The 72089-nt window shown below is 45.2% G+C and overlaps 1 protein-coding gene across 3 annotated transcripts; it reads right to left on the bottom strand.

Annotated features, from left to right (window-relative positions):
• Window positions 1-1116: 1116 nt before the first annotated feature.
• On the bottom strand, window positions 1117-51363 carry PKIG (cAMP-dependent protein kinase inhibitor gamma). Of its 3 annotated transcripts, none has more exons than XM_040437464.1 (3): window positions 51296-51363; window positions 3985-4165; window positions 1117-1916 (listed from the first exon to the last, which is right to left on the bottom strand). In XM_040437464.1, exons 2-3 carry the CDS (start codon window positions 4133-4135, stop codon window positions 1837-1839), a joined length of 231 nt encoding a protein of 76 aa, XP_040293398.1. In that variant the 5' UTR covers window positions 4136-4165; window positions 51296-51363; the 3' UTR covers window positions 1117-1836. The 3 variants fall into 3 exon arrangements, with proteins under 3 accessions (XP_040293398.1, XP_040293397.1, XP_040293399.1); XM_040437463.1 differs by lacking the exon at window positions 51296-51363 and adding an exon at window positions 40563-40780; XM_040437465.1 differs by lacking the exon at window positions 51296-51363 and adding an exon at window positions 37672-37777.
• Between the last annotated feature and the right edge of the window lie 20726 nt (window positions 51364-72089).

Here is a 72089-nt window from a genome sequence, read left to right on the forward strand (position 1 = left end):
ATCACATGCTCCAATCACATGGTACATCACCGTGGTGATGGACCATGTGATTGGAGCATGTGATCTGATGTCACCACAGGTCCTAGCCGGTAGTTCATCATTAAAGAAGTAAAGAAGAGACCGGGAACTACGCGAACAAGAGGAGAAGGTGAGTTAATTTTTTTTATTTTTTTTAACCCTCAATTGATCACCTACTAAGCATTCTGTATTTAGAATGCTATTATTTTCCCTTATAACCATGTTATAAGGGAAAATAATACAGTGAATAGACTGTCTCCTAGCAACCATGCGTGAAAATCGCACCGCATCCGCACTTGCTTGCGATTTTCACGCAACCCCATTCACTTCTATGGGGCCTGCGTTGCGTGAAAAACACAGAATATAGAGCATGCTGCGATTTTCACGCAACGCACAAGTGATGCGTGAAAATCACCGCTCATCTGAACAGCCCCATAGAAATGAATGGGTCGGTATTCAGTGCGGGTGCAATGCGTTCACCTCACGCATCGCATCCGCGGGGAATACTCGCCCGTGTGAAAGGGGCCTTAAAGGGGTTGTCCAGTTTCGGGAGGAAACCAGACAATCCTGGGGATCCAGCTGCAATACAGAACTGATCAGTACCTACCTAGCAGATTCACCGCCCCTGCAGCAGTTCCCTCTGCCAGGCACTGTTAACCTGGTGGTAATGTCTTGTCGACAGCACGTGACTGCTGCAGCCAATCACTCGCCTCAGGTGTACTGTTGAGCCTAGTCCCTGGCTGCAGAAGTCACATGCTGTCGCGGTGATGTCACCGCTGCAGCCGGGTAAATGGAGCCCAGCCACACTAGATCTGTACTTACTGATCACTTCTTTATTGCAGGCTGCTCTCCAGGGTGGTCTGGTTTCCTTCTGAAACTGGGTAATCAATCCCTTTAAGTGACTTCATGTGACTCAATTCATACTGCAACCAATCAGATCACTGCATCGGCTGCCATGAACAGTCCCTGCTGAGCCTTGTGGTCCAACAACATGCCTACCTATAGGATAGCTAGGTGTGTCTTCTCTGGGACTTGTGGTTCCACAGTAGCTGGCACACTACCCATCCCTGTACTCTAATGGCAATGATAAGACTTTGGTGTCTTAATGGTGTTTATTACATTTTTCATTCACACAAAATTATATTATTTTGAGGGCCAAATATTTCAATTTTTCTAACAAAGAAAAAATGTTAAAAAAAAGGATGCACCATTGATCTCCTGTGCAAACTAAATATCCAATCTATGCCGAATTTCGTACCAATCCCAGATATAGTACTTAAAAACGTGGACTAAAAAAAAGAAAAAAGAAAGTTGGCAGTCTGGACTGGCCATGGACGTCTGGCTTCAATTTGGTCCACTGAAAGGTTATAAGGCAGTGCTTTGTCACATAATCTGTACGTTGGTCTCTTCTCATATGTGACCCAGGTCTCCTTGGGCAGAATTATTTCCTACGGACAATAAATAATCCCATACACATTCAGAAGGGGAAGCGGGCAGTGCCATCTGCAAAATATCACCCCAAAGAAATATTGCATATGATTCTTCTATAAAGGAAAGGAAAAAAAAAGAAAAATCTGCTAAGGCAAGTTTAGGTCGAGCGGTGTTTGAGAAGATGCTATGACTATATTGTGCCACCAGGTGGCGTGTGGAGTCCTGCATTGCGATTCCATTCTTGGGCATCTAACCATCACTGGATTTTTTTTTTTATTCCAGCCTCACTGGAAAGCTCAGTGTGAACAGTCTTAAGGTTCTGTTCTCTCTTTTTGTACAAAAGAAAAAAAAGTCAGTCAGCATTGATGTCTGCAAGACATAAGCGGTTCATGACGGCGAGCTGCCATCTTGTGCTTCAGGCGTCTGTTCTTGTCCGCTATTGGAGGATGCCGCTGCTGCTTGTCCTTCTGAAGAGAAAAAAAAAAAAAAAGATCAGTATAATGAAACTGTTCTTCTGGTTTATACAGTATATACACTCACCATTTTCAAGATCACTGCTTGCTGTCAGTGAATGGGGGCATTATCATTTATATAAGAATTCTGTATAGATCTAATGCTTCTGTAGACACATTTGTATCCACTCTAGACAATCCTGTGAAGGCGATTTTTAAATTGGGGGTAAGTTCTAGGTGTGTTAGTGTACACAAGCAAATTTGCCTGAGCATGCTTGACCAGCAGAACTCCGCTCAGGCGGTGTTTGTGCACATTGATATACACTTTGAACACCAGGTGGCACCAAACTATGTAAGAAAATCACACAACTCTTCACTGGATTGTTTTTACCAGCATGTAAATAGCAAATGGGCTTTATTTTTTATGATCAATAAATGAATATTAAATGTAATAGGAAATCAACCTTTAATTGATCTCACTCTGCCTGACTGCAGCCGCCACTAGAGGGAGCTCATGGCACAGGATTTATACAAGCTCCCCTGAAAAATGAATAATAAAGAGGCCCTTTCACTGGTCCTGACATTACAATACAAGTACCTGGCAGTGTTGGGCGTATTGAGGAGACGTCCTATCGCTTATTTTTTTCTGATGGGCTGCTCCTTTGCGACGCTGTGCCCCCTGCTGTTTTCCCGCCTTGTATGCTAATCCACACCATTGGTACAGGGAGGAGGAGACAGCCATGTTTCTTAGGGGGCGTCTCCTTCTCCCTGGCCAATCGCAGCGGAGCGCATCACAGCAAGGGAGTAGGGGAGTTTTTTTCTCTCCCTGGCTGTAACACGCTCCGCTGCGATTGGGCCACTCACAAGCCAGGGAGAAGGAGACCCCCCCTAAGAAACACGGCCGTCTCCTCCTCCCTGTACCGATGGTATGGATTAGCATACAGGGTAGGAAACCAGAACGGGGGCACAGTGGGGGAACGGAGCAGCGCATCAGAAAAAAAACAAAACGATATCACATCTCCTCAATATGCCCAACACTGCCAGGTACTTACATTGTAATGTGAGGACTGATGAAAGGTCCTCTGTAAATCAGCAAGCAGTGAGCTCCCCCTAGTGGAGACAGAAATGTGTTCATTTAACTCCATGTTTTGCTCCTGACCTGTTCAGGGAGGTGGGCGTCCAATAAATAATCACATTTATCTCTCCTGCCCCGACAGTTTGTTACAATGTATCAGTGCAGGTAAAATGTATGAATGGAGTCCTGACCGTTTAGCTCACGGAGGATTGTCTAGACTGGAAACAAGTGTAACAAACTCTCAGCTGTGAGAAGTATTAGGTCTGTTGCAAGGGGACATTTAGAAAATGATGAGAAATTAAAGAGGACCTGTCCCCTCTCCTGACAGGTCTGTTTTAGTAACTACTTGTATTCCCCATGTAATAACAATTCTGGATGCTGATCCTTTATTATTCCTTCTTGAAGTTACAAATGAATTACTAGAAGTTTACAATGAAGATCCAGCTAGGTGTAACCAGTTGGGGATTTGTCCCTATAGGACACTACTCAATCAGTGGTGCCAGTGTCAGACTGTGCAGGGACAACCCCCCCCCCCCCAACTGGTAACACCCATCTGGACCTTTACAGCAAACTTTTAGCAATTCATTCTTAACTTCTAACGGGAATAATAAAGGAATGGCACATCACAGAGTCATAGGAATAAATACTCCAGAATTGTTATTACATGGAGGATACAAGTAGACATGTCAGGAGAGGAGACAGGGCCTCATTAAAACACAAAGTAAGGCTACATGCACACGACTGTATGTTTTTTTTTTTGCGGATCCATTGTAACAATGCCTAAAACGGACAAGAATAGGACATGTTCTATTTCTTTTGCGGGGCTACGGAAGGGACATACTGATGTGGACAGTACACGATGGGTGTGCTGTCCGCATTTTTTGCGGACCCATTGAAATTAATTGGTCCACATCCTATCCGCAAAAAAAAAACGGAACGGACACGGAAACAAACAACTTTCATGTGCATGTAGCCTAAATCAGAAACGACAAATCAGCAATGACCCACCTGCTCCTTGGATGGCTAGGTCTCCCATGTTTTCTGACAGCTCCCTCACCCCCGCAGGGCCACATTCCCCCCCTTTGATGTCCGGTACTGCATTCCGTCTGCCGGTTCTGTCGCAGGTTATGAATTCAGTGTATGCAGACTCCACATCCATAACGTCGCTCTCATATCAGATTCATGAGCTCTGGAAGGGGAACAGGGCTGCAGTTATTTATCAGAGCACAAGGGGAACGCCCGAGACCCCCAGAAATAACATGTAACGATTGACTAAACAGTTTATGGTTTACCGACACCTTTTCTGTCATACTACATCGACTATCCTGTATATGAGACCCCAAAACCAGCACTTACTGGTCGCAAAGAGTGACAACCAGTACACTGCATGGGCAGGGGTTGTCACTCACTGCCATTCCAGTATCACGAAAAGCTGCATGGAAACCCCTGTGGGAACTGTAATGGCACATATACAGGCTGGCGTCCTATATTAATGTGGGGCCCTAGCAGGAAGACCCCCATATTCTAGCCACAGCTCATAACTTTGTAAAACCCAACAAATATGAAAAGAAAACTTTTGACGCTGAGGGCGCTTATATGCCAATGATTACAAACTCCGCTCTGCTACTTCTTTGAATATCTATTACAATGATGAGTGGACCTGACAAGGTGCATGGCTGCTCATATGGCGGATATCGTAGGACACCACTGGGATCCTTTCGTGCTTTCATTTTGGAGGATTTTACTGCAGTGCTGACACTTGTCCAGCAGATGGCAGCAGTGTAGCAATCCTGCAGGCACAGCGGTGATGGATGGATAAACGTGTGCAAAAACTAATGGGGCGATTGATCTAAAATTCTGCTGATACTATTTACAGGGTAAAATGGATTTACCGTACAAATCAGCCTGCCCTAATGCTTCCAGCGGATAAATTATGTATCACTGTGCCCGAGAACAAAAGGGAACATGTACACTTAATACCCATCACATGAGCACTCCATAGGGCAGCGTGTACACTCAGAGTTTCCACGTCTGGACAGGTCAACCATTCCAACCTGATCCAAAATGTCACATAAGCGCGAAGGCCAATCATGCAGATTCTGAAAAACCGCCAGCCGGAGCAGACAGGACACAAAGGGTTAGTAGTTACGAGTTGGCACCCCAAAAATTGAACATTAATGGCACATCCAGGCTACAGACCTCAGTAGTGAGACCCCCTCCCTTTAATGCTGAAAACCTAGTCATGCTGAAGGCTTGTTACAATGTACTAGGGAAGTGGCAGGAGCAAACCATGTGCTGCTGTGGTGTATGGATAGCCTGGAATGACACAGTGTAACAAACATCAGCTCCGTGAGCAGGCCGGCCAGGCCGTATTTCGTTCATCAAAAAAAACGGATCTTGAAAATTAGCCATCTTCAACGGAAGTCCGCATCTTGCTGGCCGAGAGCGGGCATGGCCAATGAAGCCCACAGGAGAGGCTGCAAAGTGGTTTCCTGTAGGTTGGTTGGAAATGACATAGAAAAAGAATAGTCTAAAAGTGGGGGACCCCTTTAAGGGAAATCTTCAGCAGCCACCCCAAACCTGAGCCACACTATAAACCTAGGTTAGCACAGGAGAGGCTACACCTGTGCCCTGCGCAGCAGCAGGCATGTCACAAGCAATATGCAGACAATAGCCTCACATCTACTTGAATGGGCAGACATTCTGCGATTTACAAATCTACAAGACCCCACAGCGACATTATAACTACCGACTGGACCTAACGTGAACAGAGTTTCCCTTTAAGGACACTTTTGCGCAGTCAGTGTTTGATCCGTGATTTCCATCAGTGAGGGCTCATGCACACGACCGTATACCCTCTGAGACATACAGTCCGTGAGCGGGCCATATGTCCCGACGCGGTATACATCGTGCGCACAGCATCATAGGTTACTATGATGCTGTGCGCATCGGGCCGCCTGCGGGACTACTGTCCTGCACTCATAGTCTTGCGGCGCGGCCAGACGTGCACAGCATCATAGTAACCTATGATGCGGTGTCCTCCCGTGCACACGATCAATGCCGCTCTGGGACATATGGCCCGCTCACGGACTGTATGTCTCCGAGGGCATCCGGTCGTGTGCATGAACCCTAATTGTGACCCAAAACCAGGAGTGGAGCCTACAGAGAGATGAGGCATAATGGAAGGATTTGCATCCGTCCGGTGTTTTTGACCTGCACCCGGTTTTGGCTCACAATCACTGATGGAAAGCAGCCCAAGGGCTCATGCACACGACCGTATAGATTTGCTGTCCAAAAAAAAAAATACGGATGACGTCCGCGTGCATTCCGTATTTTGCGGAAGAGAACTGCCGGCCCCTAATAGAACAGTCCTATCCTTGTCCACAGAATAGGACATGTTCTACTTTTTTACGGAACGGACATGTGGACATAGTGAAACGGAATGCACACGGAGTAACTGTGGACCCATTGAAATGAATGGTTCCGGATACGGTCTGCAAAAAAAATATAAATAAATGTTTGTGCATGAGCCCTAAGGGCGCATTCACACGACCACGCAGTGTTTTGTGGTCTGCAAATTGAGGAACAGACCAGGCAGCCCATTATAGACATGCTCTATATTTTTTGTGGGGCCGCGGAACGGAACAACGGATGTGGACAGCACATAGTCCTGAGGCCTTATTCACACGTCAGTGGTGTTCTCCACGGACAGCACACATACCGATTCCTTTTAATGCGTGTATTCGCCCATCCATGTTTTAGCGCGGTCTGTCGGTGCGCGGTTTTAGCACAGAAACATGCTTTCTTTTGTCCGTTTTTACGGACCCATCACGCCTATTAGAATCTACGGGCCCTTGACAAACACAGACTCAACAGGGACGCCATCCGTGTTTCACGGACCATTCATAGGAGATGCTCTAAAAATTGTGCAGTGTCAGTGGAACATGGATGACACGGATTCTTCGCGGAAATCTTCACGGATGAATCCCTCACCATCTTATTATGGATCTAAGGCTGGAGCAACCCGGCGTCTTGTGTCACGTGACAGCAAGTCACAGAAAAGATGCGTGACGAAACAATACGCCTGATTTTGCTGTCGCGCGACTATTTTGGAGCTGTGTTAAAAACACATTAAAGTCAGTGGAGTAGAAGTCCATTGCGACCTGCGACACAAAACCCATCAGGTCTGGATTTTTTTTGCTACCATAGCATGGCAGTGGCGGCACTATAATCACTAGATCCGATGTCACGTGACATGTCGCCGCGTAGCCCCACCCACTCCATTGATCTATGGAGCTGGAGCTGTAGTCCAGGGCAGTACACGGACTTACGTGCAATCTTCTGCTCTGCAGCTGTCACTCCTTTAGCCAAGATCAATCTACAGGAATACAAAAAGTCTAGGACATAAATAAAAGCCAGAACTAATATTTGAGACAGTCGGTATAAACAAGCGCAGAAATAAAGCTTCCTCCAGCTGGAGCTGCGGACCATCCAAGACATCTTGGCGCTTACTTCAAAGTCCAGTGATGTCCTTGAATTACAGGGAGATCTAACATCCAAGCGGGTCCCAGGGAGGTCGCCCGCAGGGCCAGTGCCACCAACAACTGCTAGAGGGACCCGTGAGACCTGTCCGCCTGGCACAGCTGAACCCTGGGTGAAAGTAGGTTTGGGATGGATCCCACGTGGCGCAATCTGACCAGATCTGCATCCAATACGACCGTGCGGGTGCCGCCGTCTTCTCCTATGTTACATTTACCCATACGCCATTATAGACAAAGGCTACTCAGCTTCTCGGCATTCCTTAGTCATGACATCATGTGTACTCATCTACTCCATTCAATTCCAGAGCTGCAATCTAAATTCTGCTGCCCAAGACGAGCTTTCATGATCCAAGGTAAACTTCCTACATCATACATTTGTAGATTACCTCATATAAAGACTACTAATGTTCCGTATGTAAGCTGTGTGTGCTCATAGCTCAACAGAATTTTGAATGCAGCTTTGGATAGGACTAGAGAATGCAAAGAAACATAGTTTAAATGGATTAAAAGGCATCTGTCAGCAGGTTTGTGCCTATGACAATGGCTGACCTGTTGGCAGCTGACGGCATCTATGTTGGTACCATGGTCATATGTACCCGCATTGCTGAGAAAAATAATGTTTTAATATATGCAAATGAGCCTTTAGGAGCAACGGGGGCGTTGCCGTTACACCTGCTCTCTCTGCAACTGTGTGCACTTAGATTGGCTTTAGGAGAAGTCAGGGCTAGGCTGATCACATTTACACTGCCGGGCTCTATTAATCAAAGTGCAGAGGGCTCAGCAGTTGCAGAAAGACTTCAGCCTCTAGGTGTAATGGTAACGCCTCCGTTGCTCCTAGAGACTTATTTGCATATATTAAAAACATGCATTTTCTCAGTAATGTGGACACATATGAACATGGGGCCAACACTGATGCCGTCAGCTGCCAACAGATCAGCCAGTGTCCTAGGTACAAACCTGCTGACAGATGCCCTTTAAGGCATGGGAGACATCGGGGGTCATTTAATAACAGTACTAAGTCCGTTTTTAATGTCACACGTGGCATATGTACGCCACCCTCGCCCCACTTAATTTATTAACATTTACAGGTGGAAAAGTGAAGTTAAAGCTACTCCAGTCCGGGGCTGTAGTAGATTTCTCTCTAGCCGCACGAACTGTTGGTGGTGTGCCTCATTTACGACGCGGCGTGGCGGCGTGTGCATAGTCATAAATTAGGCACTTCCTCCGGCCGCTCAGGGGCCATCAAAGATCGCAATAAAAAGCCGTCCTTTGATAAATGACCCCCATTGTACACAGCTGCATTGGCTTCCATTACACGTGACCATGTACAGCGCACGAGATGTATTTGTCTCCGGTTCTTTACGCGGTCATCAAACACCATGAAAACCAAACAGTAGAGAACGGCGAGGCCTACGAGGGACTAATACCCGGCCCATTGTATGAGGTCATTGTGGCAGGATCAGGTGTCCGCACCCGGCATACACGGAGGACAATGAGGCCTCTGGACATCTGTAGTCAGGATTCGCTGACGTGGAACGAGGCACTTTGTACAGTTACGGCTCATCACACTCATACGACCGCTGGGATAGCTTTACGGGACTCAGACCGTGTCAAACGCTGGCGCAACTGCATAAAATGGTGTCCGGCGAGATTTTTTTTTTTTTTACAACAAAACGAGCAGAATTTTCGAATGCAGCTTTGGCTGTGACTGGAGTATAAAGCATAACCAGCTTTCATTTTTCACAGCTCCTTTGGAAAATGAAAGGTGGAATCTGATTGGTTGCTATGGGCAACTAAGCCAGTTCTACTTTACACCAGTTTTGACAAATCTCCCCCGGGCACTTAGATGATGTGGGAATGTGAATCATCGCCACTTCAAGCCCCCAAATCCTCCCAGTGTTGCACGTGGTGGCAACCACTAATGCGGCCATCACACTGCTCAGAAAAGGTTCACCCTACAGTACATGACCATAGCATGTTCCAGTGTTTTTTGTAGTTCTGTTCTGGTATTCTATTCAGGAACAAGGAAGAACTGGATGAACAATGCCACAGCTCCTGCTCCTGGAGGCTCATTTACATATTTGAAAACATCATTTTTTTCCGCAGTGCGGGCACATATGAACATGGGACCAACACAGGTGCCGTCAGCTGCCAACATGTCAGCCAGGGTCATAGGGACAAATCTGAGGCAGCTGCCATGGGCTCTCGGGTCCGTGCCTCTGCATCGCAAAAGATAGGACATGTCCTACCCTTTGCCGTATCTTGCAGATTGCGGACCCATTCAAGTCCATGGGTCCGCACCACAATACGGGATTCACGCGGCTAGTGCCCGTGCATTGCAAACCGCTTTTTGGCGTCCTCAGCACAGGCGCGGTGCACTCACTTGACAGCTGTAGCAAATAGACTATGTTCCTATGCGGAAAACGTCAGACTGAGCGGCGATGCAAACTGGGAATGGTAACACCCATTTCTCTCTTTATTCATACACTTCCAGGAGGAATAACAGGAGGGACAGCTCTGATAAGCTGCTCTAACATTGTGATTTTATGGCCAATGCAAGTATCTGCTAAAGTAGACAAGTCCGGGGAGGTGACAGAAGAGGACAGATCCTGGATGTAGATTTAATAGAGGTTTCAGGGGGGGATCATTCTCTACATAGAAAGCCGGATACGCAAAGAGAAGAAGAGCGTACTGAAAAGACGTGCTGCAATGCCGAGCCTCCTCGTACATCACCCAGCTGGCACACATGGCTGCCCCCTTTATTTCCCATCTGATCCACTGTGAGGCGTCTGCTCATTGTGCCTGCACAGCCGACTGCTCGCACCCGCTTCCAGCATGGAGGTAATCAATACGACAGGATTAGCATTCGGATGTGTCGCCCACTCCACATCACTGAAGCAGGGGGCAGACTCTCCTCTCTCATGCTGCACCACGCTTCAGTAACGTCCCCCAAACCAATGGCAATTATAATACAATCTGATCCACAAAGCAAGCTGCGGGCCTAGCGTACCATTAGTGATCCATGGCAACCAATTGTACATTTAAAGGATATGTCCACTTTTCGCACCAATGCATCTAAAATGAAAATAAATAATCAGGCAATTTTACAAATAGTCTTGATTAAAAATCTCCTACCGTTTTCTGTCCGTGGTTACAGATCACATACAAACCCTGGGTCGCTACGCACAAGAGCGGCAGATTTTTACCAAGACTATTTCAAAAGTTGCTTCATTTCTTTTTAATTTTAGATGCCCTGGAGCGACAGAAAACGGTTACAGAAGTCTAATCTCCAACCATGCCCCGGCAGTATCAGGCTGTCAAAGCATGATGGGAGGGGTAGTTTTGCTGGAGAGGCACAGGGTGGAAACCAGTCCAAAGGATCCTCTACCACACTGACATATAAAGGTCATGTGATGATTGGCACCGGGGCCCTGTGACAGATTTTGGATCAGGTCCGCAATGCTTTAAGCTTCACCTCTTTTCATTAAAGAACCCCCACAATAAAAGGTTATCCTCCGACCTGTTAGAAATGTACACGATGTAGACTGTAGTGAAGGTCATTTTCTTACCAGTGTGTGTATTTGTGAGTTATAACCTCCCTTCTGATCCTCCGCTGTGTCATGTGACCAGCAATCAGACTTTCCAAATAACACAGCATCTTATTGTGTGGACAGGAAGCCAGTTTCTCTAATGGGAGCCTCAATATCCGTCTCATAGGAATGAATAGAGAAGTCACTGACTTTCTGTCCTGTGATAGTTGGAAATCAGAGTGTTGGTCACATGACACAGCTGAGGATCAGAAGGGAGGTGATAACTTGCAAATTCAGTCACTGGTAAGATTACCTACACTACAGATTACATCATGAACCTTTCTAATAGGTCAGAGAATAAACAAAATTGTGGCAGTGCTTCTTTAAATTCTAGTAAAATGAAAAAAAAAAAAAAAAAAAAAAAACTAATAATCTCTGACATTGGGTGGTCATTTATCAAAGACTGATCTTTGATATCCCCTGTGAGCTGGAGGGTGCACCTAATTTATGATGAGCCACATGCCTCGCCATAAGGGTCCATTCACACGTCCGCAATTCTGTTCCGCATTTTGCGGAACGGAATTGCGGACCCATTCATTTCTATGGGCCCACACGATGTGCTGCCTGGATCCGGAAATGCGGACCCGCACTTCCAGAAAAAAATAGAACATGTCCTATTCTTGTCCGCAATTGTGGACAAGATTAAGCATATTCTATTATAGTGCCGACGATGTGCGGTCCGCAAAATGCGGAATGCACATTGCCGGTGTCCGTGTTTTGCGGATCCGCAAAACACACATGGATGTGTGAATGGACCCTAAATTTGGTGCATCGTTCACCAGTCTGTGTACCTAGATTGAATCTACTTCAGTCCCCAGTGTGTATTTGTCTGCCTGAAATCATTTAAGTAGGAAAGCCACTGGATCCCCATCGGATCATATTATAGTCAATGAGGAGACGGTGGTGTGCAGCAGTATCCCGCTATGCCGGATATCGCATCTCCGGTAGTCTGTTTTTCTGCTGGAACGGACTACCGGAGTTAAGTGCCGGTGATGTGAACCCACCCTTGAAATTAAGTAACAATACGGTTGCCCCAAGCAACCAATAAAATGACGGTGACACTGAGCAGGTTGCCATGGGCAATAGGTTTATACACAGTTGCATGGCTGGATGCTGAGGCGTATCAGGAATGTACCACTGGGATATAAACCATTCATATACATATCTGACATGGGTCAGGGGTCTGTCAGTACTAGATGAAAGAGAGAGACATAAAAATACAGTTATGATTGCTGTGGTTGCCTAGCAACAGTATGACTTCCTGTCTGGGTGACTACATTCCACTACATATTACGTCGTATCAGGCAAATAAATCAACAGTCTCAGGAACCGGCGAAATGAAATGGGGGAACGTTTATGCAAATCCTACCCAAAAAGAGGCTTTTTGGGGGCATTGTCAGGCGAGCTGGGTGGCCCTCTGGGGCCCCATTTCTGCTATTAAAATGTTGGCAAGTAATTATCATTTAGGCCTCGTACACATGACCAGATCCGTTTTGTAGTCTGCTAATCGCAAATCCATAAAATACAGAGCGCGGAGAGCTCAGCTGGATGATCAGGGGTCTGATCCCCTGAAACTAGACAACCCCTTTAAATCCGTATTTGCCGACACATGGTATATTTTTAATATTAACTGCTGTATTATTCTCAGATCTAAAAACTGGCGTGAATAGGTTAATAGGGACTGTAAATAATCCCGAGGCCGTCGTCTTCTCCAGTCTGGAGCGGGAATTGCATTTCTTCCGTGCAAGCGAATCCTTCTCTCCTTCCAAAGACTTTTCTCATTAGCATTCAGCTCCCGCCGATGAGAAATGACCGTGGCTGGATCTCAGGAGCAGCCGTTCCTGCGCCTCCCCGCTCTAAAGCGGCCATGTTATATTTAGAATTTCCCTAATGGGTCAATATCCATAACAACAGGCAAATTAACCCGACCGTGACCTCCTCAGCTTCAAAAATATTCAAATGATGCGATGCTGGAAAAGGCCTCGGCAGAATGAGAAGCGGGGGTTTAGAGACATATTTGAGCACAACACGACGACCCCTGTGCTACAGAAGCAGATGGCTCCACTTTCCATCTGGGCGTCAGATACTTGTGGTATTCAGTTTGTCGTCATCGTACGCTATGGAATGTGAGCAGATCCGGAGAGGCTGCTGGACGCCACCTTGTCTCTGCCAGATGGGACCGACACTATTTAGATCAAAAATGTGCGCAAACCGCTTCTAAGTGTCTTCTTAGGCCCCTTTCAGACGAGCGAGTTTTCCGCGCGGGTGCAATGTGTGATGCGAACGCATTGCGCCCGCACTAAATCCGGACCCATTCATTTCAACGGGTCTGTGTACATGAGGACTGTTTTTCACGCATCACTTGTGCGTTGCGTGAAAATCGCAGCATGTTCTATATTCTGCGTTTTTTAAAGCAACCCTGGCCCCACAGAAGTGAATGGGGCTGCATGAAAAACGCATCGCATCCGCAAGCAAGTGCGGATGCGATGCGTTTTTCACTGGTGGTTGCTAAGAGATATTGTTTGTAAATCTTCAGTTTTCTATCACGCGCGTGAATGCACATTTCACCCGACACCCGAACAACTGAACGCATTCGCAAACAAAACTGACTGAACTTGCTTGCGAAATGATGCGAGTTTTCCTGAACGCACCCGGGGCCAATCCGTATTGTTCATGTGCAAGAGGCCTTAGCGTGTGCGCCCCGTGGCTGTGCTGCGGCCCGCAAATTGTGGGCCGCAATGCACACACACCGACCGTGGGGCAGCTGCAGAGGATCGCAGACCCATTGACCTTAATTTTCTTACTAGTGTCTGTATTTGCAAGTTATCCGCTCCCTTCTTATCCTCAGCTGCGTCATGTGACCAGCATTCCGACTTTCCAAGTAACACAGCATCTTATGTGTGAACAGGAAGTCAGCTTCTCTATGTATTCCTATGGGCGCCCCAGTGTCAGTCTCCTAGGAATGAATAGAGAAGTAACGGACGTCCTGTGTCAGTTGGAGATCAAACTGTTGGTCACATGACACAACTGAGGATAGGAAGGGAGGTTATAACTCACAAATACAGTCACCGGTAAAAGGATTACCTTCACTACAGTTTACATCACCAGGTCAGGTCAGAGAATACCATTTTTTTTCGGAGTGCTTCTTTAACCGATATGACTGATAACCCCCAATCTTACAGACTACAAATAAAAGGTTGACCAAATTAGAAAAAAGGTTCTCATTTTTATGGAAACAGCACCATTCTTATTGACACAGACCTATTCACTTCAATGTGAATGAACTGCAATACCAGATACGGTCCATGAAAAAGAGTGGCACTGTTCCTGGGGAGAAAAGCAGATCTGCTGTACAAATGAACATCGTGGCTCACACGGTAGAGACAATGGGGGTCATTTACTAAAGACTGGCGTTTCACATGCCAGTCTTAGTATAGAGACCACCAGAGTAATGTGCTGCCATATTATTAAGAGACACAGGCCTCTTAATAAATTTGCTGCATCCGTGATGTCCGTGCTGAAATCTACGCCAACTAGCAGCTAGAGTAGATTTCACCAGTTTTCTGGTGTCAATTTTAGAAAATGTGTTGGGTGGCGATGAACCCTGCCCACTTTTTATTTTTTTTCTCAAGACAGGGGTGTTGAAGCTCAAAAATCCATGGCATTCTTGCCAATAGGCTTTTCCTAGTATTGCAGCTCAGCCCCATTAATATAAATGCAATACCAGACACAGCCTATGGAGAAAAGTGGCGCTGTTTCTGGGACAAAATAACCCAGATCTTTTCTAATCTCATACAACCCAATAAATACTGCCTATGCTGTAATGCTTGTAAGGCTCTAGGTGCCAACATGTCGCCTTCAATGTGGTGAAAAAGACAAGTCCCTAGATTTTGACTTAAAAATAAAATAAAAACACCACTTATGCCAGAATATAAAGTGGACAGCTATCCGAAAGTTGTGGTGGCCAAAAGCACAGTTCGCTTTAGTAAAAATGAGTCAGTAATGTGATTGTGCTGTTTGTACAGACGGGGAACCAATGAAGGAGGAGGACAATAAGGGAACAGCTTAATTACACATAAAACCCATAATTGGTGCATACATACAAGAAGACGCCCTCCCACAGAAAATCCTGCCACCTAAATGATATAAGGAAGATTTCAAACGTCATGGGCACTGGAGCCCGCTTTCCTATCACCTCCAGCTGTCTCCGCAGTAGCGACACAGCTTTCCCTGAATGCACAACCTGCTGTATTAACCAATCCTGAGAGACCATCCGAATGCAAATGAGAAATAACTTCAATTCTACAAAAGTAAAGCTGCGTACCGAATCTTCAGCAGTACAATCGCTGCCGTTTTTGTCATTACAGTCCTCTGCCTTCTAGTGATAATAAATAGTAAAAGAGCAGTGACTTTACAGCAGGCTGTAGAGTGAGGTTTTCGAGGTAATCTGTTCTGCTGCCATCTAGTGGCCAGTACAAAAACCCTAAATAGCTATAACATTTCAGTTGACTGTTCAGATTAAAAATGCATTTCTGTGGAGGCTGAGAGCTCTGGATCTCTAGAATATGATGCTGTGCCAACTATTTGCTGTCCAGAGGCTTAAGAGGAATGTGTATTATGTGGAAGCAGCACAAAAATGCTGTAAATAACACGAAGAGGGGAAAGGAAATAAACAGAAATAATCCCAATGCCAGATTAGCAGGCTAATGCTTAAATCTCATTGGTACGTTTTTGGAAATAATGCAATCTAGGTTGTGAAACGTGCCAGGCATGCCAGCGTCCTATTATATATATTTTTATTTTTTTTTTTCAGACTTTGCCAATTTTTAATGTCCAAAATGCCAGCTTGAGGATGCTGTGAAGGAAAGGACACAGACATGACTCTTAGGGCTCAATCACAAGACTGTAGGCTGTCCGTGCCCGTATTGTGGACCGCAAACGGCAGGTCTGCAATATACGGGCACCAGCCATGTGAATACCGATTCGCGGATGTGGACCCATTCAAAGTCAATGCAAGATACGGCGCGGTGCAGAGCAGAGGCACGGATTGGAAGCCCACAGAAGCGCTATGAAGCGCTTCAGTTGGGCTTTTGGGTCCATGCCTCCGCAACACAGAAGATAGGACATGAACTATCTTTTGCCGTATACTGCTGACCAGTGATGGTCAGTTCGCATTGTTCGCCCGTGAACACATGCGGGCTGCCCTCTTAACTCACAAGTCCGGCGAGGCACAGGTAAGCCCTGCACCGCGAGCCGGTCTGAAACAAATGCGGTCAGCGGGAGCAGGCAGTTCCGAGAACAGCCACCGGGGGCCTTCATCGGGCTGTTCTCGGAACTGAATGCTCCCGCTGACCGCATTTGTTTCAGACCGGCTCGCGGCGCAGGCACAGGTAAGGGCTTACCTGTGCCTTGCTGGACTTGTGAGTTAAGATGGCAGCCCGCATGTGTTCGCGGGCAAACAATGCGAACTGGCCATCACTGCTGCTGACCCATTCAAGTCAATGGGTCCACGCCGTAATACAGGATTCATATGCCCTTAAAGGGGTTGTCTCACCTCAGTAAGTGGCATTTATCACGTAGAGAAAGTTAATACAAGTCACTTATTGGATTCATTTTTCCATCACATTATACACTGCTCGTTTCCATGGTTACAGACCACACTGCAATCCATCAGTGGTGGTCGTGCTTGCACAATATAGGAAAAAGCACCAGCCTATGTGCGCTCCCATGGTCCTGGCCACCAGAGAGGCTGATGTTTTTCCTATATTGTGCAAGCACAACCACCACTGATGGATTACAGGGTGGTCTGTAACCATGGAAACGAGCAGTGTATAATGTGAGGGAAAAATGAATCCAGCCAGGAAAGGAAGCAATATGGACAATCACAATACATTAGTAAGTGGCTTATATTAACTTTCTCTACATGATAAATGCTACCTACTGAAGTGAGACAACCCCTTTAAAGGCTATGTACACCTTTGGTGAGCTCATAAACATAAGGTGGGCACATATTAAACCTGCTGTTAGGAGACCCCCAGATCAGACAGTGGTGAGTTCATACACATAAAGGTGGGCACATATTAAACCAGCTGTTAGGAGCCCCCAGATCAGACACCTTATGTGAGCTCATACACATAAGGTGGGCACATGTTAAACCAGCTGTTAGGAGCCCCCAGATCAGACACCTTATGTGAGCTCATACACATAAGGTGGGCACATGTTAAACCAGCTGTTAGGAGCCCCCAGATCAGACAGTGGTGAACTCATACACATAAGGTGGGCACATATTAAACCTGCTGTTAGGAGACCCCCAGATCAGACAGTGGTGAGCTCATACACATAAGGTGGGCACATATTAAACCTGCTGTTAGGAGCCCCCAGATCAGACAGTGGTGAGCTCATACACATAAGGTGGGCACATATTAACCCAGCTGTTAGGAGCCCCCAGATCAGACAGTGGTGAGCTCATACACATAAGGTGGGCACATATTAACCCAGCTGTTAGGAGCCCCCAGATCAGACAGTGGTGAGCTCATACTCACAGAATCGCCTCTAATTAAGTAGAGAAGATGGGGACTGACAGACGTTGTGTGCCTGCCTCTTACCCCTGCTCATCGTGTTGCCAGCGGTACTGGCAGCTTCCAATATTCTTGCTGCCAAAACCGTTACTAAAGTCTCTGTGGAACAACAGGATAATCTTTTATAAACTTCTGGGCAATAGAACGCTGGAAAACCCAAAGAAGGGAGAAGTGTTCTTCTAATACCGCGGCCTGGAAACAATTTATAATGTGTGAGCTCTTATATAAGACAAGCGGGGGTGGTGTGTAGTGTCCATGACAAAATGCAGGATTGTGTTACCGGACACAGCTCAGAAGAAGCAATCCTGCATGACTGTCTGAAACGCGTCATGACGGTTGAGTTTATATTGCTGGTAAAATATTGGCTTTTAGCGCCCTGACATTGAATGGGACCAGTCACCAGTATAGTATCAGTATCTATATAATGATGAATGTGCTGAAAAACGGGGAGTGCCACCCTGGATGCCAGTTTGTGCTACATTCTACTATATAGAAGACTGGCAAAGGCTAGGAGATTTGCAGATTGCCTAAAGTAAAAAGTGAATTGGTGTCATTAACATCAAAAACCAATATTCGTTTCACAGGTTACTACCTAGAAAAAAAACAGACTTGGACTTGGCTTATCTCTAGAAACAGTGCCACTCCTGCCCATTGGCTGTGACTGGTATTACACTTCCAGTCCACTGACTGCTTCAATATACAAAATAATGAGAAAACCACGGCAGTGGCACTCAAGGCACATGCCTAACTTCTCTAAACATGTTCTTCTAGATGATAAAGTCTGATCATGTACTCTTAAATACTATGTCCCTATTTCTATGTAACGATTATGGATTAGGCTACTTTCACACTTGCGGCAGAGAGATCCGGCAAGCAGTTCCGTCGCCGGAACTGCCTGCCGGATCAGGCAAAATGTATGCTAACTGATGGCATTAGTAAGACTGATCAGGATCCTGATCAGTCTTAAAAATGCCTGATCAGTCGAAAAAATGCATTGAAATGCCGGATCCGTCTTTCCGGTGTCATCCGGCAAAAACGGATCAGACATTTATTTTTTTCACCTTTTTTTCAGTCTGCGCATGCGCATACCGGAAGGACGGATCCGGCATTCCGGTATTCTGAATGCCGGATCCGGCACTAATACATTCCTATGGGAAAAAATGCCGGATCCGGCATTCAGGCAAGTCTTCAGTTTTTTTAGCCGAAGATAAAACCGTAGCATGCTACGGTTTTCTCTTTTGCCTGATCAGTCAAAACGACTGAACTGAAGACATCCTGATGCAAACTGAACGGATTACTCTCCATTCAGAATGCATGGGGACATACCTGATCAGTTCTTTTCCGGTATAGAGCCCCTGTGACGGAACTCTATGCCGGGAAAGAAAAACGCAAGTGTGAAAGTACCCTTACTGATGTAAACGAGCTATGTTGTACTACTACTTTCGAATTATGAAGTATTGTTCTTAATGAATTCTTGTGTAATTATGTTTGTAATTTTATTTTCATTTACTTTATTACTATAATTATCCTACCAATTATGTAACTCAAAATTAATCCCTAAATGTTGTACTTATGTATACATTAGGCCGTGAACAAGGTCTAGAGCAGACCAAAACATTGGCCAGTGGCTTTACTATTTTTTGGATGGATTAATAAAATGAAATTTATGCAAGATACTACTTGAGTGCCGTGGTTTTCTCATTATTTTGGAATATTCTATTTACCACTGAGCACCATCTCCACCTATGATGAGTGCCGTTCAATCTTCTTCCAAGATGATTTAATATACAAGCACAGCCGCACCCAACAGAGGCATGGTTTTTGGAGAAAAAAAAATCCAAAAAGCCTAATCTTGTATGTTTCTGCCAACGGAGGATCTAGTCTGCTGTCTGTTGCCAAGAGAAACCATCAGGCTTTCGGAGGCTGCTATGTATTTCAATAGAAAAAACTTCAAAAAGTGGGTTAAACTGTGAAATGTTGTTGGAAGTGGAATTCCAAAATACATGATCGATATATACACTAGTGCCACATTTACTATACATATAAACATGGGGTGCTTAGCAAATATACTTTGATCAAACATATCTATGCCCATCTCCCATGGCAAGGTAACCTCCGTCTGGAGGGGAACCTTACTAATGAGTACCTATGACTGTGCCGTTAGTGACCACCTAAATTCAAGGAGAGTAGAAGCCACAAATATATGCCGTGTCTGTTACAACTGTTACTTTCCAGGTCAGCAGGCCGCGATATGTTGCATCGCTCATGTCAGCAGGCCACCAATTATGACCTGCTTTTCTGGGAGGTAACAATTGTAGCAGACACAACATATATTTGTGGCTTCTGCTCTCCTTGAATTTAGGTGCCCATGAACGGCACAGCCATAGGTATGCAATAGAGTTAGGTCCAAATCCAGACCGAGGTCACCTTGCCGTGGTTGATGGGCATAGATATTTTTGATCAAAATATATCTGCTAAGCACCCCATGTTTATATGTGTAGTAAATGTGGCATTAGGGTATATATATATATATATATATATATAGATCATATCCTTTACATTTATAGAGTGCTGCTACATGCAATATCCTGTCTTCCCGTGGAAGTGGGAGTCTACCTTATAAAAATAAAAATATAAAACACAGAAAAGCAAAAACAGGTAAAGCAATTGATAAATCGGTGTCCACATTTCCACTGTGGTTTACCATGTGAATAGAAATTCTATTTTAACTATAGCGACTGGATACTATGCGAGCCAAGTAAAACCCTGACACAAATCAAAAAAGCAGCCCCCCAAGGGTTAACCGGAGAATGAAGCTCTAGAACAGGTTTGTGTCAGACACAGTTATTAAGATGTAATTCTGGTGACTCAACACCAACATCAGCTGCACGGGGGAAATCCCATAAGCCTCCTTACACGTCAGTCCCAAAAAGATCTTTTTCCCACATCAGAGCATTGTGGAGCTGCAGACATGGGCAGCTGTGCCAGCTCACATCATCTGCCAGTGCCAGTCCTTTTTACTATACAGCACGGTTGTAGCCAAAGGAAGCAGGGGGTAGCCACAAAGGATGAAAGCCTGGCATTGTTGACCCCGTCTGTCACGATAGGTCACCGCTTTCGTCTTTCTAGCGCACTGACAAGAGTACACTTTACAGCTATAACCATGTCGACTGGCACATTAATTAGTGCCAGACAGAGAAGCCCTGACTACCCATATGGGAGGGTACGACATAAGCTGAAGAAAATGGAGGGAAGAGTGAAGGCAAGAAAAGACAAAGTAGTGGCTCTCCTGTGCCACTTATTCCAGCGCCAATGGGGCATTGTTGGCATATCTTATCCAGTCACTATGTCCTTCACACGACAACTTCTGCAATAAGACAAAAATACCGTACTTTGATATTTCTGACTTACAAGCCCTGTCAATTTCTTATAGTAATAGTTAAGGTTATGGGGATACCAAGTATATGGGTTTCTTTTTTTTATTATATGTTCTGTCATTCGGCCATCCCCTTTGCATCCGCTGCGCTGGGAAACGATACAAATGCGATTTTCTTTAGATCACAATGTTGAATGCCATCTAAAATGGACGATCTAACCACGAGCTGCGTTGGACGGGGAGACTGACAGGCACCAGTAAGGAAACCAGTCTCTTAAAGGGGTTGTCCACTTTTGTAATACTGATGACCTATCCTCAAGATAGGTCATTAATATCAGATCGGCGGGGGTCCGACTGCCGGCATCCCCAGCGGTCAGCTGTTTGAAGAGACTGCAGCGCTCGTAGGACATTGAGGTGGCAAGCAGGTGTAATTACAGCTCCGCCATTCCACTCACTTCAACGAGACGGCTCCTTCCTGTCCAAGTGAATAGGATGGAGCCGTCCCATTGAAGTGAGTGGGACGGCTTCGCTGCAATTCCACCTGCTCCTTCCTGCGGCTGCGTAGCTGAGCAGGAAAACAAAGAAGAGAAGACAGGGATCGTACGTGCACTGCGTTCCCTTCAAACGGCTGATCAGCGTGAGTGCCGGGAGTCGGACCCCGCTGATCTGATATTGATGACCTATCCTGAGGACAGGTCATCAATAGTATAAAAGCGGACAACCCCTTTAAAGCGCTGGAGACAGCAGCCATCAGCATTTTGTACACACGCTCAATCTCAAGGCAGGGACAGGTGATCTGTTCTTAAAGGGACATGACCATTAAAATTTTTTAATCATAACAACGGTCGATATCTGAATATGTAATAATTTTTTTTCTCACAAAAAACGAGTTTTCTGGATAGGATTATTTGACGGTCATGGTGTCATCTCAATTCTACACCCACTATTATCATGAGGATAACATAGCAGATAAAATCTTCCCTCACAACAGCAGTAAACTGACAATAGGTTACCCATCTACACAGGAGTTTTATCTCTCTGCCAACTGCTACAGAGGGACAATATTTTAAATGTAATTTTCAAGCGGCCGTGCAGAATCTGCCTTCTACTGTTTTCAAAGGGAGGCTGCAGTTTATGGCACGGGTACGGCTATATCTGCATGAATGGCAGCGCATCCTCCCATTGAAAGCAATGGAAGGTGGACTCTGCTTGCCCGCAGTCGCCTTTTTGGTCTGTGGGTCTACTGACCTGAATTCACAACATGACAGGATCTATGCGGCCGTCTAGGGCACGAGATGCACTCGTAGGAAACTGGCTTCTGTAAGTCACGTAGAGAAAAAAAAAATGTAATAAGGACTCATTCACATGACTGTATGGCTATCGTGCCCTTGTTGCGGACCGCAAACTGTGGGTCCGCAATACATAGACACACTGACCGACCCATTGACTTTAACTGGTCTGCGATCCGCAAAATATGGCAAAAGATGGGGCAGGTCTTATCTTTTGTGGAGCAGCGGCACGGATTGGAAGCACGTGGAAACACTATGAAGCCCTTCCATGGGCTTTCGGGTCCATGCCTCCGCACCACAAAAGATAGAACATGCCCTATCTTTTACAGATTGCGGACCCATTCAAGTCAATGGGTCTTCATAGCCAGAGCCCGTGCATTGGGAGCTGCTATTTGCAGTCTGCAGCATGGGCACGGCGACCATACGGTCGCGTTAATGAGCCCTAAGGATGAGAAAACCCATGACTCTTAAAGGGCATGTCCACAATATTTATACTCCGTACAATTCATATAGAAATAGCCCTCAATGCATCTCCTGGGGCCACATTCAGAATAAAAGTCCAGACGAATGCCAGCTTCCCTAACTAAAATTTTACAAATGTTAATGTCATTTTCAAAATCTCTGCTTGCTGAAAGTGAACTTTCACATTCTTCAATACAACCAGGCCTGAAAACCCTACACTGTTAGGTAAGATAAGATGCCTACACTAGCAGCACAAATCCTATCCCTGTCAGTTTGCTACAATGTGTCAGCGCAGGTAAACTGTATCACCCTGCAGTTCAGATTCGTTAGCTTACAGAGGATGAATAGGAAATATGGCAACTGTTCGAAACCAGGAACAGGAACCAGCCGAAAATATTAGCCATCTACAGATGAAAAACACAATGGAGAGAATAAGAGCGTATAGGCTTCACATGGTAAAGAACCACGTGTGGAAATGTACACCCGAAGCCTAGCGCATACGACCATATTTTGGATAAGTGTTCGATCCCCATTTTTTTCGGATTGCACATGGACCCATTCTTCTCTAGGAGTCCGTAAAAAAACAGGGGCAGCACACTGATGTCATTCATACCGCAGAAGAGAATAGTCATTTCTAGTGATGGGAGCGAGAAAAATACGGATTGCACACAGAAGGGATCCATATTTTGCGGACCACAATACGGACACTGTTGTGTGCATGAGGCCTTAAAGTAAGGCCATGAGGTCTAGCAGAGGACAACCCCAACTACCCCTGGAGCACATCGCCAGGAGATGGAGATGATCTCTTCTTAAGGGGGCATTCACACGACCGTAAGTGTTTTGCGGACCGCACATGGCTGGCGCTATATGGAGAATGCCTATGCGGACAAGAATAGGACATGCTCTATATTTTTTGCGGGGCAGCGGAACGGAGCAACGGTGTGCTGTCCGCATCTTTTGCAATGATGCGGATCCATTTATACGGTCGTGTGAATGCACCCTATAGTGTAGCCTCACATTGACTAGGCACAGAGAACTACAATACGATAGGTAACATGGTTGAATAAAATAGAAAAATGACCAGAGAAACCGGATTTTTTATAGAAATTGTTCTGTTATTGTAGCTGAGAGAAAGGTGGTCTGTAATGAGGGGCGGACTGGCCATAGACCCCACAGGGAAATTTCCTGGTGGGCTGATGCCCAGGGGGGCCACTAGAGCCCTCCTTAGGCCGCCGTGTATGTAACAATCTGACACTTTCTTTGGGAGCATCAGGTACGTATGTACCCAGCTGGGTACCACAGATGCCCTCCAGAAATACCATTATTACCACGGAATACTGCGGCAGGCACAGGAGCCTCGTGCTACGTGCCACGCCGTCCACCCCGCCTGCATTTCATATGATATAACCGAGCCCCTCTACTCGTGCTGCTCCCACCTTCTGTAAATTTGGAGGCGCCACTTTTTTTTTTTTTTTCAGGGCCACTTTAAATTGCCAGTCCGCCCCTGTCTGTAATGAACGGGAAAGGAATTGTCAGCTGCAGACAGTAGTCCTACAACAAATGATGGAAGGCCTGTAACTACAAGTCATGACAGAAGGCTGGATGAAATTGGCTTCATCGTTGCTAAAGATGATGGTTAATACAGATTAAAAAGCAAGTCAACCCTATTAAACAAGGCATACTGCTTGGTAAGGTTGATCCTGCTGATGAAAATGATACCCGTCTTGTGAAAACCGGTTCTGGCATTCCAGAGAATAAAAGGGTTTTAATCTTAATGCACATGAGGGCTTCTCAGGGGCGTGGCCAGCACTGGAAGCTAGGCCACGCCCCTCAGGGGTTTTGAAGTTCTCAGCTGCATAAAGAATAAAGGTATTTTCTCTTGGGAACGCCGTCAGCGATTTACACAAGACAGGTATCATCTTAATCAGAGGGATCAACTCTACCAGGCTGTCTGCCTAGTTTCGTAAGGTTGATCTTGCCGTCAGGTGCTCTTTAAATTGACAGTCCGGGATTGGGCAAAAGGACTGTTCCTGTGCAAAGCCAAACTACGGACTGTATCTGGTATTGAAGCGTTCAAGTGAACAGGGCTGAACTGCAACATCAGGCACAGCCCATGGACAAGGACGTTACACATCAGTTGTCCTATCATCCAGATCAAATGTACCAATAACACAAATAAAAATATAGTTAAAACCCATGTATCGGTACGTGGTTTTTACACAGCTTTTTTGGGAAAATCGTGTGCTCATAAACAGTAAATTTTGCAAAAAATGTGCTGATCTGTAGTACAACTGCATGACAGCGTGGTCTTGTATGCTACATGTGAACTTCACGGAAGGGTGAACTCACGGGGTAGGTTTGTTCCAGACATCTCATAAACTAAGGGGGATAGCTATCAAACTGGAATAAAGTAGAACTGGCTTAGTTGCCCGTAGCAACCAGATTCCACTTTTTTTTCAAAGGAGCTGTGAAAAATGAAAAGGTGGAATCTGATTGGTTGCTATGGGCAACTAAGCCAGTTCAGCTTTACACCAGTTTGATAAATCTCCCCCTAAATCTCCATTCTGTTGATGAATGGGGTTGTTTTTTGCAGCAAGCATGTGGCCATCTGCAGATAAACAGAACAGTCGCAGAAATATCTACAACAAATCTGATGTATGTGAATATGCCCCTAAAGGATAGTCCCTGAGCTATGACAATTTCCTAACCTGATCACTTACATAGGCCAACAGAAGGGACATGAAGAGGAATGAACGATTACTACCAGATCATCGTCCGCTTGTGTGAGCTACATTTACATGCTGCAAGCATTGTGGATGAACAATCATTACTACGATCATTAGTTCCCATACAGTAACAACGTACACCAAGAGACAACAATCTGCTCAGTGGCACACAGGGACAATTGTCACGAACGAGCGTTCATATGAACTTAGCCAGATAACCTGCCCGTGTAAACGCGCTCCGTCTCCTCCGTAACGGCCCTCTCTTATCAATAAAGGACTATCCTGCAATTATAATGATGTTCTGGCGCTTGATAAATGCTCCCTTTAAGGCTATATGCACACGACAGTGAAAAACTGTTTTAAGACCAATGGTAGTCGATGGGGTTATTCACTTGGCAGTTTTTTTGACGGTCAGTGAAAAACGATAAAAAAATAGAACATGCTCTATCTTGTCCATTTTTCCCTGACAGGCTGCCCCCATACAATTGAATGGGTCCATTTCTAACATCCATTTCTCAGAAAGGCATCAGTGAAAAAAAACGTACATTAAAAATGTCCTTTTTTCACAATCGTGTGCATGTAGCCTAAGCATAGGTGTTTCCTTACATAAATCTGCCACAACAGCCTCAATAACACATTCTCTCTGCAGACCGTGATCACGCTAGACCCCAAAACATGTTTTCTTGAAGACCTGAAGAAGGTTTTAGATGCCACCCAAATCCAAGCTAGAACGCAAAGGAAATGTTCAGACGGGTAACATAAAAAATAATCCTTATCACTGCCCATTACCGTGCCACATGACTGATATTATGCCATTTACTTGTGTACTCCGTTACACAATGATGCTCAAAAAGCCGCCTCACAACACGGCGGCATGTCAGCCAGAAGCCAAAAAAATTAGGGAGTTTTCCGGGCTGAAATAGTGAAACGTGAACAATGGATAAATATAATGGAGTTCAGCTCTGGCCAAAAGCAAAAACAGAACAAGCACCTCTATATAAAGGAACCGCACAGGAACAGAGCGCTATTGTATTATATACAGTCTGCACATAGCACGGGCAGTGGTTTACGGTGCAGCATATACCGCTTTAATACCTGCAGGTTTGGTACCATGACAAAGCTCAGTAATTGATCGAAATGAGTCAGTTCTGAGTGCCCCCGATATATGAAGATTTTAATATACATTAATAAAGATTGAAGATTTTATTCCTGTGCCGGACATCTCTTCACTTGCTGAAATCTTCACGTACCGGAAAGGGTCCGCAGCACAGAAATGGATTCAGTCATGCTGGCGTGAGTTTTTGTTTTCTAGGTTTGGGACTGCCATGGGTCCTGCATTCACCCCAATTAATACCATGTTGTTGTTTTTTCTGTGTAATCTGTATACTTCAACCTAGCCATAGGGCCCCATTCATCTGACAAAGGCCAAGAGTGTCTCTTTGGCCCCCACCAGGGTCGCTTGCTTCGTCATACTGTACAGACTCCAGTGGGCCACCACACAAAAAAAAACCTGTAGCACTTTATGTGCATGGTTACACAGTCAAATGCGTCCGACGTATACATCTGTCACATAGTGTGATGTGAAAATAACCTTATAGTGTCACACATGATCGTAATGTGACAATAACCAATAATCAGGAGTACTCATTATCTAAATATGGAAATTAAAGAGTTCTAAGAAAACTCTCCCAGCGCCCCCAAATGTGATAAAATAATATGAGAACATATACTCATCACTTAGACACTTGACCACTGCAGCCAGTCACTGGTTGCAACAGTCAGATGCCGTATACCTCCGAAAACCAGAGGTGAGGTGGAAGTGGCAAGGAACTAAGTGGTACGTTCTTCTATCATTTGGGGCACTGGACAAACGTTTAAAAAAAGTGTGATCTGGGCAATATGGGTACTATGGGGGGGGGGGGGATCTATGAGTTGTAGCAGTAAATCCAGCAAATTGAAGATGAAGGTATTAAATATGTACACACTGGCATGGTAGTAGTATGATTTGGGACAGCCAGGGCACCCTATGTACCGATAATACATAACCCATCTGTACAGCACTCACCACGTGAGGCTCAGATTTTATCATCTCCTTTTAGTCTCCATCCACCCATTAATAACACGGGATGTAGTTTATATATTGCTTGTGTACAAGCTCGTAACCAGGAACATATAAATCTTTTATTAGCATTGCTATGAACATTACTGGATCTAGGGCGAGAAAACCATAAAAGAGGTTTTAATAAACGATTCATAAGAAATGCACAGGAAGACTGCCGCCCCGCCAACGGAGATCCCTCATAAGAGCTGCACAAACGATTTGTGGAAATGCATCCATGCCCTACATTAAAAACAGGGCTCCAACCTGTGGCTGTAGCATAGCTACTACTCCCAGCATCTCCAGCTGTCCTCGTTTCGGACAGGGAGAGCGTCCCGATTCAGAAAAATGATGCCCAGGGGTCGTCTTGATGAGACAACCCCTTTAAAAAAAAGGTAAGAATACCACCTTACTGCAACGAAAGGCGGCCATTTTCTAGTCCAAAATAGGCTATGAAAACAAGGCAGAAAGCAAAATGGTTCTGAGGCCCATAACAACCAATCAGATTACAGTTCTAACTTTCCAGAGACGGGGATAGAAAAGCAGACACCTGGCTAGTTGCTATGGGCAACATTGCCACACTTAGGCCCAGGAAGCCTCTGACCCTTGGCCGACAAAATGGCAGCCTCGAGTAGGACGTATGGAAAAGTAACGCGCAGCCTGTCTGACAGAGCGATACTCCACTATGAATAGATATCTGTGGAAATAACTTTCAGCTGTTCACATCCTGGTTAATGCCGTAAGTGCCTGCGACAATTGTGGTGAAAACATCTGCTGGCAAGCGTCAGGGTAATTTGATAAAATGTGACCTCCCATGATGCTTTGCTACAGCAGCTGTTCATCCTCTGAGCAGCTGGTGTCGGGTTAACCCCCTCACAGCCCAGCGGCCCAATATAAGAACAAGTAAATCAGTAATAATACCGGTTCAATATTGTATGGAAACTGTGAAATGTTCATATGTTGTGTCAAAATGGAGTTTTCTTTTTTGGTGATAGACTTTAGAGCACGTGTCAAACTCGAGCCCTGTGGCCCTCACGAGATCTGGCTGCAGAAGAACCGGCTCTTCACTTTCACTGGAGGACGTAGCTGGTGCTTTCTGCTTGCACCCACACTAAACATGGCGCTCGTGCCACAAACCTTTCATAGCACCTGCCCCTTTTCTAGATACCGGCCCTATACGCATGCCACGGCGTCCTACTAATACATAGTACAAGTGCGGCACTTTACATACATTGGGGGAGATTTATCAAACTGGCGTAAAGTAGGACTGGCTTAGTTGCCCATAGCAACCAATCATTCATCTTTCACAGCTCCTTTGGAAAATGAAAGGTGGAATCTGATTGGTTGCGATGGGCAACTAAGCCAGTCCTACTTTACGCCAGTTTGATAAATCTCCCCCATAGTACCTGAATCACTCCTCCTGGGGGCGTCTTCATCCTGGGCAGGCACAATCTCTACTTCAGGATGCGGTCCGTCCCCACTCCATATTCGCTTTATACGGGAGTGCTAGACGACATTATCCTTCCACACATTCCATTGTACTCCTTGTGGTAAGTCCTCTTCATGATGTCTTGCAGACCTTATACTCCTTTTCTCACTCAGCAGGTGTGTGATGGTGTCCCGGGTCATTTAGTAGTTACATTTAGGGTTAGTCAAAACGGCGAACTTTGTCACGGAACAACTGTCACGCCTAAGTATCGCAGTGAAGCAGTGCTCCCATAGAAATGAATGGGGTTGCAGTACGACTCGCACATCTGCCAAAACCGCAACCACAGAATCACACAAAATGTAACCATGTTAGATATATTGTGATTCTGGGAGCACTGCTACACAGGGATACTTGGGCGTGACCAAGATCGCCATGTAGCCGAATACATACATTTTTACAATTATAAAAAACCCTTTGAAGGCAACCATAACACTGATGTAGCCCTCGGCAGGGGTGGATTGGCCACAGACCTTACAGGGAAATGTCCCGGTGGGCCGATGCCCAGAGGGCCGCCTTGGCCCTCCTCAAGGCCGGTCAGTGGAAGCTTTTGGGGATGTATTTTGTGGTGCTGGCAGTATTTTGTGATGGACTGTGGTATTTGGCTCTGTTGAGGTGGTATAATGTGCCACAATATGGTATTGCTGGCCCTGCCTTCCATTAATTCGGACCCGACTACAAAACGGGGCCACTGTTAGTATTTTTTCCAGGGCCACTTTAAGTTCCCAGTCCGCCCCTGGCCCTCGGTGAAAAGGAGCTTAACACCCCTGCTTCAGAGTATTCCGCGGGATCTGCAGACGATGGAGGGGAGGAAGATAAGTGGCTGCAAGACAGAAATGGCGCCGCTACCTCCCGAGGAAATAAAAGACTTGACATAACTGGTAGAAAATCTTAATTCTTTCAACTTCAATAACACTGCCATAAGTGCCATGTCAACACTCCCTGCCATCTCCCGAATCCCACCCATCAAACATTGGCAAGCATGACGTAAAAGAACATAAACTGGTACAAAAACTGGAATGCAAGGTTCATAAAAAGTCTCTTAAAAAGGGGTTGAGCCATCTGGACATTATCAATAGGATATGCCATAAATGTCTGATAGGTGCAGGTTCCACTTCTGGGAACCGCTCCTATCTCGAGAACAAGTCATGACATGAGTGAAGAACATATCTCCATCCATTCACTGCTAGGGAACTTCCAAAAATAGCCAGGCCAGCGCTCGCCTGTTCTCAGAAGTCCCATTCCGGTATATGGAGAAAACCTTGCACGCATGGCTTGCTCTCCATTCACACTGGAACATGTTCCAGAGGTGACACCCACACCGATTGGACATTTAAGGAATCAATATGCCATAAAATGTTCAGATAAGAATATCTTTTTAACTGGTCATGGAAGTTCATACCCTGAAACGTTGTTGACATCAGAATGATCATCTACACAGATACCCAGCAGACAACTATAAGGGTCCATTCACACGTCCGTAAGTGTTTTGCGGATCCGCAAAACACTGACATTGGCCATGTGCACATGGCGGGCACTATAATAGAAAATGCCTTTTTTTTGCGGAGCTGCGGAACGGAGGTGTGGGGCCACGGAACAGAAGTGCAGGGAAATTAATGTGTTGGCACCCGCATAATTGCAGAATGGATCTAGACCATCCATACGGACGTCTGAATGGAGCCCAACTCGGGGTATATTGCTTTGTTACCGTCATAGAAGGGCTCTCCTCAGAATAGGTCATCAATATTTGATCAGTGACCGATGCTGCAGCGCTCAGACGAGAGCTGTGGCCTATTCATGTATACTAAGCACAGCGCCATACAACATATAGTGGCTGTGTTTGGTATTGCAGCTCAATCCCATTCACTTAAATGGGACTGAGCTGGACAAAAACCATGTGAGTGATGGATGTGACATCAATGGGCTAGAAAGAGCCCGCAGCACTTGCCAGCTTATTGGCAGGGGTGCAGACCTCCAACGATCTGATTATAGGCCTATTTAACTCCCAGAAAACCCTGTGGTACAAACATTTTGACATTCTTCTTTGGGGTTGTACAATTCACCTAGGATTAGGATATTACATTTTAGTTCAGTTATGACCAATGTACTGGAAGTCAGCATTAGTGCTGGCACACTGTGCTGGGCATCATTATCTAATGGCATTATTAACATGATGTATGTAATGGGCACAATAACTAGTAATAATTAATAACCGTACAGTCATGCAGAATTATTACAGCCGGATATTGTTGTGCTTGCCACTTTATCATTCTTCACACTGCTGGTACATACCAATGGGCCATGACGTCTTGTTGGGCATTACTATACACTACAACCTTCTTCGCCTGCATACTTGGATTACAAACCATCTCAGTATATGACCACATTAGCCTTGGCACATTACCCTAAGATGGGCATTAAGAAAGAACAAGTTCTGCTATCTCTATGGAAAAGAAAAAAAAAAAAAGCATGGAACAACTGCCACATGTCCATTAGCATAAAATGTTAGTCTTTTAATATATAACTAGGCTTTACGACTGGCAAGTTACCCCTAGACGTGAGCTGCCACTACAGGTGGACTGGCCATAGACCCCACAGGAAATTTTCCTAGTGGGTCGATGTCCCATAGGGCCACCTGAGGCCTCCTCACTGCTGATGGCTGGGTACGTACTACTGAGGGAACCACAGGGGTCATTATTAGAGGAAGTCCAGGCAGCATGCTGAAGGTAGGGCTGGCTTGGTGTTGTGGCCCACATCTCACGCCGTAAGCCCCCTGCTCCATATTCATATTAGAGACCAGGGGCGTAGCTATAAGGAACCTGAGGGGGTCCAAAGACCCTTGTGCCACATAAGAAGATAACGGTATTATAGAAAGTGCATGCTGGTCAAGTTACACCACTGGCTGGAGGGAAGGGGTTAGGTCAAGAATTTGGCATGGAGGGGGGGGGTTCAATTTTTGCCTCAGGCAGCAGGAAGGCTATTTGTTTCCCTGCCCCCGGCCACAAAGCGCTGAGGAAAGGAGGGCCAAGCTGAACTCTTACACCAGGGCCCATGAGCCCCTGTTAGAGACAATTGGATGAGGACAGACTGTGCCAGCTATTGATGGTCACCACAGAGGGACAGCTTTTGAGGAGGTATTTTGTGATGCACCGTGGTATTTGGTTCTGTGGGATGGTATTCTGTGCTGCCCTATGGTACTACGGACCCTGCCAACTTGTATTGACTCCATCTACCTGTGTTGCCCCACCTTTTGGACCAACATTACAACATTGGAGCCACTTTTAGTTTTTTTTTCCAGGGCCACCAAGTTCCCAGTGCAACAATCAGGTTACAACCTACCTACCGCTACAGTACAGATAGCCTGACATTTTAACTGGCATATTACCTCCCACTGGGTTCAATCCACGGCCTGGAACATTGTCCCAGAGCTACACGACAGGTTGGTTCAACACGGTTACACTACTTCAGTATATGTCGCTTATGATATAACGCATGTGAGACAGCGGCCATATTACTTGTATAATTGTCACAGTGAACCAATTACGCATAGAAGGGCACCGCTCATCTCGCCCAGTCACAGGCCCCAGTTGTATGAACTTTCTTGTCTTGTGCCACCTGCTGAAATAAAGGGCACCCGCTACTTTTCAGAAGAGGTACTGCAGCAGCGGAGTGCTTTTATGCGATCTCTGTGATTTCTAATGTTCTGATGATTAACCAGGAGGGGCGTTCTCCTATTACTTTCTGCACGACTAGTGTGCACAAAGAGTTAATAAAATGGGGAAGTTGCACAGACTCTCCCGGCCTGGTCGTCCCAGTATAGTAATTACATCAAACTGTCCAATGGAAACAATAACACAAGCGATGGCGGCGGCGCACACACACACCGCTGATGTAAGCTGGATCATTCTGCTCCGTGACGCCTCCTGTCATCATAATGGGTAAGAGATCAATCGGCGAGTGAGTCTGGTCCGCAGCAGAAAGGTGTGACCACAAAGCGGATGACATATGGCTGGTGGGGTTGACAGGCCACTTCCTCGACATTTTTATGGCAGCGTCCCAAAATCCATATCTGCACAAATGATTTCGGTTCCTCAATTATATTATATAACTATATTATTATGGCAGGAAAAATCGGCGAGGCTCCGGGATATGACGTATGGCAGTGGAGTCCAAGTATTTCCCTGGCAAAGCTTAGAAACCTTATCTTACCTTAGGTGACACCTAAAAATGTCTGTACAATCGAAAAGACCAGGGAAAATAAGAAGAGACACAAATAATAGCGTGCCTAGTCTTTGGAGTGTCCTGTGGGTGGTGGGGGATTGGGGATCCCACCCTCAATACTGTAGCCTATCGGGCAAGTGTAGCTTCACAAGGTTTTGCTGCAGAAAGCTCCTATGAGTTATACACAGCGGGATCACTGGTGTAGATTTGTACTATAACTTATGGCAATTTCTGGCGGAAATTATAGGAAATCTGCCAGGCTGCTGGATACCATACAACTCCCACTAAACCACACAAGAGAAGTGGATATAAGACAAAAGTCGCACATTTCAACGCAAATTAGGCTTGCGACTAAATTTGTGAATTTTTGCCAGTTTTCTACAATAAAGCTATTCATAAATTCGTCCTCTTGACTTGAAGGGGTCGTCCAGGTTCAGAGCTGAACCCGGACAAACACATAATTTCACCCAGGCAGCCCCCCTGATGCTCTCCCTTGCCCTGCGCTGGATGGCGCAGAGATAGGGGCTCTTATGTACAATAACACACTGCCGCGCCCAACGAAATGCAGGCTGTGAAGGTTCCTATCAGGGCCATAGCTTGACAAACTGAAAAGGAGTTTTTCTTTTTGAAGTCTTAGATTTTTTTATTTTTTTTTACAAAATTGGTTTTTATTCAAATTTTCAAGTACAAACAGACGATAACAGTTTACACAAAGTACATTGTGATCATCTGACACATTTTCAAACAATACAAATACATTGAAGTATTCGATTTGACCCTGAACCTTCTGCATTTTCTCTGGAGGAAGGAATCACATCAGATGAACGGAGTCTATTAGTATTGCCAAAAAAAACAATTTTCAGGGTGGGAACCATGTGAGATTTCCACCAATTTATCAGCCATTCCCTGAAAAAGGGAATGATAACCATATTCATTTAACCATGCTACCGTACCACTTCTAACATTATTTCTGTAAATATTCTGGGAGTAATTCCTGGAATTTAGAACTCCACAATCCTCAAGAATTTTTTTATGCAACGGGTGAATGGAAATATGAAAGTAAGCATCTTATAAGTCCAAAGATGACATTTACACTCCTTGCAGAAGATTTTATTGACCATTTTACAAACTTTCATCTTTTCAGGTTTATTATCGGACTAAATCCACAACTCCCTTCTCTAGAGTCTCATGTAATAAGTCCGAAATCAGAATTGGAGTGGTTTTGAACGCTGTGGGAGGGTTTTTCAGGAATGAAATAATGCAAGCCTGTGACTGGGTGTTTATTACGAAGGGGTTTGAAGAATTTTGTTTCCAAAGTTCCACAAACCTCTTCAGCCTCCCTCCCACAGGACTCCTGGCGTCATTTCTTTGGGAGCCCTGCACTATTGGGATTACCGTAAACAAAACCCGTTTTTTTTTTACCCCCTTTTTTATCTGCTTTTCCTTTCTTGTCTTGAAACCTATCCGACTTTAAAAAGGGATATATTTTTTTCCTTTTTGGGATATTTTCTTTTCTAAATTTTTCTCTAGATCTTTAATCGAAAAGCAATTCCTCACGAAAGGGAACATTACACAATTTCATCTTAGAAAGAACATCTCCAGACCAAGATTTTAGGCATAAAGCCCTTCTTACTATATTAGCAAGAGCAGTACCCACACAGAATCTGCAGTAGCATCTGACGAAAAATCTACTGCCTTAGGAAGGGTAAAATAGTCTGTAAGGATTTCATAGGGAGTATTATTTTTTTTTAACTATTTTTTTCACCTGAATTAACCAGTGACCTAGCAACACAAGTGGTTGCAAGATTGGGCTTAAACAAAGCTGAGGAGGCTTCCCACCTTCTTAGGCAAGAATCAACTTTTGAATCCATAAGGTGAAATGAGGTCCCACTCCGTGTTGGAAGTGAGCCCCTTAAATCTCATGTATATCATTTTATGCCATTCATACACACATATATATTAGCGTGTGTCAAGTCAGAGGTAGAAGAAAGGAAGTTAGTTGAGGATTAAGGAGAGAGGTAGATGTGTGAGGAGCAGGAGAAGCAAAGTCCAATATGTAGCTGCTATCTTAGCCCCTTGGCCCTGACCAAGCTGAGGGAGTGTGAAGAACCTACCTACAGCTACCTAGCACAGACCAGAGTAAACTGTGGATATAGAGAAAGTCTAGTGGAGATAGAAGCAGCATTAGCTTATGGACTCCACAGCACCAGTGACCAGAAGCCTAAAAGCACCTGGACACAGCCGGACGACTAGGCGCAAGGTTGTCCATTACCACATACCTCTATGGATATTGTGGACCAGTGTTTCTGAAAGCAACCAGTGCAAACAATGGAGCAGAGGATTCATGCCTGCCGTTAGGGAGACCGCCCTGTGGGTTGCCAAACACAAGTAAGAGTCATTATTATATATAGTATCTGGCGGCTAGAGTGTGGACATAGGGAGGACGGTTAGAAAGGAACTCTCTCAGACCAGCCAAAGGAAAATCTCAATGCTCCTATTGTCAAGCCTGTGTCTAGGATTGCAGCTAAGCCAATCGTGTATGCATCATATAGGTAGTCACCCTTGCCATGTAAATGTACAGCACTAACTACCTCAAGGCAATTGATTAAGTAAAAAGTTCAGTTTTTTTACAACCATTGACTCCCCATGCTTTCTACCACCCTCTTTTGCACCCAACGGTGCTGGCGTCACGAACACCAGGGACCCTGCCTCCACGGCACCTTAAACCATTCAACCAAGGGCACCTCAACACCATTTGGCAGGAGTCCCTGGACAACAGAGTGTGCCCCGAAGGAACTAGTGCTGTCCTTCCATTCACTGCACACCGGCCCAGTGAGTAAACAACTACTACCTCCATCGGCCCACCAACACTCACATATTGCCCCTGCGGCCTGGTCGCTGCATATTGATCCCATGTCCTCGAAAGATAATTAACTATTTTGAGACAATTTGCTTAGGGATACATCTGCTTTCCATCAGAATCTTTTCATCCTGTTCATCAAATGGTAGTGTGCTCCTCATGGTCCTAGGTAGAAATGTTTTCCCATCAGAGTTCCTCTATTCACGCTTAATTAAAGAATGCAAACTGATAAGTACTGGAAAAACACATTTTCTTCTTTCCTTCCGACCACAAAAAATCTCATCATGAACCGTTTTCTGAGCCTTAACATCCTTAATGTCCATAGTTGCACGGTCCGCTTTTAACAACTCATTAGTGTCTTCAGAAGAAAATAAATATTTTTTATATTCAAAATCATCATCCGATGACTCAGAGTCCATACCAGATCTACTAAAACCAATGTCAGTAACAGATCCAGAAGAAGAGCAGGACGTAGGAGCACCTCTTCTCCCCCTAGGTCTAGATGTGCCATAGCTAATCGAATCTCCTGTCGCACTAGACTTTTTATGTCAACTCTTAGAGAAGGGACTTCCTCTCTAACAATATAATTCGTACAAATTTTTTTGTACTTTTTCGGGCAATTTAACTGAACACATGCTGCATTCTAGAGTACACAGACTAAAACCACATTTAGACCACCCAATGTTCGGGCCATTTATCTGGAGCAAGTGTCCCTGCGAATGCTCGTTCCCGATAATCGGCTTGTGTAAAGGCACCACATATCACCTGATGAACGAGCAAAACGGTCATTCATTGGGTAAAAAAATGTCCTCGATCATTATTTCGGGGTAGCCGAGGAACAAGGAGTTTGTATAGGGACGAGCGATAGCAGCAGACATTACTCGTCCTCATACTGTGGAGGTGATCGCTGCATGTAAAATGCTTCCTTTCCGACAATCGCCTGCTCCTTGCAGCGTCTAAATTCAGCTTTAGTTTTAACAGACTCATCTTTATCATTCTACAAGAAAGAGAAAGGAGCATGTACATTCACGTATTACACAACCAGACAGAGCGCTGCGGGTAATACACTGACCTCTACGGCAACAAGCTCTAAACATTCCTCTGCTTCCGACATGATGGCAATAGGAACATGGAAAGAAGCGACCCAATTTAAATAGTATTGCATGCACCACACATCAGAGGGTGACTTCCGTCTGGCAAGCGCGCCAGATTTTCCAGCCAATCGCCGCAGACGCTGCCTGACGTCACAGGACAGAATACGTCAGGAACAGGCACAGCACAGGACCGCCTCGTCCCAAAGGCTTGCTGACGCCACCCGCTGGACAGCGGATAGACAGTAACAGACTGACTGCTCTCCGTGAGTGTCCCGTCGCCGCCATGCCAGTTATAACTCCCTCACCCGCACTGGCGTTGGAAGGTTGCGGGGCACGGATGCACTGTAGCAGCAGACTCTAAAACTCAGACTCACTTGCCCAAGATAGGCCTGGATGACAGAACTTGCTGCATTGCGCCGACGTTCCTCTCCCCACCTGGAAGGGACATGAAGACACTGGAGAGAAGAGAAAGGAGGGCCCTTTTAAGCTTCCTGTTCCTGCCCGGAGGAGGATAATCTCGTGGGCAGGTGCCGTCATGGAGGGTGAAGATGAAAAGTTAATATATAAACCTATTTTACTGTGACCGTTATAAACCTAAACCGTATAATAATTAACAGCCAAAAATAAAATTGAAACATACGTAATTAAAAAAATACAATATTGACAAAGCAAATGAGCCCAGCAAGCAAAAAAAAAAAACAGCAAACACTCCAAACAGCGCCAGCTTGAAATTATTATAGGTGTACAAAAAAAAAAAAATCCCAACTATATGCCAACTAGAAACATTCATGTTGACTGCATGGCCGGTGCCCCATTATATGCTACGCCTGTAATCAAACCACAGATCAGATGTGAGGAAGGCATATACCAGTAAAGCCTGTCATCTACTGGTCACAACTGGGCAACTGACCTGTCATTTGTAAGGTTGGCTAATGGCACCTGAGCTGAATTTACAGTATATGTTCTGTTAGCAAGTGAAGTGAAGTCACACATAGTTACACGCTACTGGTAGGAAGTCAGATGTCACTGGGGCATCTTTAGATGGCCAAACCTCAGCTGTATACGGTCGTGCAGGTGGTTTAGTAGCCTCAAACCTAATGACAGCTTCCACCTAAATTGGTTCTTAGTGGTTATATAGCAGAGGCGTAGCTATGGACGTTGTATTGCCTCTATTTATCTGGGCAACACATGGCTCCATTTCTCTGGACCAGGCATCCTCAAACTGCGGCCCTCCAGCTGTTGTAAAACTGCCCGAACAGCCTACAGGCATCAGCCTACAGCAGGGCATTGTGGGCGTTGTCGTTTTGCAACAGCTGGAGGGCCGCAGTTTGAGGATGCCTGCTCTGGACAATGTATGGCTCGATTTGGGCAACGTATGGCCCTATCTGGGCAATTAAAGGTATGGCTCTATTCATCTGAGCAACCTATAGCACTATTTATCAGGGCAATGTATGGCACTATTTATCTGAGCAACCTATGGCTCTATCTGGGCAATGTATGGCACTGTTTATTTGGGTAGCATATGGCATTATTTCTGGGTAAGAGTATATGTAGCTGAATGGAACAGATACTCTATGATGAAGTTGTACAGGAGCTTCTGGAGCTACTGTTTGGGCTCTTAGATGTGTCCGGCATTATACTGTATTAAAAGAACTAAACACATGTAATGCTACGGCTTAGCACATGTGTGGTTGACAAACCTTAGGAGCCCCTTTAGGCGTATAAATTCTTATCGGAAAAGTCAAAAGTTAATGCCCACAAGCAGAATCATACAGCAAAACAACCATCCCACTGGTGGGTCCTTACAACATCTCCCAGTACTCCGTGTACAGCCATCCAGTGTTATACCATTGCCTTTGTACATGCAATCCACCCCAACCAATTCCACCACAATGCAAGTCAAAGTTCTTCAAGATCTCCATCTCTTCTTCCAGCAGAAGGTTCACACTTATGTACAACAAAAACTTGCAGAGCACTTTTCCAAAAGTTCTATATACATGACTCAACTACGGAGGGGCTCTAGGCCATTTTAGTTTTTTAAGTTCCATCTAACCTATGCTTTTGGTAGAACTCCAAAACCATGTCTGAAGAAATGTGAGGGGCCACGTAACCCATGTGCCTAGGATCCAACCATGTTTTTGATTTATTTGGGTCAATGAAACGTGCTAGGAGAGAGGAATCTTAGGGTCTTTGAAAAGCTATATAGCGCCTCCATTAATAAAAATAAGACTCACCGTATGGCTGAGGAGGATCACAACTGAGAGAGAAGCTTGGATCATCTTCTATCCATGTTATACCATTGCTGCTCAAGGTCCACATCTAAATTTGCATGTATGTTAAACATGACCTTATATTAACACCAGCCGTGCCAACCCCATGCACTGGTATACACTGGAGAGATGCCCCCGGCTGCAGAAATGTCACACAGGGGAATTCAATGCAGACTGGAAATGTGACATTTACTCCAAGGAGACTCTTCCAAAAACAACAGGCACTGCAACAGCGTAATATTTCCCAACATGCAAATGTAGCGGAGCTGAATATGTCATGTAACTTTTGGGTTTCCTAAAGGCGCGCGGTAGGCCCTTGGTAATGACAGACTGCACATTACGGTATCGCCAAAGGTTGTGTCAATAGACAAACTCAGCTCTGCTACATAATGCATGGAAGTTGCCTCACTAACATATGTAACATCAATAATAAATGATGGTTTTCTAGCTACTTTTCCTGGCCCCACGGCACAGGAGAGGGGCAACATGTGGCTCTATGGCGGCCGTAGAACTGCAGATGCCAGCGGAAACCGAGCTGCAGGTTGCCCAAGATTTTAGACAAGTCGTTAGGACCAGTGAAGTAAGGGAACACGTGATAGCCTCAGCATCGGATCCGTGGCCATGGTGGAACTACAAGTCGCAGCAGCACCTGCCAAACAGCTAGAGAGCTACAAGTTACAAAGCTTTCAGGAAAGAGTTAAACCCGAAACCCATAGCAAATGCAAAAAAGTCAAGAGACCGCCAAACACCAGCAAGTGTAGGACTACAAGACCCAGCAAGCCCTCCAGCAACAACTGGAAGGTGACAGAACGCTCAAGACTCTGCGAATCACTGCACAAGGAATCCATTACTTCTGCAATTAACCGTTTAGTTACCAGCTGCATATAAAATGCACAAATGATCGCAAAGCCTAAGTATTTAAAGGGGTCACACAAGTGCCCATGCCACCTGGACGGGGCACCCCTGGGTTTTCTACACTATGGCGTGGTACTTACAGAGAGCTGGATCTCCCCCCCCAGGCAGAGTGAACTTGGATGGATCAGTAGGGAAGAGCCCAGGGTGCCAGCGTCCAGGCAGTCAGCCTCATACTGCTGGATACTGGGGCTGCAGTGGGTGGTTCCCGTGTCTGCTGTAATCCAATACTAGACTCAGTGATGTCACCCAACCACACAAAAGATCCCTCCTGCGTGTACAAACAGCCCTGTATTGTCACCGAGCTTCATCCCTGCATTTCCAGGAACCTCGCCATTGTGCCTTTTATCACTGGGATTTGGGGATTAAATGGATCCCGTGCGGGTTGTATAGTCACAGCCTTGGGCTCTGATGTGCTGACTGCCGCACATGGTGGACAGACCTCTACCACCGTACCGTCACACGTCATCCACTATGGAGGTCAGGAATGTCCCTTGTATGAGACGTTCCTTTTGGGGACACTAAGCGAGTCCACAGGACGCACCCCATCTACTCCATGGCTTATATAGCAACAGCATATCCTGCAGCGCAGTACAATCAGTCAAGGGTCTCACTTTCTATACACACATTAGGAGCAATTCAATCAGAAACCAGGGGAGGAGGGGGGAGGTAGTGGGTCCGACCATGTTGTGTTGCCAGCTTTGTGCCAGGCTGTCATGTAGCTAGTGTGGTATCCTGATCAATACGGCGAGGATACAGTGATCCAAATGTCTCTGCTGATCGCACGCCTACCTATTCATTTCTATTGGTCCGCAAATCCGGAGATGCGGAATGGTGCGGAACGGAAGCACAGAACGGAACACTACGGAGTGCTTCCGTGGGGTTTCATCCCGTACTTCCGTTCCTATCTTTTTGTGGAACGGCCGGATCGCGGACCCATTAAAGTGAATGGGCCCGCGATCCGCTGCGGCTGCCCCACGGACAGTGTTCGTGCATTGCGGGCCGCAGCACTCTTTGGCCTCGTGTGCAGGAGGCCAAAGAGGCATTGTTTCTTATAAGGCCTCATGCACACGGCCGTTGGGCGGCTGTGGCCATATTGCGGCCCACAAGCGGCAGGTCGGCAATCCATGGCCACCGGCCGTGTGCACCACGCATCACGGATGCGGACCCATTCACTTGAATGGGTCCGCAATTCCGGAGATGCAGAACGGAACACCAGAAGCACTACAGAGTGCTTCCGTGGTGTTTCTTTCCGTTGTTCCACACAGCAAATAAATATATGACGTGTCATATTTTTTTGCGGTGCGGACAGACCACGGACCCATTCAAGTTGAATGGGTCCGGCCCGCTACACGAATGTTGCCCGTGCATTGGGGACCGCAATTGTGGTCCCCAATGCACGGAACGGCCGTGTGCATGAGGCCCAACTCTGCATTGTGTCATTCCTCAGTTATTCCTCCTAGAAACAAATGCATACATTGCAACCTGGAGGTTACCATTTCCCTCGCCAAAGTGGTGTGACCGTACAGAGGCACTGGACGGTATCAGAGCGTGTAGGGACACACCACAAACATGTACCACCCAGATCATACGATTGCAGGAGGCATACCAGAGGAACAGCACAAAGCAGAGTTTTGAGGAAAGATAGAACAGGATTATGATGTGACGAAGAATAAGGCCCCTTTCACACGAGCGTTGCACCCGCACTGAATACTGACCCATTCATTTCTATGGGGCTGTTCACATGAGCGGTGATTTTCACGCATCACTTGTGCGTTGCGTGAAAATCGCAGCATGCTCCTTTTTGTGCGTTTTTCACGCAACGCAGGCCCCATAGAAGTGAATGGGGTTGATTGAAAATCGCAAGCATCCGCAAGCAAGTGCGGATGCGGTGCGATTTTCACGCACGGTTGCTAGGAGACGATCGGGATGGAGACCCGATCATTATTATTTTCCCTTATAACATGGTTATAAGGGAAAATAATAGCATTCTGAATACAGAATGCATAGTAAAACAGCGCTGGAGGGGTTAAATTTTTTTTTTAAAATAATTGAACTCACCTTAGTCCACTTGATCGCGTAGCCCGGCATCTCCTTCTGTCCCCTTTGTTGAATAGGACCTGTGGTGAGCATTAAGTACAGTTACAGGACCTTTGATGACGTCACTCTGGTCATCACATGGTACGTCACATGATCTTTTACCATGGTGATGGATCATGTGATGACCGGAGTGACGTCATTCAAAGGTCCTGGAATGAATGCTCACCACAGGTCCTGTTCAGCACAGAAGGAGACAGACGAGATGCCGGCAGCGCCAGCAAGTGGATTAAGGTGAGTTAATTTTTTATTTTTTAACCCCTCCAGCGCTAGTTTACTATGCATTCTGTATTCAGAATGCTATTATTTTCCCTTATAACCATGTTATAAGGGAAAATAATACAATCTACAGAACACCGATCCCAAGGGTTTGGGTACCAAACACGCGCAATTTTTCTCACGCGAGTGCAAAACGCATTACAATGTTTTGCACTCGTGCAGAAAAATCGCGGGTGTTCCCGGAACGCACCCGCACATTTTCCCGCAACGCCCGTGTGAAAGAGGCTTAAAAGTATTTGCTACAATAGACATGTCCGGAGAGGCGACGGGTCCTCTTTAATGGTTGATTTTCTGGGTATTACTAAATACCAAGGGTATAAACCCATGGTGCTGCTGGCTGTACCCCAACCTGGGGCATGTGTAACCACTGGCTGCTGAGGGTGGGCAGCACCGTGGGGTCATATCCGTAGACTCTCTGATATATCTAGAAGCGACAGAGCCCAGTTTGTCATAACTACCAGAGTGGAGTCTGTCAACATAGCAGAGCTGAGACGGTCATCTGACACGAGATATTGTGATGCAATGATTTTCCTTAAATTTTCCTCTGCTTGGATCTTTTCCAGTTTTTTGGCAAATAACAATAACTCAGACAAAATCTGGGGGGGTGAATGCACCCTACAACCAGTGTGGTCACACAGATGACATACCTGTGCTCAGCCATCATCGCTGAAGACCCATTTTAGGGCAAACAAATAGCATTTTCCTTCGGTTGCGTTTCCCCAGTCTGGTTGGTTCCTGCGAGTTAGTGGAGGAGTCCCTGGGGCCAGAATTAAAAATCTCTCCTTGTTATTTGAAATGCCAGCGGCGCGATTCACATGGCGATGAACTTTACACAATTACACATCCCCACCGAGACGGCTGGATGAGATGACAATGCCCTATTGAGGCAGGAAGGATATTCATTTCATGCCCCTTTAAATAAGTTGCGCTAACCTCTATCCTGTGCATGGGACGCAGTAAGATGAGTCAGTGTTAATCCACCTGCTTCCCACACCCGGGACTAAGAGGAAGCAAGTGTGCAGCATATGACAGCTGGGAGATTTCCCCGGGGGAGGCACAAACGACTTCTCAGTGAGGAAATATATCAAGTTCTGCAGAGCAAAGGGTTAAACATAAAACATAAGAGTTTGAGAACACATTAAATTACTTAAATGGTTTGTCCAGGGTTAGAAAAGTGACTGCTTCCTTGTGAAAACGTCACCGCCCTTAGGCTACATGCACACGGCCGTATGTGTTCTGCGGTCCACAAATAAAAACGGATGACATCCTTATGCCATCTGTTTGTTTTTTTTGCGGATCCACTGTAACAATGCTTAAAACGGACAAGAATAGGACATGTTCTATGTTTTTTGCGGGGCTACGGAACGGACATACGGATGCGGACAGCACACGGTGTGCTGTCCACATTTTTTGCGGACCCATTGAAATGGATGGGTCCGCATTCTATCCGCAAAAAAAAAAATGGAACGGACACTGAAACAAAATACGTTTGTGTGCATGAGGCGTTATCCACGGGTTGCGTGTGGCATTGCAGCAGCATCCTATTCACAACTCAGGGGCTAGTTTTGGAAGAAAGCCGCCATGTTTTTCAGCAAGACCCTGTATTCTGGCTTTACTCAACATACAGGGGGTCATTTGCTAATATCCGTACACAGAAAAAAAGTTGCGACAATATTTTGTCACATGAGCGTTTTTGCACTGTCCTCGACACTTGGGGGAGGAGGGGAACAAGGACATGAGCCCTGAAAAATTTACTAACTTTTACCGGAAAGAGTCATAAAAGAGGAGTGAAAACTACTACAGTCAGGTGCTGGTCTAGTTTTCACTCCCAGCGAATGGACTGCTGGATGTGCGCCAAATTTATGATGAGGCCTGCACCTGGTCATAAGCTAGGTGAATCCTCCGGCAGTGCAGAGGAGAAACAGACTGGCGTAAAAAAAAAAAAAAACGGTCTTTGTAAATAGCCCCCTCTGTGTGAGCGTAACCCAATTATACTAGTATAGCTGAGGTCTTTTCTGGTTATTCTGTTAAGGGCTCATGCACACAAACGTATCTTCTTTCCGCGTCCATTCAGTTTTTTTGTGGACCGTATGTGGAACCATTCACTTTAATAGGTCCGCAAAAAAAAACGGAAGTTACTCCGTGTGCATTCCGTTTTTGTATGTCCGTATTTCCGTTCCGCAAAAAAAATAGAACATGTCCTATTATTGTCCGCATTACGGACAAGGATAGGACTGTTCTATCAGGGGCCAGCTGTTCCGTCCCGCAAAATACGGAATGCACACGGACGTTATCCGTATTTTTTGAGGATCCATTTTTTTCGGACTGTAAAATGCATACGGTTGTGTGCATGAGCCCTAAGTCAGAGGACAAGAAAAATCATCCATGTTAATCCCCACTTGCGCTCAGTTTGTGTTCGTTCTGTCAGGTTTCCGTTATTTTTGATGGGGGAACATCTGTGGAAACATGACAAAGCCGTTTTCCTTCTTTTTAACACTGAAATCAATGAATGACGGATAGAAACGGAAAATGTTCCATTTGCATCCACCAAATTATGTTTATGGCTTCCGTTCAACGCATACTCTATGGCTCTTGCATCAAACGGATGCCTCTGACAGATGATATAGAGCGCCATCCGTCACCTTTCACTGTAAAAAAAAAAAACACAACACATTATGGGGGTCATTTATCAAGGGAATTGCGACTATTTAGTCATAAAAATAGTAACAAGTCCCCTTTTTGACTGGCCATGCGACAATAATAAGCCGCACGGCCGGAGTTGAAAAGTTTTTAGCAGTCGGCGGGGGCCGTAGACTTTTCTGTTACGCCCATTCCGCACTATTGTCCGAAATATGTGCAAGAATAGGACATGTTCCATCTTCTTTGTGGAGCTGTGGAACTGACATACAGAGACAGAAATGAAAAGGTCCACATCCAATCCTCAAAAAATGTGGATCGCATGCGGACAATACAGTCTTATCCATGAGGCCTCAAGCACGCAACCCTATTTTGTATCCATGTCCAATCCGCTTTTTTTTTTTTCAATTCTATGAGTCTGCAAAAAAAAACACAAAAAAAAACATATCCGTGTGTCAGTTCTGCGAATTATAGAACAAGTCCTATTGTAGGCAAGAATAGTAATTCCTAGCAATAGTAACGCAGAACGCACCCAGGAGGTGTCCGTATTTTGCGGTTCGGTGGTTTGTGGATGCAATAGGGACACAGTTGTGTGCATGAGTCCGAATAGACATGAACTTGGAAGGATATGACTGATTATTAACAGGTCCATATGTCTACCTGATGGAAAATTGTCATGAACATTTTTATGGGATACAATTTTTTCCCCTGCAGATGAACCTTCAGATCATCTTGAAGACACTTGGCAGACGTCAGGTGTAGGACCCCTTTCTTCCCAGGGATACTGTGCAGGTCAGCAGAGCTTCCTTCACGCGCAGAACCTCTATTTATATCTGTTAGTATGCACTCAGAGTCATTTTTCAGTCTGTCACTTGTGTTTACAGTGCCTTGTTCTGGACTGGATCTTCACAGGCCACATTCATTACAGCACTAGGCTCCATCGCAATAAGGCTGACCAACGTAAGGGATCACCAAAACTATCCCTCTAAAAACATGAGAAACTTGTAAGAACTGAAGGAGTGAGGGTTTTTGACTACAGAAAACGCTATTGTGAGGGAAGACGTGCAGAATGGAGCTTCGCTATGAGGAGCACAAGGCTTTACAGCCCCCATTACAAATTAGTGTTTATAAACCAAAAATGAATGGAGGATGTGCCTACATCTGGATTGTGTGTCCATTACAAATATCCACGATCTACATCTATTCCAACCTTCCATATGTTGTGAATATGGTGGCATACATTCCAGGTAGTCAATCCATCTAGAAATTTGTTGCTGGAGCCTACTTTTGTTGGTTTGTTTCCTATTGGTATCTATGAATCAGAACCAGGAAACTAACATCTTAACCGAATCGGTATATGACACATCCGGTGAGAGGCATTAGGATTGTCTTGGCGCACACCATGCATCCATCTACCTTTTCCTGGCATAGGAGTCAAATTCTCATCCTTTAACAGTATGACAAAAGTCACCTTTGATTTTTTTTCACTCATCCATGGTATATATCTAGAAGTGTTAAATCAAAATCAACAAAAAAAAAATCTTGAAGACATCTGACCAAACCTGCAAGCAGCTTGGAAGGATGGGATGCACCCGATGATTCTACACTAGTTTAGTTGACTTACCACTATTAGGGTACAGCCACACATTCAGGTTTTCTGATGCAGATATGGAAGCCAAAACCAGGAGTGAATAAAAAAATGTAGTCATATCTGTCCTTTAAACTTTCTCTCCTTTTATGATCCACTCCTGATTTTGGCTTACAAAACTGCCCTTGTAGCCATACCCTTAGGCTCTGTTGACATTTGCGTTGAGGCTCTGTCTTGAATGTCGTGAATCTTCAATACAACTTGGGTTTGCTAAACCAAAGCGCAGAATTTAAGGGATTTCACCATTTTACCACTAATACAGGGATCTAGACTTCGCTGCATGGAGTCCCCAGGTCGTAGTCCCTGGACTAGTCTTGTACTGGTGACAGTAATGCTGTAGACAAAATGGTATGGTCAGAAACTAAACACAAGTTCGTCACCAGGAAGGCAGACAGGGAGCATCAGGCCAAGAGATAATACAGAAGCATTATTGAGGTCTAGGAGGAGTTCACTCAGAAATGGTAGGCAAGGTATCCAATGGACTAGACAGATGCATAGGTCAGGAAAGAGGCAAAGGTCAGAATCAGATTAGCACCACAACAACCAGGCAGACTAATGCAGGAGGGTTAGGCAGAGACAAGTTCAGGAACAAGGCCAAGGTCTGGAGACTAAGTATAATACATAATGGCAATGGACAGGAGCTGCTCACTGACGTCACTAGAATGTGTGCCATGAGAAACCAAAGAGCTGCTATCAAGCACGGGTGGGGAGGAAGAGTCGGGTTGCACAGACACCCAACATGGCTACTGATGGGAACTGTCCACCAGAACCCAGCTCTGTCGCAGCGAGTATCCCTCAGTACGCAATTCCAACAGAGTTCACAGTGCTACACTTGCTGTCAAACTATCGGCCACAATGTATGAACTTTGATGGACCTTGTGTGACGATAGATTTGTCTTTTCTGTGCCGACAGCAGCCATGTTTACACCTTTCTCCTACCAAGTTTATGGGCCAAGTTCCTCTCGCAGTACCGTGGATCATTTCTGCTATTCCCATTAAAAGCTTTGCTGTAATGAGAGCCTATGCTAATACAGAGAGGACCATTGATCCCTCTATCTCTTAGGCCGGGGAAGCAGAAAAATGGTTTGATAATTGTATTGACTTTCTCTAGGCCAAGATATTGAACGTGTTGCTGAGAAGCAGAAAGTCCCACGATTTATGTGCATTAGGTGGTATTACTTTCCATTCACAATTTGCAATATTGCAAAGCAAAAATTACTTTGATAGATATTCCGGCCTGACGGGGAGTTGTACAGGACTAGAAAACGTTGACTCATTCTTCTGGAAAAATGTGACACCTGTTTAATGGGTTGTGTCAGGCATTCCAGCTCAGTCTTTAGTGAAGTAAATGCAATACTTTACACAATCTGTGGACGGTGAGGTGCTGTTTTTGGAAGAAGATAGGCATGCTTTTTTAATGCTCTGTAAGCGATATATTGTCCATTACCTCCATTCTTACTAATGTGAGTCCTCAAAGACTCTTTAATAGGGCTTTCACCATGGATAGCTTCTTTAGCTGTTCCAGCCCCATTCCACAAGTCTTATCAATGGGGTTCAGATATGGCTTGAAGGTTCCTCACTCAGGGAAGCTATTCCCTGCTGAACAGAACAGACATGGAGAGAACAAGGTGGTCCCATGAAAACAGTGGCCCTGTAGGGTTAGGATGTCCACACTGACTCCAGACTATTTCTTTGGGCAGGGAAATAAGGTTGCAGGTGATGACTTCAGCTCTGAGGCACATGGGAAGCTCTCCAGTGTGGTGTTCACCAAAAACGGAATATCCCAACTGTAGTGAGAACGGCCGGTGAGAACCGACCTTACAGAGAGTATGGATATACTGATTGAGACTACAGATCTCCAGCCGATGTGTCAACGGCATAAACTGTAGGGAACCTTCATACACAGAGTCCAGAGGAGACAAAGTATTCCAAATAGGAAACCCAAACCATAATCTCCATGAAAGACTTTATTGACAAAAGCTTCTGTTCTTGTATCTGGAAATCCATGGGACTTTTTAATTAGGAATGAAACTTATCTATCCATATAAAAAAAAAAAATAGAAGCTTTTTAGGTTAGCTGCACATTAGTAGTCACTGCCTGGGTCGTTGGGGGGTCATTTACAAAATGGTGAGGACTGCGTAAAAACGCCCTGTGTTAGAAAATATTGTCGCACTGACGTTAAGAAGTCACAAGAACAGGTTCTTGAGACTAATTTACACTTGTTTTGCGCTAGTAAATGACCCCCTTTGTGCTGGCCCATATCATCTATAGCAGTGGTGGCGAACCTATGGCATGGGTGCCAGAGGCGGCACTCAGAGACCTCTCTGTGGGCAACTGCACCCTGGAAAAAGTCTATGGTGTACCAATATGCCTTAGGCTTCATTCACACATCCGCAATTCTGTTCCGCATTTTGCGGAATGGAATTGCGGACCCATTAATTTCTATGGGGCCGTCTGCACTTCTGGGTCCGTATTTCCGTTCCCGAAAAAAATAGAACATGCCCTATTCTTGTCCGCAATTGCGGACAAGAATAGGCATATTCTATTAGTGCCGGCGATGTGTGGTCCGCAAAATGCGGAACGCACATTGCCGGTGTCAGTGTTTTGCGGATCCGTAAAACACACACGGATGTGTGAATGGACCCTTAGACTGTTCCTGCTATTCGTCAGAGCAGCGCATTGAATATACAGTAGGCAGGCTAGTATAGCTTAGTGATAAAGTACATAAAAGATTGGACTGTATTGGACTGTAGTATTAAATTGGGTAAATTGCTGTGTTGGCACTTTGCGATAAATAAGTGGGGTTTGGGTTACAGTTTGGGCACTCAGTCTGTAAAAGGTTCACCATCACTGATCTATAGGTTCTCCAAGTTGTAAGCTCTACCACATACAAAACACACTATTATCACACAGGATACACAATCAAAGGTTCGCTTAGGCCTCGTTCACATCTCCGTCAAGTACATCCAGCTGACTAATACTGCACAAATGCCGGCTGTTGGCCGGACAACAAAACATTGCATGCAAAGGATTTGTCCAGCCGAAAGCCGGCATTTATGCTGGAAAGCGGCCAGATCACCTCCAGATCTCATTACAGTCAATGGGGATCAGCAGGTGAACTAGAGCAATGTTCTCTGCCAGAACAGCCTGCCGAATCTGCTTTACCGAGATGTGAACGAGGCCTTAGGCTTCCTCCACCAATAAAGCACATTTTTACTTCGTTTGTGCCTTTTATTATTGTATACCGTAAACAGGAGGTTTTTTTTTAAAACTCCTATGGATTAGCCTAAGGCCTCATGCACACAGCCCTTGTGCGGCCGTTCCGTGCATTGGGGACCGCAATTTGCGGTGCGGAGGCACAGACAAAAACACTGTTCCACACCGCAACTCTGGATTGCGGACCCATTTAAGTAAATGGGTCCGCATCCGTGATGTGGGAAGAGCACGCGGCCGGTGCCCGCATATTGCGGGCTGCAATACAGCCACGGCTGGGCAACGGCCGTGTGTATGAGGCCTAAGGGAAACATAACAGCAAAAAACGCCATACCTAGAGAGTAGTGCATTTTGTGAAAAACTGCTATAAGCTAAAAACAACGCGACAAAACAATTATCATCTGGCTGCATAAAAAACACAGTGAAAAAAAGTAAAAATATATAAATAAATAAATAAATAAATAAATAAAACACCAACAAGATTGTGTGAAACCTCCCTTAAAAAGGTACTTGACAACAGTTATACACCACTGGTTTCTTGTGTTAAACTGGTATTGACCAGTCTCTACTGAAACTACTGGTCGGAACCTCCAATAGCCTTAGAGGATACACGGTGACGGGTGGTGTGACAGCAAGTCTCAGAACGCATGCTGTAAAAACACAGCCAAACCCCAGAAAAGCATCAGGCAGCTCGCAAGCGACCTGCATTGTGGTCTATGAGGAAAAGCCGCGTGCAATTTGTGACCTGCAACCAAAAATCTAATGGGGTTTGATTTTGTGCAACTGTTGCGCTGCAGTGTGTCAGGTGTCTTGTCACAACCTCACTGACAATCATTACATTCTATGGTGCAATGAGACATTGTGATCCTCATGACACATGGCGGCTTACAGGCATTTACTTGTGAATGTGGACGCTGTTAGATATTGGAAGGATTACATACCAGCGGGGACTGCACAGCTTCAATGGATTTACAGAAATCTTTCTGCTCCTCATCCAGCAAATCGGTGACTGCAAATGCAAAGGGAGCACCCCATTAATATCATGATAGGAACCTATGTAAAGAGAATGATTTAGAGTACGGGTAAAGGTCATTGTCTTAACAAAACACATTAAAGGGGGTTGTCCGGAGCCAAAACCCCAATGGTTGAAGTCGGTGTCCAGTAAAAGAAAAACAAAAACAAAAAAACACACACATCTTCAGTCCCACCATTCCCATGCCACTGCTCCATTCCCGGCCTCTTCTATCCCCCTTCGAACCAGAAATGGCTCCATCCTGTAACCACTGTGGCCAATTGCTGGTCTCAGTGGTCACATGTGTCAGAACGACACGTCACTCCTAGTGACACGTTAAAAGGGGTTGTCCAGAGCAAAAAACCTAATGGTTGAAGCCGGTGTCCAGTATAAAAAAAAAATTATAATTCTCTTGTCTTCAGTCCCACCATGCCACTGCTCCATTCCTGGCCGATTCTAGTCCAATTCAAACCAGAAGCAGCTCCATCTTGTAACCGCTGCGGCCAATAGCTGGCCTCAGTCGTCACATGTGCCAGAATGACAATTTTTTTTTTTACTGGGCACCGGTTCCAACCATTGGGTTGTCCACTTCTAGGCCAGACAACCTCTTAAGGATACAGAAGCAAATGTTCTTTTCAGAGCTACAGAGTTGATATATTTCTTCCAGCGCCGTCAGGTCCACCTACTTAAACCTGAATTTCCAGTCCCTGGAATGGACATGCACATCATTTCCAGGACCAACATAGAGCGGTGCAGTGAAGAGTGCTGTAATCCTATGGAAGGAGTTCTCCCTTACCTATTAGCACATGTGCTGAGGCAGTGAGGCTACTCTGCGCATGCGCCGATAGATGAGGGAGAGTCCCTTCCACGGGATTACAGCCCCGTCCACTGAACCGCCCCGGTGCTGGTCATGGAAATGATGGAATGAGGGAATAGGAAGTCCCAGAAAACCGCTTTAAGTGTTTAGAGAAAACAATGTGCTCTACGTCATGACTTCCTATAGCCGCTACTAGAAGGAGCATAGGAGCGTTCTGTAAATAATAACACAGTATGCAGTAAGCGCCCTCTAGTGGTGGCTGGAGACAGACTGTTAAGTGAATGTTAGGGCTCCTGCTTTAGAAAACAAAATCACTTGGGCACCTTTGGCTCCCAAACCTAAAAATTGAGGCGCCAAATGATATTTCTGGGTAGCATCTACAACCATTTTAATTGCTGTCTGGATCTCTGCTTTTATGATATTAGGGCTGTTCCCTAACCAGTGAACAGTGAGGGATGAGGAGGCCTCCATGTTCATTTTGCTCTAAAGCCTCCATTACTTTTGCAAGTTCCTGATACAGACTTTAAAGTTTTTGAAAATATGGACCAAAAATATCATCTAAAATTCTAACTATTCTCAATGGCGTGTGATCTGCATAGACCAAGGGGCCTTGTGATCTTACAAGAAAGCCTATTTTATGATTCTATACAGCAATAATGGAGGCTTTATGGCTCATAACACGCTCTATTTTATTAGGGTGTTACCTACCGGTACACTGTGTAATAGGTCTGTCACTAGATAAATTCATCCTATTTATACGGAGCCTTACACCAGTCATGTCAAAGAACCAGGCTCCCCACAGAGTCACAGCCCAAAGGGCAGGAAATGACTAGACTTTGGAGGTTCTGACCGAGTCCTCCACCATCGGATACTTTGTACAGTGACTGTATGCAGCTGATGAGGCCCGAACAGAGGAGGCCCCAGTTCTGCTTGGTCCCCGATGAAAAATAGACTAGAATGCTAGGAAAAAACGTAGCGGGAGCGTAACCGGACAGACGTAGCACCATGATCTTGTAGAAGAGATGGGAAAGAGGTGATGGATCACATGTAAGGCTACTCTCACACTTGCACAATGCACGTGTGAGAGTAGCCTTACATGTGATCCATCACCTCTTTCCCATCTCTTCTACAAGATAATGGTGCTATGTCTGTCCGGTTACGCTCCCGCTACGTTTTTCAATGCATCCTGATGTGCAAAATCAAAACGGATCCGTTTGATTTTGGTATTGAGATCCTCTGCCGGATCACAATACCGGAATTAACAAAGCATGTGTGAAAGTAGCCTTAAAGTGATTTATTTAAAGGGGTTTTCTGAGACTTTTACACTGATGACCTTGACATTAACCAGATCACAAAGCATCCCCGGTGTGACCCTCAGCAATCATCACTTATTTATGGGGAACCTAGGCACTAAGAATACCGTTTGCCTGAAGCACCACTACAGTTAAAGGGGTTGTCAAGGATTTTAATACTGATGGCTTGTCTTCAGGATAGGCCGTCAATAACTGATCGGTGGGGATCGGCACCCTGCACCCGTCAATCAGCTGTTCGGAGCGGTTCTAGGGTCAATGCATAGTGGAAGAAGCTAGCTAAGGCAGCGCTGCTTCCATTCACTTCAATGGCTGCAGCAACATCTATTACACAAAGGATGGCGCTGTGCCGTCCTGGCGCAGGAGTGACTGCCAAACAATTATTTGGAAAGGGTGTCGGCTGCTGGACTCCTGCTAATCAGATATTGATGGCCTATCCTTAGGACGTCAATATAAGAGGAGTGAACAACCCATTTAAAAGCCAAAATAAAATTAATGTGTAAATGAGGCCTTACACTTTTGATTTGACTGTGTTTTGCAAGGCCGCTTTTAATATTGAGCTGGTTCATCTACAGAACTACAATCCCTATCATTCCAAGTTTATTAAAAAAGATTTTACTCAGTTTCAGTGGATTTCAAGCATTTGATTTAAAATATGGACGTCCTGCAGAGGTATTTATTATATACTAAACTGCACACCTCTAGGCTTCAGAGCTGCCATCAAGTGGAGCACAACCCGGGGGACCCTAATGAGATGCTGAATGAAAATAGTGATTAATGGGGTTTTGTAGGACTCAAAAGACATGGCTACATGGCCTCTGAATCCCGGATGTCTACTGTCTGTGTTCTCCACAGACGGAACGTACCCAAGGATCTTAATGTGTTTATTCACACGCCATTGTTTTCCTACTAGCCATGGGTCAGTGGAAAAATTACACTGCCATGCACTGCCATGGCCAGTGGTGTAGTAGACCAAACACACCCATTGAGGTCTATGGGTCCGTGAAAACCACTGACACAACACAGATGCAGGTGGTTTTCATAGACCATTGGTAGGAGATGTTTCAGCCTAGCAGTGTCCGCGGAATACGGATGACACACGGAGGGCAAAAAACAGACACACGGACCAAACATGCATCCTTCAAGGACAGTTTCACGGATGACCTGACCATCTTGTCACGGATGTCATCATGGACACGGATGTGTGAAGGAGGCCTAAGCGTCAGGTGTACGTGTATTCTTAGAAGACGCCAATAGGTTAGCTATTGAGAATGCAGGGGATGGGCTTAGGAGGGAGTCCAACTCTGCCTGTTAAGATGACACCAGTAGTGACATGATGGTTGGGAGGACATTTTGTCTAATCCACCCCTGCTCAGCAAATCTGCGGGAGGAAAGAGCCTGTTGGATCAGAATATTGATGGTCTTCTACTCAGGATAGGACCTCAATATCTGATCATCAGGGGGTCCGACAACCCGCACCCCCACTGGTCAGCTTCACAGTAGCTCCGGTGCCAGAACCGCACAGTTGGGTCCAATGTGTAGAAGACAGAGCTGCCTCCATTGGAGTAAATATTGAGGGCCTATCCTGAGGAAAGGCCATGAATAGTGGAATCCTGGAAAAAAGGTCAAGTGAAGGCAAATCAGCCTCACATTTTCCACTGCTGAATTATTACTTATATACCACTGACATAGTCCACAGCCCTTTACAGACATTTTTATCACTCGCTGTCGCTAGTGGAGCTTTCCTGTCAGTAAGTGATTGGAGTGTGGGAAGAAACCCCGGCAAACACGGGGAGGACATACAAGGTCCATGGTTGAATTTGAACCTAGGACCCCAGCAGCTAAGCACTGAGCTGCCGTGCTGACAATTCCTAAGCCCACCTCCAGTGGGCTCCATCTGCCCCCATCACCCCAATAGGAACGGTTGGGATTGGATCAGGTTCTCCAATGTGTCAGAAAGACCATGTACAATATCAATTGATTGTGAGATCTTCCCCCGATTCCCGCCTGGTCTGTATAAGCCCCATATAAAGTCAGGTCTCTGAACATCCGCACAGCACATAAACATTCCCTGGGAGAATCAGGACATGTGCAGCGTGATGTGACAACCCCTCCCCGAGCTATACCGAGGGTCTCTGCTAGTACACAGCATGTCGCTGACAACTTGCATCGAAGACCCAAGCAGAGGAACACTGCAGGCATACATCTTAAAGGGGCACCACACAGAAATGAACAGGAGCGGCCGTGGTCACTGCACTCACCTTCTGCTGCTCTGAGGAGGTCAGGGGCATGGCCGAACTGTACCCTCTAAAAGATTAGATATAGGAACTGTAGGAGACTTGTCCATGGGCTGTGTATAATCTCTTTCTCCATTAAAGGTGGTGTCCACCTTTTATTAAGTGAAGGCCTGGATAGTCCATGACAGCTGTCTGCTTCCGGTGGAGGAGTTATTACCAAACAGCTGATGGGGTAAGGTGCGGGGTGTTGGACACTCATCACAGGCCATCACTGAATAAAAGGTGAACAACTCCTTTAAATAACACTGCTGGAGCATCTATTTTTAGAACTCAGCATTGTGCCGTCCTTCTATTATTCCTCCTGGAAATGTGTGCCTAAATGAATATGTGGGTGTTAGTAGGGTATAGATCCGCACAGTTTGACTTTGTAAGCAGGAATAGGGCAGAGTCCCCCTTGATGAGGGGCACAGTAACCCAACCCAGTTCTCAATTTAGTCTTTCTTTTCCAGGAGGAATGACAGAGGTACAACACAATACAAATAGCTGTCTGATCCGTTGGGTTTTCTAGAAATGGGACTCCCAACTATGGGAAGAACGGGGTCTTCTCTTCCCCACATATGATTTTCAGTGTCCCTATGGACGTAAAGAACAGCATGGTGGACCTCAAGTTGTGCCTCCCTGCTGCGGACCTCTCCAGGCGCCAGTTTAAATGGTCTGTCCAGGATTAGGATATGGCCATACATACAGTTTTGACAGTATTGGTTTTGTGCAGTGGTTTTTCATTTTAAATGCTCTCGGTTTAGTTCCATTGAATGGAGGTAAAACGCAGGCAGACTCCCTCCACGGTTCTCCCAAAGTGTCCACGCCAAGAATAGACACAATCTGGAAAACCGCACGTGAATAATCCTTGGCTGCATGAACTGTGGCGTGGCCTCCCGCTGAAAACAATTGGGGGGGGGGGGGGGGACTCAACGCGGCGTGTGTTTTTTTAAGTTCATAATCTGCACTCAAACCAGTGTCTAAAACCCTTAGAAAAACATGGCTGCTTCATTCCAACACAGCGCCACCCCTGTCCATGGGCGGTGTCCTATACTGCAGCTCCATAGATGTGAAAGGGGCTGAGCTGTAATACCACACACAAACTGTGCACCCGCGTGGAGCGGTTTTTGGAAGGAAGCAGAAAGGACAAAAAGGACCACGGCTCCTGCTTTTGGTCCAGCCCTGGATTAGATCTGTACAAAGCCCAGAGTGGACCCTGGGAAAGAATTTTAATAGTGCCTATATTAGGAAGTGTGAGTGCTACGTTATCTCCAAATCAACTCCTTTAAGTGCAAAATGAAGCGGCAGATAAAAGATTTAAAAACGACATCTGGGCCCCTTTAAAAAGCGCGTTTCGGGTTTATTTATCGGAGCAGATAATAAGCTGCACTTGGCTATTTATAGATCTGTTTGGAGGAATTCACCCACAGGCTGAACGCCTTTTCAAGACATGGGCCCCAGTCACGGGCGGAGAAGGCTTCTGCTGAACGCTGCCCAGACGCATCCTGCGTTGTTTCAAGGGGATTTGGCACCGGAGGCAAAACTATATAAATATACTGTATAAACTATATCTAATATACTGTATATATCACCTGATCAATCCCCCTGCATCTCAGTGCATCCCGATCACCAAAATCATGATGAACCCTGCTCCCCCCGTGTATCACTATACTAGTGCTATGTCAAAAATATGTTCCCCTCCTATAGACAGACTATTACATCAGGACTATGACTATACGTGCCAGCTCTCCCGGACCGTATGGGAGGCTCCCGGAAAGAGGTGGAAAATCTCTCAGGCACCACAGAAGCCTCCCGAAAAGCAGGGCCCAATGTGTGGAAGTGTGGGTTCACATCACATTTTTCACCTCTCAAAAAATAAGGAAACGCAGCAAACCATGTTCTCGTGTCCTGCAGAGTCCGGCGGAACAGATGCCACTTTATGGCATCAGTCTGAGGCATCCATTTATCATATATGTTTTTTGCATATGTTAAACAGATAGGAAAAACTTGATGTGAACCCCTAAGAGGGATGCTGCATCATCGGACTCCACCCCAGCGGCCAAACGCACATTCAGGGGGTGGAGCCATGCAGAGAGGAGTGGCCTATAAAAAGGGAGTGTGGATATGGCCAGAATCCATTTTCAAAAAGTTATCAAGTATAATTATCATGAACCCCAACTATCTTAGGATTATGACCACAACTAAATATAAATATGACCCAAGTTATATAAGGAATCGTGATATCATAATCCTAATATAACAATGGTGGTGTTATGGAGAGGGAGGTCTACGGGGGCTCATGATTCTGATGTATCAAATATTAGGTCTCGGTATATCAGGGTTAGGACTTCCTATAGAAAATTCTTATTTTCCCCGATTATCAAGGAGGGGGGTTATGATACGGCTATAACATTGGACACACTAGTGATGTACGGGGGGGGGGGGGGGGGGGGGGGGTTTAAGGATCTGAATTTATCATGTTACAACTATGTTATCAAGACAAGTTACATTCCCCTCCCCCATGTATTTGTAAGATGACCCCTTAATTGATATGAGCATGGCGGTTAGCACTGGTGCCTTGCAGCACTGGAGGGGCAGACTGGCCATAGACCTTACAGGGGTGCCACCTGAGCCCATCTCACAGCCATCAGGTACACGACGATCTGATACACTCAGCATTACTCAATGTAGGAGCATCAGGTACTTTTGCACCCGGCCGGCGGGCACACTCCTGAATTCAACTGCATCACCGTCCTCAGGACTGTGATACAATTATACTGCGACAAGGTGGCAGTATTTTGTGCCGCATTGTGGTATTTGGTTCTGCCCTGCCTATTCGTGTTCTCCAGCCTTCTGTCAATTTGGACCCGCCAACATGGGGCCACTTTTAGTTAGTTTCTTTGCAGAGCCACTTTAAGTTCCCAGTCCGCCCCTGTTAGAGTCCTAGGTACGAGTCTGACCACTGACCACATCTGATACGTGCCACAAACCACAGACTGAAAACTCCGTTTTTTATTGAAGTAAGCACCTATTGGTCAAAAGAAAAACGGCAACAAAAATGCATTAAAAAAAATGCAGATTCCATACTGTGCATTTGTAGGAATTTCAAACTCCATCCTGTGGACATATCCTCATTCATTTGTACATAAATGTCATCAAGACCAAAAGCGGACGGTAACAGACTGTATCATGTGTCCTCTAGCCATAGGTCTGATGAAGAACGGGGATCCCCTCTGAAACGCGTTACCTTTTTAAGCTTTTGATCTACTTTTACAAACTTCTTTTCCTGCTAGTAGAGCCCCATAATCCCATTGTTATTTCTCCTAATCATAATTCTGATATAACAGGGGTCATAATAGTGATGTACAGCGGAGACTGGTCATTCTGATGTGTAATGGGATCACACCAGTGATATGTGAATTACGATTCCTCCCATTAACGGACTGGTATTTGAATTACAACCGATGTTATGTAGGATCACCACCCAGCCCCCATTATAATCAGGATTCGGACCCCTAATATGAGGACAGTTCCCCTGCCTCCCAGTGCTGTGTGTCACGTCCCTTTGTCAGACGAGGCCCTTTACCGCAGAAAATTCCTTCCGTTGTCCTGAAATTGTTTGTTTGTCAGAATTTGCATTTTCGTCAAAGTACCTTAACCAGTTTGCATAACAAAATACAGGGATGAGTTTGGTGTCCGAGACACGAGGACATTCTGTAACAGACAGAGATGATCGGTTTTAATTACCGCGGGCGATGTCATCCATCAATTCTTCTACTTAGTACTTTATACCGGAAATGAATGCCTTGGGACATATAAAACTAATATGTTGCTATAAAGACTTACCCTCCCTCCTGATTCCGAAGCAGGAAAAGTCCGTCCTGATGAAGCCCTGATACAGGTGCTGCTGTAGGTCCCTCAGTTGCTTCCTGATTGTCACATTTCACATTCCCATGGCAATGAACTGCTAAATTGTGATAGTATTGTGTGAAAGGTCCTGGAAAGGTTGTAGTGAAGCTTCCCCTATTACCCTTTGGTAATCCTTCAGCGCATATTTTGGCGTGTTCCTGTTTACTTGTCTATTTTGAGAAAGAGAATGAGAGAAATTTAAAGGGAACCTGTCATCAACTTCATGCTGCCCATGCTAACAGCAGCCTAAAGTAGAGACAGGTGAGTTGATTTCAGGGGTCTGTCATTTATAAGGTAAAAGTAAGTGGTTGCCAAGAACCAACATCACAATCATTGCAGACGGGGCCTGGAAAAGAGTCCCGGCCACCTGAGAAGAGTCCTGGTTATTCAGGAATTCCTGCTCTCCCTCAGTCTTCTACCTAGTTTTCTCCCTTTCTCTCTAGGAGAGAACTGCCAATCATCTGCAGATGGGCGAGAGAGCAGGAGATTATGAATAACCAGGACTCTTCTCAGGTAGATGTGACTCTTTTCAAGGCCTGGGCTGCAATGATTATGAGGCTGGTTCAGGGTTCAGTGAGGTCAGCATAAAGTTAATGACAGGTTAAAGAGAGACAGAGAAATAGAGAGAAAGCGAGAGAGAATGGCAGACAGGCAGAGAGAGAACGGGGACAGGCAGAGAGAGAACGGGGACAGGCAGAGAGAGAACGGGGACAGGCAGAGAGAGAACGGGGACAGGCAGAGAGAGTGAAAGACAGTGAGCATAAATGAGAAATTTAAAAGGGTTTACAGGGGTTTTTCTATTGATGACCTATCCTCGGGATAGATCTTCAATATTAGATCAGCGGGGCTCCAACACCTGGCACCCCCGCCGATCAGCTGTTTGAGGAGATGGCGTCCAGACAACCCCTGTAATTAGAGAGAACAAGAGAGAAAATGATCGAGAAAGAGAGAGAACGAGAAACTTAAATAGAGAGAAAATGAGAGGTGGGGGGGAGAAAAAAAGATTACAAAGAGAGAAAACGAAAAGAGAAAAAGAAAGAAAGAAAGAGAGAGAGAGAGAGAGAACGAGAAACTTAAATAGAGAGAAAATGAGAGGTGGGGGGGAAAAATTACAAAGAGAGAAAACGAAAAGAGAAAGAGAGAGAGAGAAAATGACAAAGTGAAAGCGACAGAGAGAGAGAAAAAAAGAGAACAGAGAGTGAGCGAGAGAGAATGAGAAAATTTAAATAGAGAGAGAACAAGAGAGAGAAGACGGCAAGGGAGAAAAATACAGAGAAAAAATGACAACGAGAAAAAAAGAGTTGAATGACAAGGAGAGAGAATGAGAGAAAAGAACAAGAGAGAGGTGCCTATTTCCCTGGACAGGACATCCTCCCGTAGTCCATACTAGCTGCCTGCTCCTCCATAAGACAAGTAGAACTGATCAGAAGGGTCCAGGTACGTTATGTCACACTGTACGGGGCTGCGGTGCTATCTGCAGGGTGTCTTCCATGCTGTAAGAGCTTGCACTTCTCCCAGCTGTAGAATATTCACATTGCCTCATTATATAGTATATAATGTATATGTCAAGCCAGGGCTGACAAAACCTGGTTGTCAGGTAGCCATGCAGACAAGGCTATTTACTTTTGCTCTTTGCCTAATGCATTCGGTGGCAGGTGCCTCCGATGAGTGTTGAATGTATGGAGTTGGATCTGTAGAAGGTCACTTCTATGATAAGAGAAAGCCTCCAGCAGCCCTTACAATGCTGTAACTGGCAGGACTGCTGTGACTATTGGGGAAGTGTGGCTTAGCTGGGACTTCTAGCAAAGTCGGGTGGGGCCTTGATGTCACTACTGGAGAAGGGTAGTGAGGCATTTATAGGACTATCAGGAACAAGGGTTGGGGCCTAACTTCGATTACTGGGGACCTTTGCTGTGACTAATGGGGGCTGCTGTGATCACTCATGAGAGGAGTAGGGGATATAGATTTAAACTACTAGAGGGGAGGGGCTGCTTGACTACTATTTAGGGATGGCTCAATTCCGACTATTATAGGACTAAACCTGTGCAGAACTTCAGCTCTCTCTTTTTGATATCTACGCAACAGTCTTTAATCCATCTGATCAAACCAGAGGGAACAACTTTGTTTCTGAAGCCATGCCCTCTTCCTATTTACCTATGAGATGCAAACCCTTGTGGCTTGGGAGGGAGGCGAGCCTGAATTATAGAGAAGGAAGAATAACACTGCAACGCATGAGACCACTCTTTGTGGTAGACCACTATCTTTTATGGAAAGCACATGAGGAAACCACAATTATGTTGCATGCAATTATGCAAAAACGTGTATAAGTTTGTAGGTGTAGGAAATAAAACAGAAGGTGCTATATATAGGCCTTCAACCACAAGAACATCACGTCTCGTTATGAGGGGACAGGTTAGTAAAATTATGGGAAGGAGAACTTTATTGGTCAAAACTAGAGTATGACTTCTGAACAATGCTCCCTTGGAAATCCAAATAATTCTTTGTTACAACTTAGACGATAGGTCCTGATGAAGTTGTTGGCATCTGGTGACAAATGTCTAAGGAGGCATCTTAAAGATGACATCGAAGAGACATCAACAGCTCCAGTTCACGTTTTCTATCTGAAACCACATAGATAAGGGGTCAACCACTGCACTCCGGTAGGAACGCCTACGGTATGTGCAAGACACTGGGAGTTTGGAAACCAACATTTACTTCAGTGGAGGGCAAAACATGGGAGACAACTATAAAATATAAGAAGATGGCATTTTAACAAGGTACACAAGGAACATTTCTATGTTTTTCAATCATCTGGAATATCACTTCTATTGCCGATCAATTCTATCAGCTGCTTCTTCTACAGAGGACAGTCAAGTTCATTTTTGGATTCCAACCAATGAAATAAAAAAGGATTACCTCCCTTGAGTTGGCCCTTTAAGTCCCAGTGTACTACAACACACCTATCCTTAGCTGAACTTCTTTGTACATTAGTAAATCTCTAGCGCCATTTTTATCCCACGTGTCTGGAAGAGGAACTTGGCCAAGAAACTCCAACCTGTCGCTATAAAAATGAGCTGTGTGCTCCCAGCGCGGCCAGGCAAAGCCTGCTCCTTCTTTTCCATGCACAGTATGGCGATTAGCATTTATCAGATGTGACATGTTAGGGCAGGATTGCTTCACGCTATGCTAGCAGCCAATCCACAAAACCTTCATGTACCAGAAGTCAAGACTGAGTCCCACGTCTTGGCATCCATAACGCTCCAGGCGAAGCACAGCAAAAAGACGTGATTATACTAAAGACTGAAGTTAGGGAGCGTGTAGTCCCAAAAAGACCATTAGTCTCTATGAGAACGGTGGAGTAGAAGAAAACCTTAAAGGTAGCCTGTCACCAGGAAAGTCACCATTAAAGGGAACCGGTCATTAACTTTATGCCCTCACCAAGTTCCAAGTCCCCACCTGCTGATGACTGACAGTTTTCTCCTAAGGCCTCTTGCACACTAAAGTTTTTTTTCCCCGTTTACATTCCGTTTTTTTGCGTTCGTACTATTCATTTCAATGGATCCACACAAAAAAAAACAGAAGGTACTCCATATGCCTTCCATTTCCGTATTTCCGTTCAAAGATAGAACATGTCCTATTATTGTCCACATACCGGACAAGAATAGTTCTATCAGGGGCCAGCTGTTCCGTTCCGTATTTTTTGCGGACCGCAAAATATTGCAAAAGCCATACGGTCGTGTGCAAGAGGCCCAAGAATAAAACTGGAAAACAACAGGTGGGCGGAGAGAGGAAACTCATGAATAAAGCCCCTTCACACAACTGTATTTTTAGTCCCCATCTGATACGCATTTTTTGCGGATTGGATGCAGACCCATTAATTCCAAAGGGCCCGCAAAAAATGATTTTAATCCATATGCAGATGAGCAGTTAAGTGCACAGAGGGCAGGCCAAACCACTCTGTGCACCCTTGCTCCTTCTGTCAGCTCCTCCCTCTCCTCCTTGGTTGACAACACCAAGTTCCTGCAGAGTCATCTCGCCTGACATATCAACCAAGAAGGAGAAGGGAAGGGCTGGCAGAGGAAGGAGGAGAAGCAAGGGTGCACCTAGTGGCTTGGCCCCACCCTCAGTGCACTGAACTGCTCATCTGCATATGGATTAAAAGTACTTTCCCTCCAGAATGGAGCAGGCGATCGCTATGGAGATATAGAGGTATCATTACATTAGCTGATCTAGTCCTACAAGGCATTGTGCCTGGTTTAACAGTGAATTTCCTGGTGGCCGACTCCCTTTAACATCCAAAGAGCCTCACAGCTTTTTAGAATAAGGCTATGTTCACATGACTGTGAAAAACATCTGTCACACGGCCATTTTCAGAAAAATGACAGTCTATGGGTGTATTCAGCAGCCATCACAAAATAGGACATATCCTATTTTGTAAATTTTCATGGACCAACAGACACCATACAATTCAAAGGGGCCATTTCTTAAGACGGTTTTTCGGAAATACATTTGTGAAAAAAGGCAGTTAAAAATAAACCATTTTGTGGTTTCCCACACTGTCATATGAATGTAGCCTAATACTGTCAATGTTTTTTTTATGCAGCGTTGTTTTTTTTCTCCTAAAAATATATATACAAAAAAATCCACCAGAAACACATCTAAAATAATTGCGTCACCATTTTTATGCTGAAATCGCGCATTTTTAACTGAACGCATCCAGACCTAATTTGTATCGCTCGTCTGCAAGGGGGCCTTAAGGTGCTTACATAAGAGAAACCACCCATAAATGACTCCATTGTAGAAACCGCACCCCTCAAAGCTGATTTTTAGAAACATAGTTAAGCCTTTAGATGGTCCAGAAGAATTAAAGCAAAATGAAAATTTACTATTTTTGTAGATTTTCCATAAACACCCCATAAACTGCTGTATGGGCACACAGCAGGGCTCAGAAAGGAAGGAGCACCATATGGGCTGATTTTGCCAAGAACATATGCGTGTGAAGAGATCAGTAAGGCTAAGTTCACATCAGCATTCAGCCTTTCCATTCTCCTACTCCGTTACAGGGGCAGGAAAAATGGAAAGGACGGATTCGGCACATAACTGAGCCAAACGGAGCCTACGGACCCCATAGACTATAATGGGGTCCGTTAGGTTTACGCTCAAAAGACAAAAGTAGTGCATGCAGGATTTTTATCTCTGCTTTAAAAATCTTCCTCTGGGCGTAAACCTAACGGACCCCATTATAGTCTATGGGGGTCTTTGGGGTCCGTAGGCTCCGTTCAGCTCAGTTATGTGCCGAATCCGTCCTTTCCGTTTTTCCTGCCCCTATAACGGAGTAGGAAAAGGGAAAGGCTGAACGCTAATGTGAACGAAGCCTAACTTAGATTGTGAGCTGCACAGGTTCCTGAGACCATAGGGGTGAATTTGGGATACAGTATTACATGATACGTTGGCACTATATAAATAATGTAAATGACTGAATATGTTGGCTCTGTATAAATAATGTAAAATAAGCATCACATGGGGCACAGAACCAGAACGCGGCTCAAGTAGTGCGCTACATACGACTGCATTGTGGGAACAGTTAGGAGAAGCATTTGGCTCCGTGGAAGCAGCACAAAAGATTATTATGTGATAAATAAGAAAACAACAGCTGCTTCCACTCACATCAGCTAATAGAGCTATACACAAACAGTACGTCTTCCCAGAGGAACATAGACTTCTAGTCACTGAATCCACAACAGGATGGGCAGTGGTAGCTCTGAGAGGGCAAAATAATGCCAACAGCTGGTCAGCTGCTGCACGGAGATAAAATAGGCAGCAGGGACGGGGCACAGGTGTTTATAGGGAAAACCTGGCCAACTTTTGTAATTTGTTACATACCCAATTAAAAAAAATACTGAATATATATACAGTACAGACCAAAAGTTTGGACACACCTTCTCATTCAAAGAGTTTTCTTTATTTTCATGACTATGAAAATTGTAGATTCACACTGAAGGAATCAAAACTATGAATTAACACATGTAGAATTATATACATAACAAACAAGTGTGAAACAACAGAAAATATGTCATATTCTAGGTTCTTCAATGTAGCCACCTTTTGCTTTGATTACTGCTTTGCACACTCTTGGCATTCTCTTGATGAGCTTCAAGAGGTAGTCCCCTGAAATGGTTTTCACTTCACAGGTGTGCCCTGTCAGGTTTAATAAGTGGGATTTCTTGCCTTATAAATGGGGTTGGGACCATCAGTTGCGTTGAGGAGAAGTCAGTTGGATACACAGATGATAGTCCTACTGAATAGACTGTTAGAATTTGTATTATGGCAAGAAAAAAGCAGCTAAGTAAAGAAAAAAAGAGTGGCCATCATTACTTTGAAAAATGAAGGTCAGTCAGTCAGCCGGAAAATTGGGAAATCTTTGAAAGTAAGGGCTATTTGACCATGAAGGAGAGTGATGGGGTGCTGCGCCAGATGACCTGACCTCCAAAGTCACCGGACCTGAACCCAATCGAGATGGTTTGGGGTGAGCTGGACCGCAGAGTGAAGGCAAAAGGGCCAACAAGTGCTAAGCATCTCTGGGAACTCCTTCAAGACTGTTGGAAGACCATTTCATGTGACTACCTCTTGAAGCTCATCAAGAGAATGCCAAAAGTGTGCAAAGCAGTAATCAAAGCAGAGGTGGCTACTTTGAAGAACCTAGAATATGACATATTTTTAGTTGTTTCACACTTGTTTGTTATGTATATAATTCCACATGTGTTAATTCATAGTTTTGATGCCTTCATAGTCATGAAAATAAAGAAAACTCTTTGAATAAGAAGGTGTGTCCAAACTTTTGGTCTGTACTGAATATATATATATATATATATATAAAAAATGAAAACGGAGTCTAGAGAGGTTCTCGAGATGGAACACATAGAAACAGAACAATAAAAGGGTTGTACAAGTTGTACCGGCTGCTATGCCTGCCCATGGGTTGTGCGTGATATTGCAGCTTAGCTCCACTAAAGCCTGCGTTGCAATACCAAGCACGACCTGTAGGCATGTGTGGTGCGGTTTTTGGAAGAAAGCAGCCATATTTTTCTAATCCTGTACAATCCTTGAAAAATAAATTGCAATCAACTTTTATGGAGAAAGATGAAATTCAACATCTCCTGGCCTGGTTGACTCTCGTGTCCAAGCTAGGAGATGTCTGTAGCCCATCTCTGCTACCTGAGTGGAAAGTCTATGCAAGTATGGCCGGCATAGTGGCTCCCAGTACATTCTACATTTCTGTATTTCTTCTCCCTATGTTAGCATGGGTTTACTCTCATGCCTTAAAAAGCTTTCATACTTCAATTGTTTGCACAGTCATGTTTGCAAAAAAAAAAAATGAAAAAACACAACAAAACTTCAGACTAAGGGCTCATGCACACGACTGTAGAAGTTTCCGCGGTTCGCAAACATGGATACCGGCCGTGGCCGTTCTGTATTTTGCGGATCGGTATGTCTTGCACTCTGTTAGAACTGCAAATCGGACAAGAATAGGACATGTTCTAGTTTTTTTGTGGGGCTGCGGAACAGACATACGGATGTGGACAGCAAACGGTGTGCTGTCCGCATCTTTTGTGCCCCCATTGAAATGAATGGCTCTGCACCTGATCTGCAAAAAATGCATATCGGATACTGACCAAAACTACAGTCGTGTGCCTGAGGCCTAAGGCTGTGTGTCCCCATTATAAATCACTATAAGGCCTCATGCACACGACCGTTGTGTGCATCCACGGCCGTTGTTCTGTTTTCTGTTTTTTTTCGCGGACCCATTGACTTTCAATGGGTCCGTGGAAAAATCGGAAAATGCACCATTTGGCTTCCGCGTCCGTGATCCGTGTTTCCAGTCCGTGAAAAAAATATGACTTGTCCTATTTTTTTCACGGACAACGGTTCACAGACCCATTCAAGTCAATGGGTCCGTGAAAAATGCACAGAAGATAGTCATCTGCGTCCGTGATCCGTGTCCGTTTTTCCTATAATTTTCAATGCAAACTTGACTTATTATTTTTTTTCCCTTTTCATGTCCGTGGATCCTCTAAAAATCAAGGAAGACCCACGGAAGAAAAAAACGGTCACGGATCACTGAACAACGGAAATCCGTTTTGCGGACCGCAAAAAAAAAACGTCCGTGTGCATGAGGCCTAATGCTGTGTGTTCCAGTCAAAGGAGCAGAGTTTACTACAGGAATGCCAAAGTGTTTCCCCAGTTCATGAGTATCAAATCATCCAGGAATCTGTACCCAGACATCGACGGTGGACCATTTTGACACACGCGGTGTGAGATTTGGCTCTGCCAGGCAGGATATTTTCTTACAATGGCGCATTGATTTTCTGTCCACATCCGACCTTCTTCATCGGCCTGTTACAGCCAGCAATCCCATAAAAAGCACTTCTTCAGAGACAGATACAACAGCTTGGCCTACAAAGTGCGAGCAGCTTTCTGCTGACCTCGGATGGACAAAAAGAAAATTCACTTAAAAGCAATGTAATCCAACATGAAGCGTGCAGCCATGTTTACTCTGCCCAGGTTTTGTATTCCCTAATGTTTTGGGGGGACAGTGATCAAATGTGGGCCAAATTTATCAGATGCTATGTAGTGTGTCTTTTAGCGTGCATTCACGCGACCATACGTATTTTGCAGTCTGCAAAACGCGGATCTGCAAAATTCAGATGATGTCTGTGTGACGTTCGTGTTGCATTCGTTTTTTGTGGACCCATAAACATCAATGGGTCCATTTGCGCCAAGAATGCCAAGTTCTATCTTTTGCAGAACGGACATACGGATGAGGAAAAGTACACCAATGTCCTCCGTGTGCTTTCCGCATGCATATATCCGTTCCGCAAAAGGATAGAACACGTCCTACTCCTGGCTGCAAAATGCAGTTCATGGACCCACTGAAGTCAATAGGTCCGGATGCAACACGGACACACAAGTCATCAGAATTTTGCGGATCCACGTTTTGCAGACCACAAAATACATACAGTTGTGTGAATGCCCCCTACTTCTGTGTTATAGGCTACTCCACTTTCTGAAAACGCGGTGCTTATGCTCAAACACCAGCGAACTCAGGACCCCTGTGTAGGTGGGGGTCCCAGCAATTGAAACACTGGCACTAATCTAGCAGTCATCCCTATCCACTAGATCAGAGATAATCTGTTATTAGTGGAATACCCCTTTAAAAAGGTTGTTCACCCCTGGGGACCTTTTCTACAGACCCCCCCCCCCCCCCCCCCCCCAGCAAGACCAGGCCTAAAGTGATAATCATCCTCATCTGATCCCTCTCGGGTGCTGCAAGCCTAAGGTCCCCCCTACGTCAACATCTGGTTTCCTGCGGCAGCCAATAACAAGCTGCAACATTGACGAGTCATACATGCATCATGTCACTGTGTCATGTGACACATGGGTAACATGTTACATGACACATATCGAACTGGATGTTGATGTGGTGAGACCTGCAGTGCCCAGTGGAAGCGATGGCGGGGATTAGGTAAGTATAATTCCCACCGCTGGACGGACCATGTCTGCAGTAAAAGTCCTCAGGGGTGAACAACCCCTTTAAACTGGGGAGATATGGTTGGACGCTGTTAACTCCCCAGGCAGTAAAAACAGAAGGAACCACCAGCCTGATCCCAAAAGATTATGGAATCCTAGCAGCAGTCTCAAAAAGGGGTTCTTCTGCCCTAGCAGCTAAGCATCCCTGTCTCAAATGCTGGTGCTAAGGAGGCAATCAATAATGCATATATCACAGCAGAAATAATTACCGTACTATAAAGTAGTTCTAGGATAATGCCAACAAGGAGGGGCACAAGCTGGCATTTTTTCCCTCTTTGTCATAACAGGTTGTCCTGTCTCTGTTCATCGGAGCACAAGAGTCATCTGGATGGGTTTCTTCTCCGCTGAGGTAAGTAAAATGTACTGTAAGATCCTGCGCTGCCTCGATCTTCCTACCGCCCTAACATATGCCGGCTTGTAGCACAAGTGACAGCTCAGGGATGAGTAATGGTGCACTAATAATATCGCTTTGTTCTAAATTTCTAGTGTACTGTACCTAATAACACACCAAGCTGCGTAATTATCCTGCGTAATTACAGGCATGTCAGAAGAACATGGACGTGCGCTGGGCCATTGGAGGACATAGGTGTTTCTGGTAGGATGGTTCTTCAAAATCAAGTTGAGCTTTCTAAGAGGAAACTCCAGACTTTAGTCTGCCATATTAGGGACTATCAAACACACTGGAGAAGTAACATCTAGAAGGTCCCCTAGAGCTCCGCGCTTTAGAAAGTAACATTTAGAGCAGCGTTTCCCAACCAGTGTGCCTCCAGCTGTTGCAAAACTATAACTCCCAGCATGCCCGGACAGCCTTTGTCTGTGCAGGCATGCTGGGAGGTGTAGTTTTGCAACTGCTGGAGGCACACTGGTTGGGAAACACTGGCTTAGAGCACCTGGTGGTCTGGCTCCTGCTTCTACCACAGGAACTGGAATTTCACAAGACCAGAAGCTGTCTACTGAGAAGAAACAATCAGCTCTGATTTTTAAGCTAGCCATACATGTATGAAAAGTTCACAGATATGACCCATTTTGACCAATTCGGTCAAAGTATTGTTTAAAAATTAGAAGCAAACTATTGTTCACGATGAAGGATTGTGGTCTGCCAAAAGTGTGATCCGTCAGGTTAGACTTTTTTCAGGGATTACATGTCAATGGCATCACTGGTCAATTACAGTCAATCATTTGTCACTTTTGAGCCCACAATTAACTGGTTTGCACTTTAACTGTCTCCAACCTGGCATGTTGATGGACAGATCATCTGTACGAACGATCTAACATACGACTGATGGACCTCATTCTGGCCAACCCTTGTTTCAACAGATTAGTCCCAGATCTGATAAACATGAAGGAGGTCCCGGGAAATCCCAGAGAAACCACCATCAAATATAACCTTTATTATTAAACCATAAAATAAGGTGGATAATGAAACATCCATTTCATCTCCATCATGAAGAGAGGGCAGGAAAAGGTGAAGAAATGGGATGTCCGCCCTGGTAAAGGCAATCCTGCGTCAGGATCCTTTCTTGCATAGACAATATACAAAGCTGGTGGAGGTCCACCATGTGCATCAGAAATGCTGCAGTGTGGCTGGTACCATCAGATAACCCATGTACGTTGTCTATGAATTGACCACTCTACAGACAAGATAATCATGAAATCAGGCCTCTTTCACACGTCAGTGAATCATGGATGTTCTCCATGAACAGCACACGTGCCCATTGATTTTAAAGAGTTAATTCACACATCAGTGATTTTCCATTGACCGTGGGACATTCAACATTTTGGTCAGTTTTGGTGTGGACCAAATACGCTCATTGGAGTCTATGGCTCTGTGAAAACCACTAACACAACACAGATGGCATCACAGACCATTGGTAGGAGATGCTTTGGAAATCCTTTTTCAGCCTAGCTGTGCATCTGTCAGCGGGATCAACCCAAATAAACCAGGCGTACTGCCTGGTAGAGTTGATCCTGCTGAGTAAAATGATACCTATCTTCACAAGAATAAAGACTTCTATTATTTATGCAAATGAGGACTTCAGTGCACCAAGGGGCAGGGCCTAGTTCCTCGATGCACCTCAGCTTTACCGGTTTTCACAAATCAGCAGGAATAACCTTACCAGGCAAATACTTGGCTTATTAGGGTTCATCCTGCTGACAGGTGCTCCTTAAAGGGTCTAGATTAGGATGAGAAAATTGATTTGTCTCATTAGCAAGCGTTCTTCACCTCTAAAGGGTCTGTCCCCACAAGTGAAGGAGCACCCACCTTCCTGTTGATTTACAGGGCAGGACATCTAGCCCAACATTGACAATCTTGATCCTGGGCTGCTGCGACAGAGGCGCCGAAGCTCAAATTTGGCTTTGGGATGCATGCGCCGCTAAACTTCCCTCAGTGACCACGAATATGCTTTTTTACTTATGTAAACAAAGGGGGTTTTAGGGTTTTAGCTAAACAACTGGTTTTAATCAATTACATGTACCCAAAATAGTGCATTAATACTAAAACTATAACTTGTCCTGTAAGACCTCATACAAGTACATTGATGAAAAAACTAAAAAAAGTTATAGCTCTTGGAATGCGATTTTTTAAAATGTGTGTGGTCACTAAGGGGTTAATACTAAGGAAATCCTGAAAACATGACCGGCTGGGGGGCCTTGAGAACTAGAGTTGAGGAACAGTGGTCTAGACTATAAGTGATCGGCTTACAAAATGGCTGCTACCATTGTCCAAAGGTAAACCTGCACGGTAAGGCTGAGTTCACACGAGCGTGTCCGGATAAGGTCCGGTGATGGATCATGTGATTGGACCATGTGATATGACGTCAC

This window comes from Bufo bufo, chromosome 6, assembly GCF_905171765.1.
Source record: "Bufo bufo chromosome 6, aBufBuf1.1, whole genome shotgun sequence".
Lineage (NCBI taxonomy): Eukaryota > Metazoa > Chordata > Amphibia > Anura > Bufonidae > Bufo > Bufo bufo.

Coding starts and splice junctions, on each gene's coding strand:
- PKIG (XM_040437464.1), bottom strand. CDS start 4,135: ATGGATGTGGAGTCTGCATACACTGAATTCATAACCTGCGACAGAACC. Junction 1,917..3,984: donor CCTAGCCATCCAAGGAGCAG/GTGGGTCATTGC, acceptor TTTTCTCTTCAG/AAGGACAAGCAGCAGCGGCA.